This window comes from Lampetra fluviatilis, chromosome 54 (assembly GCF_964198595.1).
Source record: "Lampetra fluviatilis chromosome 54, kcLamFluv1.1, whole genome shotgun sequence".
Classification (NCBI taxonomy): Eukaryota; Metazoa; Chordata; class Hyperoartia; order Petromyzontiformes; family Petromyzontidae; genus Lampetra; species Lampetra fluviatilis.
This window is the reverse complement of record NC_136328.1, coordinates 2,329,908-2,401,264: the sequence shown is the minus strand read 5'-3', so window position 1 is coordinate 2,401,264 and position 71,357 is coordinate 2,329,908. Positions and strand designations below refer to the sequence as shown.

Sequence of the window (71,357 nt, the reverse complement as noted above, 5' to 3'; positions counted from 1 at the left end):
GTTGTTGGCAGGCATAGGCGGGCAGGAAGCACGGGGTCAAGTGGGTGGGTGGGTAGGAGTGTAAATACGTTGAACTTCTTTCGCACCATACGTAGCTAATCGGAGGTGCGGACCTGTGTAAACATCGCCACTGGGGAGACAAAGGCGGCCGCGCGTGGTGCTGCCCACCAACCTCCTCGTGTGTCGTGCCGGCCTCCATAGGTGCCACGCACGAACAGCACTTGTCCCAAAAATATGTTGAGGCTATACGGGGGATCTTCGTATTTGCCTCTTAGGAAAAAGGACTGTGCATGTGCGCGCACAGGGGTTCAAACTAACAGCGGGCGTCTTGGCCACCGTGACCACGGTCGCCATCGCCAGCTTGGCGGGTTTCAACGTCAGACCCTCTCCACGTGTCGCGGTTCCATCGTTCTTGATGAGAATCAGCGACAGCGTGCGCCGGGCGTGGGTTGGGCCGCGTGAATTTTTTTCTCCCAGCGAAGCCGACGACAACGAAGACGATGATGACGACGACGACGATGATGATGATGATGACGACGACGACGATAAATAACCTTTACGCAGGAGCCAGAGACCCCTGATTAATGAACACCGCTGCGTTGTCGGACTCGGGCAATGAAAAATTCCTGGCCATAGAGTTTCGCTAATTGCCCTCGACCTGGTTAAACGGGGAGCCTCGACCCTATAAATCACGAAGAAATTAATATTTATACGCCGGGTGCGCGCGCGCGCGCATGCCCGTGCGCGTTCTCTAGATTTAGCGTCTGCGTTCAGAGTTGTGCACGCGCGCGCGCGCGTGCGTGTTTGTGTAATGTGGTTTTGGGTGGGCGGGAGCGGTGGCGCAGCGGTTAGCGCTCCGCGCTACGACCCCGGCCGCCCCCGAGTTCGATTCCCGCTCACGGCCACCAACGCAAGTGACGATTATCGGAACCGGTCCTGGGCGTCGTCTAGGTTGGCTCAGCCTGAAATGAGTACCTGGCGTGGTGTGTAAACGTCGCCGCTGAGAAGACAAACGCGGTCGGGCGTGGTGCTGGCCACACACCGCCTCGTGTACCGTGCCAGCTTTTAAAGTTGCTGCTCGCGAATAGCACTTGCCCATACAGTCTGTTAAGGCTATACGAGGGATCTTTGTCTTTAGGTATTGGGAACGGTGGGACAGTGGGTTAGCGCAGCGTGCTGCGAACTCGGTGACTTGAGTTCGATTCCATAACCACGCGATAACATCAACGGCGAATATCTGAACCGGTCCCAGGTCCTGGCCTTCCCCTGGGTCAACTCAGCCTTAAATGAGTACCTTGCCATCAGCACTGGGGGTTAAAAATGCAGCTGGGCTTGGTGATAGTCATACCACCCTCTTGTACTCCGTGCTGGTCTTCATACTGTAGGCAATTGTCCCAACGGTCTAAGAAAGCAAAACAGTGGATCTTTGTCCTTTACCATTGTGTGTAATAGGTGCTCGCTAACATGAATTGCCCTTGCAGTCTGTTAAAGGTACATCACTATCGAGTCATAACTGGGACTGTCTTGAACTTCGCCTGGGTCAGTTCAGCCTAAACTAAGTACCTGGAGCGGGGTGTACAAGGTATGAATGTGTCATGCCAGAGACACGTATGTTTTGCAAAAATAACTTTTTTTTTTAAATGTATCACAAAGTGTGCCAGTAATGATAATGATCACTTTGTAAGTTTGATCTCTGAAGCAGACGACGTCTAAAAACATCGTAGACAAGTGTAATCGGCACACGAGGCTGTCTGCACGTGTGTGCTTAACACACACACACACACATGCAATTAACCCCATTTTCCGAAGCACTCCAGGCCAGCCCATCACGAGCGATGTAATTAGATTAATTTTCACCGCGTGAATTAAACACCGATGCACTGGGGCATCGTGTCGTGCAAAGGTGATCATAGAGATTGCTTCCCTCGCTTCTACACCACCACTTCAACAACAATCACCACCACTTCAACAACAATCATTACCACTTTAACAACAACAACAACCACCACCACCACCAACCACTTCAACGGCCACCACCACTACCACCACCTCAGTGCTTCCGCACACTCTATCTACCACCACTTCCACCACCAATACCCCCCGCTCAGCCTAAACCACCACAACAACTACCATACCCAGCAATCACCACCCCCCCACCACCACCTCCGCCATCACCAACACCACCACCTCCTCCCCGCTCCCTGCAAACGTCGTATCAGCACCCGGGAGCTCACAGCGAAGGCGTCCACTTAATCAGTGTCCTGCCCGCATCAGCCCTGATCTGCGCTGCTACGGCTAATTGGTCTCCGATAAACAAACAGTGGAGCCAGGGAGATGCAGGGAGGTGTGGGAGGGGGGGTGAGGTTGGAGGGGGGGGGGAGGGAGTGGAGGGGGGCGTGGGGGGCTCTTGCCGGGTGGTTGTGGAAGGGTAGAGGTGTGATGTGGGGGTCATGGTGGTAGCGGTGTTGATGGTGCCGTTACTCTGCTGCCGTCATGCGCTGTGGCAAGTGGGGACGGCTCACTTTGTAAGTGTGATCCTCACGCCGCTGACGGTCCCTCCCGCTAGAGGGAGCGCTAGAGGGCCCCTCTAGTCACGGGCCACACGCACTCGTGCACGGGAGTTGACATTTTCACTCCTTAATCTCGGTGGTGGTGGTGATCGTACTCTCTGGCACGACGTTCTCTCCTTTTGGCTGCCATTCCGTCACTGACCTCGCCCCGTAGGCGATCGTCCCTCTCTAGCCGCGGGTTGTGCTGCACAAGTTCGCTGTGCAGTGGAACGAGACGCGTCTGAGTTGTGGTCTCCTCCCTGGTCGTTCAGTGTCATCCAAGCGCGCATCTCTCCGCGTGACCTTATGCACTTTGCAACTTTACCCCCGACCCCCCCTCCCCCCACAATTTTCTTTGTCCGTGTCAATTTCTCAAATACACGTGTCACAGCAAAGTCACATACAATGATTACCAACTTTCTTCTCTAAGGCACATTGGAATGTCGCGTTTCCATATCAAATACAATTGGCAAATAGCGCTCCGTCCATCTCGCCTTTGTTCGCCTCTTTGTTTTCATTATTTTATTTTTCTTAACCTGGTCGACACTCAATAATTGCCCGAGGTAGTCAAGTTAATAAAAAAAGAAATTGGTTAACATGTGGCGCTTTACTGACACAAATCTGCCACCCAACGCGCAATCACATTCGCATATTAATACAGGAATACTATCTTCAAATCTAGAAGGAAAACTATCAATAAAATGATTTGTAACACGCACAAATTTCGGAAAAAGGACAAATCCTTCCTCGTTCGATCGCGAAACTGGGAGGTAGGCGCAGAAATCCTCTTCCAAGTTGTGTCACCCATCACATGCGAATCTTTTCCTGTCGTTTCATCCGACTCGTTGGACTCGACTTTTTCTTGGGCCCGTCCCAGTGAAATTCCTCCCTCGTTTCTTGTGGTTAATTTTCAGGCAATTCGGCGGTTGAGTTTTTAAATCGAGGGTCAACACTTGGGCCCGTCACACTACTGTGGAATGACATCACGGACCGCCGTCTGTGGGCACCGTTCAGCGCGCACCCGCCGCAAATTCGCGTGCCGAAAGTTTGACCTCATGAAAGAGTATCTAATTACGCACGCATATTGAGCGATAGGAGAAAGATAAGATGGGCTGTCCAATAAGACGGATTTGTTAAAAAATAATCTTTTAATCATGAAGTAACACTGAAGCCGGCCCTCGGGAACATCTTAATAATAATAATTATTGCCCTCAGTCACGACACGGGGCGCCAATCCGCCCGGCGATTTTGTGTCTCTGCCAAAGAATATGACTTCATCACGACCGCCGTGTAAAATGCAAATCAGCCCCTACGAGTCACACCCCCCCCACCGCCACCCTGGCCCGCCTGCCAGTCCCAGCGACAGGTCAAGACATCGGATCCTGGGGGGAGGGGGGGGCAAGCCTCAGAACGAGCGGCCATAAATGTCCCTCTCCCCTTTGTGTCCTCTCTCGGCATGCGGCCGTGGCGTAATAGCACACGGCAGGTCACGTACGGCGGGGGTGGGGTAAAGTGTGGATGTTCCCACCTATTTACAAGAAGTGTGGCCAGCATATGGAAGAGTAGGCCAAGATGACCCTCTGGATCGGGGCCTCTCTAGAGCTCCCCTCGAGCGGAGTTGCTTCCGCCAGCGATGGTGTGAGCGAGCAATTGCAGGGATGCGCCTTTAGCGCGCATTTTTGTTTTCAGCCATGCTCCCACGATCCTTTCTTTCGCTTGAACTCCGCGGCCTCCTACTGACTAACACCACTACACAGGGCCCGGCTGAGTTCGATGCTGGCCTGGGGCTGGCCAGGTATCACGGGGGCATTCAAATAATGTGACTGCACGCACAACCACAGCTGGATTCAGTTTAAGGGGGGGCCGGGGGGGACAACAGGGTAGGAGCTCTCTATATTGTAATTTGTAATTCCTTCCCTTCACTGTTTTACCCACCACCAATGCCGGACGCCAATCACCATCCCCCCCCCCCCCCCCCCCCGCTTTGGTTATTCACCTTGGTCATTCCAGCTGTAGCTTTTATTTTAAGTGAGACATACGAATTTTATAAATGAAAGTTGAAAAAAAATTGTTTTATGTCGGCACGTACCCCGATCGTGGCACACGGAGTGATGCTGCAGACATAACTACCAAATTACACTTTGGGATTCATCTTAGTGTCACAGTGGAGCTTTTCAACCGTTATAAAGTAGTATGTGTCCTGAATATATATATATTGTGGGATAGTGGGGCGGGGGCTCCTAAAGCCCCCCCCCCCCCCACCAAGGCGCGTAATTTCAGGCAGAGTCGCCACCGTTCCCTTTCCCCATCGTCACCGCCAACTTCGGAGAAACTTGTGAAAATGGGGGACAGTAACCGCGTGGTTTCATAATTACAGCCGCGATGATTTACACGGCGCGGGGTCACTCTGCGCGTGACCCTGGCGCTCGCGAGAGATATAAAAAGAGATCGAGAGAGAGTGGCGCGAGTAATAAAGTTGCTTAATTTTAAGACCGAGATGGCCAGTGCCCGGTTTGCCTCCAGCAGAAACCAGCACATGGAGATTTTCTTTTCTCTCTCTCTTAAATACTGCCTCTATAATTACCGTGCCCGCGCGCGCGTGTGTGTGTGTGCGTGTGTGTCTTTGTGAGCGCGTGGGCACGTGTACGTGTGAAATACATTGCCGCGTTCTTACTGCCATAAGCGGTAATATAACATTTTTACAAAATGAACTTAAAAAAATAAATCTTTATACTTTATCGTATTTCAATACGAGTGGCAGTCAGCGAATTTTCCTCGCAATAAGTGGTGCGGAGATTATGAGCGTTATGAGCATCTGCAATTTAACACAACTATGGTAAATTAGTAGTTTTTAAATAAGGAGAAAAACAAATACAGTGTCCGAATGGAATATTCCAAATGTAGAACATTTCCAGAACGAAAATTGCGGTTTTTTTTATTCTAATATCTTTGCCTGTTTAATAAGTATACTTAACACCACAGACCCCAGGTATCATTGACGAAAGAAAATAATAAATGTGAAACGGGCTCTGGCCAGGTTAAATAAAATAAAAACGTCTGCATATGATTTTTGTACAATTTTGCTGTGTTGCTATGGCTGGCCATTAAACAAAGACTGTCACTGCATCGCACGCTTTCAAATGCGCTTCCGTGGCCGTCTGGAACGCTCCTTCTTCCGATATTAGGAAGCCACTGGAGAAACGCACTTTTAAATCATCTAGATCAGTGGTTCTTAACATTTACTGAAGCCTGCACCCCTTTCGTTTTCAATCGTTAAAAAAGTATAATGCAAAAAAAATACAGAGGTTTTATGAAACAAAGTAGTTGCACTTACTTGCCCGTGCTTTAATTTGCGTTCTCAATTATGTAACTTCTAAAATAATCTGGCAATGTCTCGCACAAAAGGGCATCTCGCATCCCCAGGGGGTGCGTGCACCTCAGATTAAGAACCACTGGTCTAAATTTTGATTTAAAGCTTTCGTGACTGCAGGGATTCATATTCTTGGTTCTTTCGGTAAAGTCACGTAGAAAGGAAATAATAAAATAAAAAATATATAAAACAATAAAAACATTCTCACGACGTTTCGACTGCAACACAAACAATCATCATCAGGTGTGAAATCCACAGCAATAAAATTTGAATTTTCTTGAATTTTCTTGCCGTGGATTTTTTTAATTTGAATTTTCTTGCTGTGGATTTCACACCTGATGATGATTGCTTGTGTTGCAGCCGAAACGTCGTGAGAATTTGTATTGTTTTATATTTCTATTCTTTTATTATTTCCCTTCTACGTGACTTTACCGAAAGAACCAAGAATATGAACCACTGGTCTAGATTGAAAACTAATTTCTTTAAAAACTGTCTGCTGTGTTTAGTCTGTTGTCCTTCGCCGGCACCTCCGATTAGCACAGTTGGCTACGTACGGTGCGAAAAAAGTTCAACAAACATACATGAGTGGGTTCAGCAGTGTGGGGTTAACGACCGTAACCCAACGGTGGCGTTTGTTTATCTGAACACACAGTGCTGATGAGACTCAAACCTTAGCCCAGGGTTAATTGATCTCTTGATCAAATCCTGCTGAAAAAGGCCTCGATGCAGAAGACCAGGTAGGATGGAATTAATTGTAATTTTATATTCACGCGGTGAGACAGGCTTTTTTTCATTCGTTTTTGTAATAAGTTCATTTAGAAGGTAAGGATTCGATAAGTAACGCCAAATAATGACTGTATTGAGCTTAAAATAAACGCATTATGTGTTGATAGGTAATTATACATTCCTTTTAATACATAAATTACCGTTACGACTGTTGTAATCCATGGAAACTCGGAGCCTATTTTGTTGTAACATCACCACGTACTTAAATATAGTTCTAAAATAACGTTTGGAGAACAAAAATACAACAATTGTATCTGCAAAGTAAGTGCATGCTTGTGAGAGTATGCGGCGTGCTAACGGCACTCGCACACACACGGAACGGCAGAGTCGCGTTAACCGCGCTGCGCTACGAACCCGGCCAGCCGAGTTCGATTCCCGCTCACGGCCAACACCGGTGACGATTATCTGAACCGGTCGTGGGCCTCCCTTAGGTCGACTCAGCCTCAAATGAGTTCCCGGTGCGGTGTCTAGTAAACATCGCCACTGGGGAGACAAAGGCGGTCGGGCGTGGTTGCTGGCCACCCACCCCCTTTGCGTGCCGTGCCGGCCTTCATAGGTGCTGCTCGCTAACAGCACTTGCCCCAACAGTCTGTCGAGGCTACACGGGGGATCTTTGTCTTTGTTTTGTGCCTCGTAGCCGAGAAGGGAGTTACTTTTTTTGCGTTTCATTTGTCGACAAAAATTGCGGGCATTGTTTGCGGGAATTGTGCAATTTTTGCATTTCTGCTTTTCTTTGACAAACAAGCTGGGCCAACCCTCTTTATTTATTGCCGTTCGAGACACCCGGCACATCACACACATTTTTCCTGCACTCCTCACCATTGTTTCGTGCGCGCGTGTCAGAGTTGAGACAAACGAAGCCACATCCTCCAAACCCAGCCGCTAATTTCGACGCCAAGCACCACCACCACCACCAAGCACCACCACCACCACCACCATCATTGCCACCATCCCATACCATCAAACAGCAATGCCACAACCTCCACCACTGCAACTACCATCGCGACCATCACCAATGCCATCATTACTATGATTCCCATCACCACCACCACCACCATTACTACCATCGCCTCCACGTCCTCCACCACCGCCACTAACACCACCATTACCACCACCACTACTATACCTACTATCAGCACAACAATCGATTGGGTCATTATGATTAGTACCATTACCACCACCACTACCAATCATCTCCTCCACCACTACTACCACTGCCAGTACCCCCACCATTACACCTACAATCTCGACTGTCACCACCACCATCGTCACTATCAACATCTTCACAATGTTTTCCACCACTATCACTTCATCTCTATCATGTCCACCACCGCCTACTTCACCACGACCATCAACTTTCCGTATTCCTGTGCCGTTACTGCCACCACCACCGGTACAAAAACAGGCTAAAGTTGTAGTGTTTTTTTAAATATAGATTTCTCCCAAACATTTGTGAAGAATAGTTCACTGATTTAGCCCACCGGTGTGTTGAAGCCTCAAATCGTTGCACCTGATGAGTTGATGAGTTAATGATGACGTCACCCTGCTGCTGCTCTATATAAGGACGGGAGACAGAGCAGAGCCTCACCATTCTGGCGAATTGCCCGATGATGCTGGATGCAATTACCAGCGAAACGTCGTACAACTCAAAAAATTGTAAATGTTGTGGTTTCACGCTTCAACACACCGGTGGGCTAAAGCAGTGAACTATTTGTATTTTGTCAACGTGACACTTTTTTACTGATTGGCCGTGTCGGGTGGTGGAGGGTTACGACACATTTATAAATAACGCGATCTAAACCCCAAAACGCTGATTATGAATAATATTGGTCGCGAAAGCCTGCTACGTGTTACACTCATTTGTGAAGAAGGCTGCCTCCCCACCAACTCACAAACTGTGCTCGCGATTTATTCTTTAAAAAAAAATCTACAACCGATATGGATGCAATTCACCAGTAACCATTCAACGTTGGTTGGAACCGTTTGGCCAACGTTGTTCCAACGTTCGGTTTTTACTCGGTCCCCAACTTTTAATCCATATAGCTCGTAACAACCCACATTTCTCACTCTATCAACCTCTCACACTCTCACTTTTTCCCCCTTCACACTCTTTCCTTTAACTTTGTCTCACTTCACCTCACACTTTGCCTCACCACTCATTCACATCTCCCACTCTCCCCTCAAACTCTATCACTCTCTCAACTTTCTCTCACTCATCTTCTTGGTTCTTTCGGTTAAGTCACGTAGAAGGGAAATAATAAAATAATAAAAATAAAACATAATAAAATAATTCTCACGACGTTTCTTATTTTATTATGTTTTATTTTTATTATTTTATTATTTCCCTTCTACGTGACTTTACCGAAAGAACCAAGAAGATGAATCCCTGCAGTCACGAAAGCTTTAAATCGAAATTTCTCTCACTCTTTCAACTTTCCATCACACTCTCTGAACTTTCTCTCACACACACTCCCTCACACTCTCTCAACTTTCCCTCACGTTCTCACTTTCTCTTTAATTCCCTTCACACTCTTAACTCCTCCTCACTCTCTTTCATTTCCCTCACACTCTCTCAACTCCCCCCTCTCAACAATCCCTCAAACTAGATTTGAAGTTTATTCTATTTCTACGTGACTTTACCGAATGAACCAAAGAGTATGTATCCCTGAAACTCTCCTAACTTTCTCTCACACTCTCTCTCATTTACCTCAACACTCTCTGTAATTCTCATCACACTCCCTCACACTTTCTTGCGCCACAAGCGTCTACAGAAGAGAGAGAGAGACAGACAGACAGACAGAGAGAGTTGGGTGGTGGTGGTGGTTGGTGGTGGTGGGTGGAGGCCGAGCGAGGCCGGGCGAGGTGGTGGTGGTGGGGAGGAGAATTGGGGGGGGGGGGGGGGCTCAGGCTGCGAGCTGCAGCCATCATCATCAATCAAAGAAGGCCCACTGGCCGTGCAGAGCCGCCCCTGCCCAGGGCCTAAGGGCCCACGCGGGAACCTCAGATTAATTACCTCGGGCGAGACTCAGCGCCGCCTCAAGACGGAGGGGAGAGCGCCGGGCAATGAGAGGGGCTGAGCCGGGCACCAGCAACGCAGCCGTGTCCATCACTGCCCGCACGTGTGGGCCCCCTCCTCGGTGTGAGTCCGTGTGCTTGGCGGAGCGGTGGCGCAGCGGTTAGCGCGCCGCGCTACGAAACCACCACGGGCACCACACGACCCACGGGCGAACCGAGTCACCCATCCATTCCCGCTCACGGCCAACAAATGTCGTGGGTGAGGAACGGAGGTCGCAACCGGGTACCCGATACCCGTACCCTACCCGATACCCGGCTACTCGTACCCGGCCGGGTACGGGTACCCGTTTGCGATCCTGTTGCGGCCGGGTACGGGTACGGGTAAGGAATCAAACCCCGTTTGCGACCTCTGGTGAGGAATCGTCCGAAGCCCATGGTCATTGCGCTTCGCTCCGCGTCGATTTGGGCTCGATTGAGTGCAGCGTCCTGGCGCGGAGTGTAGATTCGACAGTGGGGAGACAAAGGCGGCCGGGCGTGGTGCTGGCCACTCACCCCCTCGTGTGCCGCGCCGGCCTTCATTATGTTTGCTACTCGCTAGCAGCACTTGGCCCGACACTCTGTGAGGTTCTAAACTATAAACAACAATCGTCATCAGGTAGAACTACATTTGAGAGAGAGACACAACACAGGTGTGAATCCAGCCGCTGGCTTCATGGCACAGCGAGTGAATTCCTCCCGTGCCCTCGGAGTTTGCTCGCGATGGACACGGCGTTCATTCAGAGACCCCGGTGATGGAGAAGCCCATAGACTCGCACAGAGACCTGTACACTCACACAGAGACCCATAGATTCATACAGTGGCATTCATACGGAGATCCATAGACTCATACAGAGATTCATACACTCGCACAGACACCCGTACACTCACACAGAGACCCATAGATTCATACAGTGGCATTCATACAGAGATCCATAGACTCATACAGAGATGCATACACTCGCACAGACACCCGTACACTCACACAGAGATCCAAAGACTCACACAGAGACCCATAGACTAACACAGACACCCATATACTCACACAGAGACCCATAGACTTACACAGAGACCCACACATTTACACAGACACCCATAGACTCACACAGAGAACCCGTACACTCACACAGAGACCCATAGATTCATACAGTGGCATTCATACAGAGATCCATAGACTCATACAGAGATTCATACACTCGCACAGACACCCGTACACTCACACAGAGATCCAAAGACTCACACAGAGACCCATAGACTAACACAGACACCCATATACTCACACAGAGACTCATAGACTTACACAGAGACCCACACATTTACACAGACACCCATAGACTCACAAAGAGAACCCGTACACTCACACAGAGACCCACACATTTACACAGAGACCCATAGACTCGTACAGAGACCCGTACACTAACACAGAGATCCATAGACTCACACAGAGACCTAGACTCACACAGAGACCCACACATTTACACAGAGACCCATAGACGTGCACAGAGACCCATAGACTCATAGAGATCCAAAGACTCATACAGAGACCCATAGACTCACATAGAGACCCATAAACTCATACAGAGACATTCACACAGAGATCCATAGACTCGCACAGACACCCATAGACTCGCACAGAGACCCATAGACTCACACATTAAGCCATAGACTCACGCAGACACCCATAGACTCGCACATAGACCCATAGACTCACACAGAGACCAATATACTCGCACAGAAACCCATAGACTCACACATGAAGCCATAGACTCGCACAGAGACTTATAGATTCAGAATCTGTATTTAGACTGCAAGAATCCGGTGAACTATAAAGCTCTTTTTCACAGATGTCCAGTATTTCAGTCACACTAAAAATAACAAATCCTCTTGATTTTCCCCCATAGTGGTATCCATCCTAGTGAGATCAATTTTCAGTCAGGGCACGAACTCGGCATGTAAGAAATTTTAACCGCTAGTATATAGTTTAAATAAATCGAACCATGCTATGAATTACAACGAGTTAAAATACTCTCCGTCCACACATCCCCCCCACCCCTTGCGCATCACCTTCTCGTGAAAAAGGCGCAGCGAGATTCGTCGACGCGTTTCGTGTTGTGGATTAAACCGAGAATTGACTATCATTAGAATTTGTTATCGTCAGCAAGGGGTGGTCATTTAGCAAAAAAAAAAAAGCGGCATACGGCTTCCAAATTAACATGAACATTTGCACTCCCCCTACGAATATCAATGAGGTTAGCGGGCAATACATTTAGCCGGCTGCAGCAACAACAACAACAACAAACCCGCTAGCACGTGGGTGCACGCTACGCACACATATTTACACTAACAGCTGGCGAGGACTGAGAGGTGAATTAATCACACCTGTATTACGTCACAATGAGGGGGGGGGGGAGTGGGGAGGGGGTGCAGGTGGAGTGGGAGGAGAAGGCGTAGGGGGGAGGGGATGTTACTTTTTATTTGTCCGATATCAGCCAAATATTCTGATGCGTCGGCACGGATGCAGCACTTACGCGCTGCTGTACACGGACAAGCTTTGCTCATCATCGCTCTCACGACGAGGAGCGATAAAATTACCGTCGGTCCGTTTCATTATCTTGGAAACGGTTATCATGCATTGAGGGACAGAGGTGACGGGATAGCTTGGCGGTCGTGGTGTAGGGGTTAACGCTACACGGCCACCAACATCAGCGGCGATTATCCGAACCGGCCTCCCCTAGGTCGACTCAGCCTCAAATTAGGTCCTGGTGTGGTGTGTAAACATCATCACTGGGTAGACAAAGGCGGCCGGGCGTGGTGATGGCCACCCCCTCGTGCGCCGTTCCGGCCTTCATAGGTGCTCGTTAACAGCGCTTGCCCCAAGTGTGTTAAGGCTACACGGGACATCTTTGTCTTCGTTATAGCACCACCGAGCCGCGACCGCTCAGAGAGCCTGGGTTCGAATCCAGGTTCCAGATGCCCACCGGTGACACGACAGGCAGAGGAACAAAAATCGTCAATTAGTAATAAACTCACCGCACATGTCATTATCACCGCCTCCATCGGCCGTCCTGATGACAGCCGATGAAGGTGGTGATTGTCGTCGTTGCCCCCGGGACCTCCGATTAGCACGCTTGGCTACGTTCGATGCGAAAGAAGTTCAATATATGTACATACAGCCATCATCTATCCACTGCTGAATGAAAGCCTCCCCCAGCTGTAACCGTCGCCTCGCGCTCTTCCGATGCCACGATCCGTCTCTCGCTCCCGCACGCGAGCCGATCTCACCGCTCCTTGCGTGTCGATATCTCCTTCGGCTGCAACCTCCTTTGATAACACTGGTCAACACACTTTTTCTGGGTTTAATGTAATTTTGGGGTGCTGATTCCAAAACTGGAATCAGTTTTTGTCTATCACATCAGGTTTTTGAGATATCAAATATTGCATTTTCAATAAAAACTGCGGAAGAAAAATATTAAATAAATGTGGATATCTACATAAAATGATATTATAAACAAACTATCCTAAAAATACAGTACCGTATTTTAACACTAAAGCAGTCACTGACTCGCAACAACTTGCAATCATAAGTGACAGAGTTAATTTCGGGTAAAATCAATGAAAATGGGGTATGCCGATAGCATACAAATGGGATGTGATAAAGCAAATCTGAGATCAGATTTGGAATCAGCACCCTGAAATTAGTCTAAAACAGCTGCAAAAGTCCAGGCCAGAAAAAAATGTTTTTTTTTTTTGTTGACCAGTGTAATCTCTTGACCACCGGCCTCCGAGCGACATTCTCTGCCCCAATCCCCCAGAGATGTTAATTACCCCGCCTGGTAATACAACAAACAGGAGGTCGTGGGTTTGGTATAAGGAAGCCAAAAATGGATTCCCTACGGCTACGAGGCCCTCTGCCACAACGATATGGAATTTCCACTGCTGGATCAGAACTGCCATTGGCTCCGGCTGAATGATGCGACACTGCCATTATGAGTCTCCCTGAGAGAGAGAGGAAGATTCCAGCACTTTAACCCAGAACCGAGCAAGTGTCGGCTCGCTGTCTCTGACACGGTAATGATGAACCCCTTGACGGAGTGAGAGACACCCAACCCTAAAGCTTGAAGCCAGCATCTCAGCGGCGTGAGCTGAGTGTCTCCGACAAGGCCATTATGAACTCTCTGACAGAGAAACAGACGAACCACTCCCAGAGCTTGAACCCGGGGCGGCGGTAGTGATGGCAGTGATTCTTACACAGCCACGATGTACCTTTGACACCACCCCCGAACATTCAGCTCGATGGAGAGAGACAGAGACCCAGCCCTCAGCACTCCTTTTCCGTGTCTCCGGCGTGGCCATAATGTGTCTCTTGACGCAGCGCGCGAGAGGACACGCAGCCCTCTGACATTAACCCGACAACTAAACGGACGTAACTTGCAGCAGGGCGACGCGATGGCGAGATGTTAACTACCTCGCCTGGTGTACAGGATGTCGTATGTTCCATCCCGACCCTGACGCCTACTGCTGTATATTTGAAGTTTGCGTGTCAATCTCTCTCTCTCTCCGTGGTCGCGTGGATTTTTCTCCCCGGGTTTTCCCCCTCTTACATGTAGAATCAAACACGCGTTCAGAGTATTTGGGCTGCGAATACATTTCCACGCGATGAGCCATTTAGTTGAACTATCATTTGCGATTGCCAGGGCGCTTCTAGAAAAATAAGCTACATAGCTCAGTGGGACCTTTACCGGATAAAATAAAAAAATATATATATAGTTTTGTTTAAGTTGTATCTGTGACATGGCCAACAAGACGCTGCACCGTTGAATGCGCGCGCGGTCACCTCCCAGTTCGAACGCGGCGTCTTCGTCGTGCCGCGTGGCCGTCTCCCGCTCGTTCACGCAGCAGTCGCTCGTCACATAAATAAAGTCGTGGGGGGGGGGGGGCGCGTGGGATGACGGCGTCTGTAGGTGGCAGGGAGATCTGCCCGGCTGTCTGAAGCCGAGGATAAATCCTGCTAACAAGCAGCGGCAGCTTGGGGTACTTTTAAACGCATTCGCCCGCGCGCGTTCGAGAGCGCGTGATTGTGCGCGCGCGTGCGTTTGGAGCGGTGGCGCAGCGGTTAGCGCGCTGCGCTACGGAGCCGTGGCGACAGGAGTTCAATTCCCGCTCAGTGACGATTATCCGAATCGGTCGTGGGCCTCCCCTAGGTCGACTCAGCCTCAAATGAGTACCTGGCGCCGTGTGTATAAACAAGGCGGCCGGGCGTGGTGCTGGTCACCTACCCCGTCTTCGTGTGCCGGCCTTCATAGGTGCTCGCTAACAGCACTTGCCCTAACAGTCTGTTGAGGCTATATACGGGGGAGGGGGGGGGGGGTCTTTGTATTTGTGTGTGTGCGCGTGCCGATATAAGTCTTCTTAATTCAAGCCGCCTGCTCCCCCGTACCAAAGTGGCGACATGACCTCACGATGCCCCCTGCTCTCCATCCAAGGCGAAGCGGCCAATTTGTCGCCGAGAAACGCGGCCGTTTTTTTAGGGGGGGGGGGGGGGGGGGGGACCACAGCTAATGAGGATGGGGGGGGGGTCGCTTTGTGGGGTCAACGAGGCGAGTTGACGGTTGACCTCACACCTCCATCGCCCCCCCCCCCCCAACCTAGCCCCTTGCCCCCACCCACCCCCACCCCAGCCCAACCCCCCATCCCTAACCCTTCCCGGACGGACACACACAAATCACACGCGCGCATCGCAGAGGTCCGTCCGACTCCCTCCATCCCTGGCGGCTTCCTTCCTCCTCCTGCCTCCTGCCTCCTTCCCCGCCGTTTAGCCCGGCTGACTCTTGCGGGCAACTGCAGCTCGCGAGCCCCGATTAAGGGCCGGTGGGTGCGAACACACGCGCATCAGGGTGGAGTGGCTGGTAAAAGTAAAACAAAAAAACACACTAAAACTCGCGCCCGGCCACCTTTGTCTCTGCGGTAACGATGCAGACGTGTAAACCAGTCTATTTGGAGGTGCAGGTTGGGGTCGGTGGTTCATGCCAAGATGGGGATGAAATGTGTTGTATGTGTGTTGGGGGAGCGGTGGTGCAGCGGTTAGCGCGCTGCGTTCCGAACCTGGTGACTCGAGTTTTATTCCTGCTCACGGCGAAACCCAGTGACGACTATTATAAACCGGTCCTGGGCCTCTCCGAGGTCGACTCAGTCTCAAATGAGTACTTGGTGCAGTGTAAAAAAACATCACCAGTGGGGAGACAAAGACGCTCGGGCGTGATGCTGGCAACTCCACCACCTAATGTGCCGTGCCGGCCTTCATAGATGCACTCTGACAGCACTTGCCCTAATAGTCGAAGGCAACACGGGAGAAATTTGTATTTGAATGCTTATCCGTCGTAAGCAAAGCAAGCAAGACCCTCCTGAAAAAAATAAATCTTGAGACTCAAGCGAAGATTTGCTGTCTTCTTGGTTCTTTCGGTAAAGTCACGTAGAATGGAAATAATAAAAGAATAAAAATAAAACATAAATAATTCTCACGACGTTTCGGCCACAACGCAAGCAGTCTGAATGACTCTGTCTTCTCGACAGACCTGTTCTTCACCTGAGGACGGCTGCTTGCGTTGTGGCCGAAACGTCGTGAGAATTATTTTATAATGTTTTATTTTTATTATTTTCACTCTACGTGACTTTACCGAAAGAACCAAGAAGATGAATTCCTGCAGTCACGAAAGCTTTAAATCGAAGATTTGCTGGTTACAGAATTAAATAAATTCGTCGCCATCATCAACAGCCATGACTTATCCACTGCTGGACGAAGTCCTCCACGAGGGACATCATCACGGTCCCGTCACACAACATTCCACCTCGCGCCTGCACACGAGCCCACTCCAGCACTCCATAAACCGGTTAGCATGGGTTGGCTACGTACGGTGCGAAAGAAGTCCACTAGACATAATATAATCTCGGGTGTGTTCTCAATTAAAATAATTATAATGTTGAGCCGCGTGCAACTATTGCACGCGAGAATGCCTCCGTTACAATTTATATTTTTTGTACGTTATAGTTCAATTCCTCGCCTAGCGCGTTTATTAAATCAATCACCCCTCCAGGGTCGGTGATATAAGTACCACTCTGTTGGGTATAAGTCAACAGTGGTCGTCACCATACGGATGGTCTCCCTCCTGCATTGCCATTTCTGCCTCGAGCTTAAGTGCTGCTCCATCGCTCGCTTGAGCACAAAAAGCCCCCCCCCCCGTAATATATTCTTGGTTCTTTCGGTAAAGTCACGTAGAAGGGAAATAATAAAATAATAAAAATAGAACATCATAAAATACAATTCTCACGTTTCGGCCACAACGCAAGCAGCCGTCCTCAGGTGAAAGACAGCGTCTGAATGAGACGCTGTCTTTCCGACAGACCTGTTCTTCGCCTGAGGACGGCTGCTTGCGTTGTGGCCGAAACGTCGTGAGAATTGTATTTTATTATGTTTAATCTTTATTATTTTATTATTTCCCTTCTATGTGACTTTACCGAAAGAACCAAGAAGATGAATCCATGCAGTCACGAAAGCTTTAAATCGAAATCCGCCCGTAATAGTTTAGACGCCAATTTACCACGAGTTATATTCACCTTGCACAGGATTCTATGCTTGGAGTCAGTCAGTTTTTTTGGCCAGTGCATTGTACCAAACACAAACCACCTTCCACACAGCCAGTGCACAGCTGCTGCTGATGCCGCTACTGCTGCGTTTGCCGATTATGGTTCTGCTCCTCCTCGTTCCGCTTCTGTTGACGCTTCTCGTGCAGTGCGTCACCGGCGCTCCCAACGTATTGCGGTGGTTCATGCTGAACTTCTTTCGCACCGCACGTAGCCAACCGCGATAATCGGAGCTGCGATTAGCACGGTTGGCTTCTCATGCTCCATCTGCTTATCCATCCCAATGCTCCTTCCTACGCCTCTTGCAGCAGCAGCAGCAGCAGTTGCTGCTGCTGCTGCTGCTGGGACACTGCGCGTGGAGTTAACTCGGGGTGTAATTGCCCGGCTGGCGGGCTCACGAACCACCACCACCCCCATCTCCCCCAAGCCCCCCCACCCACCCACCCCCCACCCCGACTTCCCTCCACTGCGTCAAAGCCGATTGAAAAATGAAAGCGGCGCGGCGCGTCAAGCGTGATTTATTGCCCGAGCGCGCCGCGTTCACGTGCGGGAGCGGAGGTGGTGGGAGATGGGGGGGGGGGTTGGCGAGGGGGAGTAAGGGCGGGGTGGGGGGTGCCCCCCCCCCTTCCTGACTCCCTCCCACTCCCCCCCATCTCGCTGGATTGATGTTGGTTTTGGGCAGAATTCGCACCGCAATTAGTTACGCGGCTCCGTCAAATTGTATCTATCAATCTGCGGTAATGGGAGGCGTTTTTCCGCACCGGGCTGTTGCTGCGGGTATGGAGAGGGTCTGGTGTTGGTGCGGGAGAAAAACATTTTTGGGGGGGGGGGGGTGAGTTTTTTTTTTTTTGCCGGAGCCAGGATCGCCGCGACGAGAGCAAGGCCCGCGATCGGAGGGGGCCGCGTCGTCCCGTTTCCGACAGCGTCGTCATCGTAGTCACGCCGGTAGGAAATCGTTCATCGCGTTTAATTCAGTTCCTTAAAAACGTTTCGTTTCCCTGACGAGATATGAAATTGCAAAACTGCGGCAATTGTTGTATTTTGTACACAATCTTAATAAAAGTTTTTAGCTATTTCAAACAAAATACCGTCACCCGTTAAATTAGCGCTTTTTAAAAACGTTCTCCGGCGTAACTGACCACACATTGATGATGCTACGTCGTCCTCTGACAGCAACGTGCGTTGAGTGTGAAATGTAGATTCTGAAGTAAGAACCATTGGAAACCCCATAGCAGGTTTATGCCGAGTGAACTGCAGTTTACTGACTTTCAAGCTATCTTCTTGAACGACTCAGAGGGCTGCACATCCGTTGGACGTGACCCATCCGTCCACGCCAGCCAGCAAAACTTTTTTTTCTAATACAGGCAAAATTTATATTACGACAAATCATGAGATCGTCAAATGTAACGTTGTATTAAAATCGTATAATGAAAAATTACAGCTAACCCTAGGTGGCACAACGGACTTGCAATCCAGTTGTCGCCGGCTCGATTCCATCTCCCAGTGCGGCAGTTTAAACAACGAACACGTGTCTTTTTATTTTAAAATCCCCCTCCATCGATGTCTACCAAGCAGTATAAATGGCCAGGTTGCGTGTTGTGGGGTAAAGTGTGGGCACTCCAACCCTCCCCTAAGGCGTCCGGCCAGCGTGCAAGAGTAGGCCAAGATATCCTATATATCTTCTTGGTTCTTTTGGTAAAGTCACGTAGAAGGGAAATAATAAAATAATAAAAATAAAACATAATAAAATCATTCTCACGACGTTTCGGCCACAACGCAAGCAGCCGTCCTCAGGTGAAGACCAGGTCTGTCGGGTAGACAGCGTTGTGGCCGAAACGTTGTGAGAATTATTTTATTGTTTTATTTTTATTATTTTATTATTTCCCTTCTACGTGACTTTACCGAAATAACCAAGAAGATGAATCCCTGCAGTCACGAAAGTTTTAAATCGAAATTTATACCCTATATAATTTGGAGGGGGTGCTCTCTAATCCCGTTCACGGTTAACATCGATGGCGCATGATATCTGAAATGGTCCTGCATGTCCTGCACTGACCAGCGTGGTGAAGTATGCTCAAAACCTTCATGACCAATGTGGCGACACAGCATGGGGTGGCTTTCATACTGCAATGAATTGACAAAGGGCTGTGAGTTTATGTTTGAATTAACTCAATCTCCAAACCTGTTACATCTCGTCAAAAAGCATTACCCATCGCACAAACTCTGGGCATCCTCACAGCGGCTTGTGGCTTGCCATCGAACAAAAGACGGTCACTGCATCGCATGATTTCAGATGTGTTTCTGCGGCCATCTGGAATGCTATTCCTATACTAAGAAGCCACTGGAGTTGTGCACTTTTAAATCTAGATTGTAAACTCATTCAAATACAACTGCTTTTTGTGTTTAGTTTGTTGTCGTCCTCTTGCACGGTTAGCTACGTACGATGCAAAAGAAGTTCAACGTACATACGTTCCACTGTGCACTTGGATAGTGCTAAAAGTCCATCCTACCATGGAAAAACTCAGCGACGATGCTCTCTAATAAACAATTAGCGAAATAAACGTAACAGATTGGTTGACCAACACCTCCGTTACTTTCGATCTATGGCGTCCGATTATCAAATTGTCGGACGGGTGGCGGTGGTGATGGTGGGGTTCAGTTCACAATTACGTTCTCTTTTTGCACCGCGGCTGTACCGAAAAATCTACAGCTAGGGAAAAAATAAAAGCCATGCGGAGAGTGTTTCGTAGCAATCTCAGTTGTTGGGTCAGTCCTTGCAGCAGTACACATTTTCATTTCTCAAGGTCAAGGGTCACCCAGCCAATTCCGTTGCCCTCTGACCTTTCAATGAAGACCACGTTTATCAATATTTGCTCATTTCTGTCGAAGCCGACACCCATACACGTGCAGTCCAATTAATTTATACATTCACGTGTTCCTTGTGGTGCAGTGGGGAGTAGTGCTGTAATGATGGTCAGCGATCTGCACTACAGACGTCGATGTCCAAGTTCGATTCCTGGCCATGGCTAACATCAATCGTGAAAACAGCACTGGTCATGAGCTTCTCCGCACCTCCGATTAGCACGCTTGGCTATGTACGGTGCGAAAGAAGTTCAACAATCATACATTCTCCTGGTGCAAGGTGTAAATGTCAGCACTGTGGAGAGACTAGGGTAATTCATATTTTATTTTACTGTTCGTGTGTGTTTTGCACGTGTTCACGTTCTATGCGGAAACAGTTCGGTACCTCTGCACGATTTCAACTTAAGTGTCAAGTTGTGTTGCCATCACGAAATCGCCACTATTGAAGACAATTGGCCACAGTGATTCGCGTATTGTACAAAACTTGGGAAACACGAATCGGTGGTAAATCGACGTCGCAGATACGAAGACGAGTCTTGCCCCAACAGATACCCCCGTCAGCTTCCGCACTGCCAGCAGTTCATCGCTTCAAGACAATCTCGTGTTGGATACTGTTGGATATTGAGGGACTGCGTTTGTTATCTTGCTGTGGTCTGGAATTGTTCCTTGCTGTTGTTTTGCTGCCTTGCCAAAGCTTGGGAGTTGGTGCACTTATGCAATTTGAACTTATATACTTTATCCATTTTATGCATTTATTTATTGGTGATTTGCTCACCTTTCCTATACGTTGAACTGCTATCGTGTTTTTGCACCGTTTGTTGTTGTCACGTTCTGACCTGCCCCTAATAGACATCTGTAAAAAAGAGCTTCATAGCTCATCGGATTTCTCCAGGAATAAAGATTCTGATTCTACAAAGACGCTGCACGAATCTGCAAGATGTTAAATCCCTCGCCTGGTATACAGGAGGTTGTGGGTTCGATCCAGACCTTGCATATTTCTCCCTGTGGTTGCGTGGATTTTTCTCCAGGTCCTCCGCGTTTTTCCTCCGCATTCAGAATCAACACGCGTTCAGAGTATTTGGCTGCTGTAAATGTCCACACGATAAGCCACTTGGTTGCGCTATCATTTGTGACAGCCAGGTCACTTCTGAAAAAGAGCGATACGAGTCAGTGGGCCTTACCTGGTAAAATAAAAAAATGTAGTTTTCTTTTTTTTTAGTCGATTCCTCGAGGAGTTTTTTTATTCCGTCTCAGACGCTCAGCTTTCCCGTAGCGGCAGCCGTCTGTTCGTCAGAACCTCTGGCGGCGCGGTCTGCCTCCATCGCAGGGCGAACTCCTCGTCCGCCCGCATCCGCCCTCGACGTCTCCGCGGCGAGAGGCGTCCTGGGGTCCGGAGGGCCGTGCCGACCGCGGGGGCCCGCGGGCCCTCGCGATCGGCCGGGCGGGAGGCCCAGCGTGGAACAGAGGGACCCGGCGCGGGGGGGGAGGCCGCGCCGCGCCCGCCACGAGCGCCGCCGTTCATCCCTGCGCTCGAGCCTCCGCATGAGCAGCAGTTGCTGGCGCATCAGCGCCACCTGCTCGCGCATCAGCAGCACCAGCTCCTGCTGCAGGGACGGGGATGCGCGGCCACTGCGCGCTCGCACGCCTGCACACGCACGAGTACGCACAAGCGCAGAAACAAAGATTCCCCTGTATAGCCTTAACAGACTGTTGGGGCAAGTGCTGTTCGCGAGCATCTATGGAGGCCGGCATGGAACACGAGGGGGTGGGTGGCCAACACCGCGCCTTTGTCTCCCCAGTGGCGATGTTTAAACACAGCACTAGGTTACTCATTTGAGGCCGAGTCGACCTAGGGGATGCCCAGGGCCGGTTCAGATAATCGTCACCGGTATTGGCCGTGAGCCAGAATCGAACTCAGGTCGACGGATTCATAGAGCAGTGCACTAACCGCTGCGTTACCGCACCCCGCACAGAAGGAAACACACAACGCGTGCGCGCTCGTTCACCAGTCCGTACGTTTGCCGTTACCCCCATGCAGTCCGTCCTCCCAGGGGGGTGGTGGGGGGGTCGCGGCAGGGTCACGACCCCTGACCCGCGTGCCTTCTCTCCGCAGCAGCCGCCCGCTTCTGTGGTGTCGTCGCTGCTGCTGCTGCTGCTGCTGTGACGACGACGACGTGGTGGTGGTGGAATAGAAGTCATCCCTGGCGGATGCATGGGCTCCACCCCTGGCTTCGACCTCCTCCTCTGCCAGCTCCACTTTGACGGACACTGCGAACTCTGCCTCCTGAAGAGTCGCCGCCTCCTCCTTCAGCTGCCGTCAAGAGGTGCGCCACAGAGGGGGAGTGGGTCGTTAGCCCTTCGATACACGTGTGTGACAGCATGCCACGTAGTAGTAGATCATCATTACCACTAGCCCTGGCATTAGCCCACATGCACAGCGGTGGTGGGAATAAGGAGAGGGGGGGAGGGGGCGACGGGGTAGATAGCCCCGAGACCCAGAAAGTATTTTCTTATCAGAGAATAGACATTGCACGTGGTTTTATCAACGTTGGGATCCGATTTAAAAGGCTTGTAATTTGAGGATCGCCTCCCCCTGCCCACCCGTCCACCCTCGCCCCCACCCCTCCCCTTGAGATGTTTCCAGATCCGCCACCGACGCGTAGCAGCTCCCAACAGCCCTGCGACAAAGTGTGACGGCCGACTGGCCTAATGGGGAACAAACAAAGACGTTAAATCACAGCGGTGGTCGCGCTCTTGGCTCAAGAGGCTCGTAATGGCCACGTACGTGCAAGAAGCCAAGTGGGCACCGCTGACATCACAACTCCGGGTCGATACGATGATTTGGCGACCCGTGATTAAACTAACACTAAACTATTTCTTTTTATTTCACCAGGTAGGGCCCACTGAGCTATAATAGCTCCTTTTCAGAAGCGACCTGGCCACAAATGATAGCTCGACAAAGTGGCTTATCATCATGCGGAAATGTACGGCAGTTAAATACTCTTGCTTCTAAATGTGGAGGGGAAAAACAGACGACCCAGAGGAAAATCCACATGACCACGGGGAGAGAGAGACCCACAAACTCCAAATATACAGGCGTCAGGGTCGGGATTTAACCCACGACCTCCCGTATACCGGGCGTGACGGTTAACATCTCACCACCGCAGCACCCTTATTTAACCGTTTTTTTTCCAGCGTAGCGGGTTGATGGTCTCCAATTGACTGCAAATACACAACCGTTCCGGATTCATACAGCGCGGCTAAAACGCAACCGCATCTCAAGACTACGTCCCCGGTGGCTCGGAGGTCAGAGCTGTGAGCTGGCACCGGCAGAGGAGCCGAACTGGGATCGGCGCAACCACCCGCGGTTGAAGCGGAGGCCCCTCCAGTGCCACGGGTTTAAAGGTCGCAGGCCAGTCGTTGATGACAGCCGATTGTGAAACATTACGTTCCATTTTTCTTCTTGGTTCTTTCGGTAAAGTCACGTAGAATGGAAATAATAAAAGAATAAAAATAAAACATAATAAAATAATTCTCACGACGTTTCGGGCACAACGCAAGCAGCCGTCCTCAGGTGGAGGACAGGTCTGTCGAGGAGACAGAGTCCTGTTCTCCACCTGAGAGCGGCTGCTTGCGTTGTGGCCGAAACGTCGTGAGAATTATTTTATTGGTTTATTTTTATTATTTTATTATTTCCCTTCTACGTGACTTTACCGAAAGAACCAAGAAGATGAATCCCTGCAGTCACGAAAGCTTTAAATCGAAAAATTCCGTTCCTTCTTCACTCATCTTGGCCGATGTCCAATTTTGACAATTGTTGAGGTATGAACAGGGTGCCTGAGTGAAGTGTGCCCCCTACTGTGGAACGAATGCAAACGCAGCTCGAAGGATTTATTTGGGAGTTCCGTGACAATGTTCACTTACACTGTGGGAATCCGAGGAGCTTATGAAGCTCTTTTTCACAGACGTCCAGTAGGGATGGGTTCAGAACGTTGCAACAAACAAAAACACGATAGGAGCGCAAAGTATAGGAAAGGTAAACAAATCATTATGAGACCTCCTTTGCCAGTAGTAAGATATAGTAATAGGTTTTCACCCTTTTATCCGGCACCAACACTGACACCTTTATACAAGGGATCATGTTTGCAATAACCACAACACAAGCAGCCAAAATGCAAACAAACAGAGACAACTCTGATAATGATATGCACTGTCCTTGAAATTGATTGGTCCAAACATGATCCCTTGTATAAAGGTGTCAGTTTTGGTGCCAGATAAAAGGGTTAAAACCTATTACTATTTCTTGCTACTGGCAAAGGAGGTCTCAATGTAAATGCTTACCCCGAGCTCTCAATACTCTGATAGTGAGCTGTTTTTGAGTTGTACGCCTTTTGGCGTCATCTGGTCCAACACCATGTGAGACTAGGCTCTAAGAAAAGCTGTCTCGGGTGTGGACCAATCAATTTCAAGGACAGTGCATATCATTAACAGAGTTGTCTCTGTTTGTTTGCATTTTGACTGCTTGTGTTGTGGTTATTGCAAACATGATCCCTTGTATAAAGGTGTCAGTTTTGGTGCCAGATAAAAGGGTAAAAACCTATTACAGTAAACAAATCACTTTAAAACATAAACACAAATGAAACTTTTTTTTTCACCAAGTAAAGTCCAAATGTGTGTATGTTGAACTTCTTTCGCGCCGTACGTAGCCAACCATGCTAGTCAAAGGTGCGAGGGAAGGACAACAAACTATGGGTCTCTGTGTGAGCCTCTGCCCCCCCGGGATTTTGTCTAACACATGGGCCAATAGATTCCTTTCCATGTGACACGATGCCGATAGCACGATAAGAAAAGTTTCGGGGTAGAGGAGGTGGAACATTTGGGAAAAGAGGGAAAATTTTGAAAAAGGAAAAAAAATCACTAAATTCAGCTAAATTATACCTTGGAGAATTAAGAAAAATAATCATCTTAGATTACCTCCTGCGTCAGCAGTTCTCCTGCTGCGTTTGCCTCACCGGATGACGGTTGCTTGTGTTGAGATCGAAACGTCGTGATCTATTAATTTTCTATCTATGTGACTCTACCGAAAGAACCGAAGAGTATGCGATGAACGTTTGTCTGTGGCAGCACCCTCCTGAGTGCAGAAAATAGAAAAAGTATCTCGAAGGACTCTGCGATATACGTCTGGCCGCAGGCCAGTCTCTTAACACGCGCAGTGTGACGCACTGCCCCACGATAATTCCAACGTTATGCCAAGAGCACAGCTATTGATATTAGAATTGCGTACAAGACAAGCAAAAATAAAGCATGCGTGGCGAGTTGATGGATGGGTGTAAGCCAGCCCACCCAATGATTTTACGCAAAAAAAACTTGTGGAACGATTCAAGTTGGTGAATCAAGCCAATATGGATGTCAAAATCTCGTCAAAATCCAAACTCTCCCAGACGTGTCTTCCGGCTGCGCCGCGTGTTGTTCGGCACGATGTCCGACGTTTTGATCCACGTGCCGGGAATCTACCGAAGACGCTCGCCGGTACAACGTGAACACACTTCGGAGAGCGATGCAGCACAACCGTGACAACCTACTCGCTCGTGTCACGGAAGCACATTTCAATTATCTTCACTTACCCCGGGTGCGTAATCCTCACAGACAGGCACTCCCGAATTGTCCTCTTGTTGCTGCTGGTGCTGCAGTTGTCTGGCCTCTATCCCCACTTCCACGTCCTCCTCCTCCTCCTCCTCCATCACCAGCAGCTCCACCTTCACCGCTGGACAAACCTCCTCCTCCTTCAGTAGCTGTGGCTGCCGGGGGCACGGCACGCGTCAAGAAATCACTCGGGGCCCGGCAGAGAGGAGATCTTCATCTCGGCAGAGCGTGACCCACAACCCACGACCGCATGGCGCTTCCAGTCTAAACTAAATTAAAACTAGTTTTTATTTTACCAGGTAAGGCCCACTGAGCTATAATAGCTCTTTTTCAGAAGCGACCTGGCCACAAATGATAGCTCAACGAAGTGGCTTATCACGTGAAAATGTATAGCATCCTAATACTCTAAACGTGTGATGTTGAGTCTAAATGTGGAGGGAAAAACCGGAGGACCCGGAGACAAATGCACACGACCACGGGGAGATAGAAATGCACTTCCGATTATCGCGGTTGGTTACGTACAGTGCGGAAGAAGTTCAACAGACATGCAAACTCCAAATATACAAACATCAGCGTTGGGATCGAACTCACGGCCCCCTGTATACCAGGCGAGGTAGTTAACATCTCACCGCCGTGGCGAGATCCAAACTGGGCAACCCCAACAAATGGGAGCGTTTTTGTTTTGTTCATCAGTCATTGAGCAGAGTTCCCTGGGCAAAGGAGCAGCAGCAGCAGTAAGAGAGACAGCTGGAGGTTTCCTGACAGTATTGTCCAGTAAGAAGACCTCCCCATGCGAAGAAGAAGCAAGGACATTGACAAAGAAAATGGAACAAATGCCTAGAGGAGCTATTGGCTACGTATGGTGCAAAAGATGTTCAACATAAATACAACATACATACAACATACATACAACATACATACAACATACATACCTACATACGAGTCAGTGCATAAAGAGACGTGGAGAGATGCACGCTTGGAATTAGACCGAGCGTCCGGCTATCTCGTGTACAAGAGAAAATAACCGCTGCTGGTCGCTGGCTGTGGTGCCTGTGGCTCCAGGTGGTGTCTGTGAGGTTGTGCCATCACCTGCGGGCGTTTGTCTTCGTGCAGGTGCCGTTGCAGCGCCACCGCTCCCGCTTCTTCACCTCCACCTCCCGCCAATGGCGAAGCTGCCAAAATGACAACTGATGAGCCGCAAGCTAGGGGGTGCGGTCGCGGTTACAGGCGGACGAGCACATGTCATGCGAGGTCAAGCATGCCGCTTCGCAAACCCTCCATTCGGCCCGCGTGGAGTGGGCTGTGCCTCCCCACTATACAGGCCCCACGGCACGCTTAGCTTAAGAGATTTGACAACGGATTTAATTGTAGGCCGTTAATCCGTTACCGCGATTTTACCTGGGTTTCAAAAATTTCACTTTACGATGCGAAGTTAATTTTGCCGACGTGACGATTATCGCGATATCAGTTCTGTATTACTTTGTAACTGTTTATCACAATTTATTTGTGGCTGACGAGATGTGTACAATTTTTATTTCATAAAAACAAAAAAATTACTTACATTTTTCTAGCTTAATTTATGGCAATTGCATGAAAAAAATTACAATTTGCAACTAGCAGTTTTCACGCGGGGCGGCGAAAAACCACAAGCAGCCAGAGCTGACGTCAAAAAATTTCCGAAGCTCCGTGGTCCTACATTGGAATATTCGAAAGAGACAGACACAGGAAGGGTGGTGGTGTGGGAGGCATTGTCTGCTTCTCTATATTGTGACTGCTATTTAAACCTAGGGCCTTCACAGGCCGCCTCTCCCGGCCTCACCGGTTGCGGACGAGCCGTGTGACGGCTCGGTGGGAGGAGGCCCCTCCAGCGGTGGCAGAGGCGGAGCGGGAGAAGAGGGCCCTGTGACCGTGCAGGGCTCCAGCAGTCGCTGCATGCCCTTCATAAACCGGAATGCCATCTGGACTCCTGCAACGTCGGGCGGTAAACGTCATGCGGTGGCGGCGGTGGTATGCATGCCAACCCTGTCGACAGCGGGTGGGGCAAAGCGTGGGTACGGTCACACTTGCCCTCCCCCCACTAACCCGCGTTATAGCAAGCGCCAGGTGCGTTCTCACCGCGCACGTGTCAACCTTATCGATTAAAGTACGTAGATGCCATTTTTTTTTTCTATTAAGCCATCAACAACTTTGCAAACAGCTGGGATTTAAACGGAATCCCACCTCCGGTCTTCACAGAGCCACTGCTCCACGCACCGGGGGGGGGGGGGGGGGCGGGGAGCCAACACCGCCACGCCACCGCCAATCACCAGCACGCCACCGCCACTGCCACTCACCGGCACGCCACACCACCGCCACTCACCGGCACAGCACCGCCACTGCCACTCACCGGCATGCCACCGCCACTCACCAGCACGCCACTGCCACTCACCGGCACGCCACTGCCACACCACTCACCAGCATACCACTGCCACTGACCAGCACGCCACACCACCGCCACTCACCGGCACAGCACGGCCACTCACCAGCACGCCACCATCGTGACTCACGAGCACGCCACGGCCACGCCGCCGACACTCACCGGCCGCCGCCGCAGCCTTCTGCTTGTGGTAGAGGCTCTTGAGCGTCTTCCAGCGGTAGCGGATTTGCTGGATGGGGCGGAAGAAGCCGCGGCGTGCCATCTGCACGCGCGCCGCCTCGAAGATGTGCGCGTTGCGCTGGCGCTTGGCGTCCAGCTGGGACACGACGCCCATGCCCTCGATGATGGAGAGCAACGCTAGCGTCTCCATGTCCGACCAGTACACGTAGCGCCCGCACGGCTGCTGCTGCTGCGACGATGCCATCGTGATCCGGCTACAGTTTCTGTCCCAGGCGTTTGTTTCGGCCTTCATTTGTTGCACTTTTCCCGTTTAGGTTTTTTCTCCTTCCAGTTTCAATGTTTCATTCTCACCAGCTTCCACGTGTTATTGTTGTTCAGAAAAACGGAAACAACCGGGAAGAGAGGAAGACTTCACAGGGAACGGCTTGACGACGACATAAGAGATTAGTGCCAGGAGGTTGTCCCACTACCTGAGCATATTGGCACGAGAGGAAAGTGGCAACAAATGACAAAATGTGCAGTGGACACCTATGGACTATCTGCTCATGGATGGTGACGATGATGATGGTGGTGACCAGCTTCCATTCGATTTGTGTCGAATCACTTGGAGTTTATATTTCATTTACAGTTCTTTCAGTTTTAGTTTTGTTGTTCTGGTTTAGGGTGACCGATGGCTTGACGACGTTTGTTTCCGTGCGGTGGATGTCAATGCAGTCTCGCGGTGATTTTAAAGTCTTTTTTTACCATTAGCAAAGCTTCAAACTTGTGTCAGACACAACTAAGATTGGCACCTGCAAGAGCTGCCTTTGTCAGTTCTACTGCTGCCTCAATTTCCCCGTGGTTCTTGCGGCTTTTGTTGGCCCGTGAGAAAATCGGCTTTGCTCATGCTTTGGGCAGTTTGTGGAGGAACTGACATTTGACATCAAAGACCTCATTTCCGTTGCTTAGGTAAAGACTTGGTATTTTTTTTAAAGGCACAAATGCTACGTGATAAATGATTACAAGTAAAATTGCAAATTATGGTTAATCGTCCACGTGAAAATAGACTATCAATAGAGTTTTCCTTGCAAGTGAAAAATATCCGTTGTACTCGGTTAAATAAAGTATATCGCTTACAAGATAATTAATCTCGATGTGCCCTCTCCTGGTTAAATTACTTCAAACACAAGGAGACCTCAATGGGCTACCATCTTGTTAAAGGCCACTGAATTTAAATGTTAGGGTGTTTAGTGGACCACATTACCCTTTTTTCTAATTCAGTGTAGTAAATATTTCAGGGCTTTTTTCTGATAAACGTATTATCGATACTAAATTCAGCATTTAGGAGCACTCAGCCTCCGTGGAAAATTGCTCATAAAAGCCCTCTCGACCTCCTGTTAGGTCAAAAAAATCAATCTAAATTCCTTGCGCACCTACAGGGCCCACACATTGTTAGCCCTTGGCTCATAATGGCAACAACAAAAACCAGCCCGAGTAGATTAAACTGGCTTTGAGCTGTGGACTTCTAAAATGTATAATAACCGCCGCACAGCAATACATCTGGCTAGAAAGTGTGAGGCTTTACAGCCGAGACATCGCTGCCAGGTGGGCAACAGAGGGCAGTGTCCGCAACATCCATCGCTGTGCTCTACTTTTATGTTGCCACATCTTTCCCTTTAGCAAAATCCGGCCTGTATCCGTGTGGTTAATACTAAACAACAGCAATAATAATTATTCACGTTTAAAAGGCGGATTTCATTTGTAGACCCCAACACGCCACTGTCCAGGAAACAAAACAGAAGCAGCTGGGTAAACGGGCCAGAACTTAGGCGGGGTTAAAGGCCAGATTGAAGAGGCGAGTTTGCAAGACGGCACTTAAATATAGCCCACGACTCCGATCGCCTTATTAGCGAAGCGTTCCGAAGCCGAGGATGGGGATGTCGCGCTGGCAAAAAAAGACCCGGCTTAACTCCCGGTGAAGTATGGTCAAATCACCCCACACGTGGGCTTAAGGAGGAGGCCCTTAATCCATCAGCGGACTTACCACAAGGGGGACCGCAAGTGGATTGAAATTTCTCTGGTCGCCGAATTCGAGTTGCACCGACACGACTAGCCGGACGAGACGCACACACGTGGTTGCATTACAACGTGGGCTACAGCAGCAACAACAACAGCAGCAGTAGCAGCCCCATCGCCCCACTTGCTTCGACTTCTATGGAGTCAGATGTGTCGACAAACCAGCCCCAGCTATAGTAATAGGTTTTTACCTTTTCAACTGGTACATACAAGGCATCATGTTTGCAATAACCACAACACAAGCAGTCAAAATGCAAACAAAAAGAAACAACTCTGATGATGATAATGATATGCACTGTCCTTGAAGTTGATTGGTCCACACCCGAGACAGCTTTTCTTAGAGCCTAGTCTCCATTGGTGTTGGACCAGATGACGCCAAAAGGCGTATGTCCCCAGCTACCCCCCATCAACAACAATGACCGCTCAGTGGCCGTGACGTCACCGCAGCGGCTGTGCCAGGCCAGGTGCACTTTGAGGCCACGTGACGTTGTCGAAGGACCGCTGGCAGGAGGTCACTGGACAGCCCCAGCAGCTGCCACGTGCTGTTACTGCGCAAACTTTATGCGATTTTATCCGCCCGGCGCTCCGCTCGTTGTTGTGAGCGTCGCCTCCTCTTGGCCTCGCCCAACTGCACGGCAGCGTCCTTCACGAACCTCCTCCTCCTCCTCCGCAGAGGAAGATCTTGAAACCGCTGGTACCGGTCATGGACAAGTAGCACATCAGTACCGGCACATACACAAAACGTTACACATTTTGAATTAACACGACACAGTGCACAAGCACACGTTCTACAGACGGTAGTTACACCACCACCAGCTTAACAATCGCAAGGGACAGGACCGTGCCGCACGTTGTGTTTGTACATCAACACAACGGAATTCGACGCCAAGATTGTAAACTGTACCGATGTACTTGTGCTGTATGAATCTTGTTACAAATGTGAGGAAAGCCACCGATCGCGCAAAACGTCGCGATTTGTGGGGGGGAGGGAAGGGGGCGGCGGCGGAGGGGGGGTTCCCCCCTCACAAAAATAACGTTCCCGCGACGTTCGCACGACGTTTGCGCAACAAATGGCTCCACTTTGACGACGGCGGCGACGAAGAGGTGGTGGTGGTGGGTGACGTCACGCGCGTCGATGAATTGCAAGCTCCCCTCGCGCTCTGGGAGGGGGGGGGGTAATCCAAAAACTATAATCCCGGAGCAGATTCCGGTAGAGCACGGAGCGGATTGCGACTACGTACGCGAGGTCTGTTGTGAGAGTCCGGATCCGTTTAGGGGGGGTGGGCTCCGCACCGGGGTTTGCTTGAAACAGCAGCTGGATCTGTCGACGTTGTGGGCGGTGCCATTCGCAAGCGCGGGGAGGGGGCGGGCGAATAGAAGGGGGGAGGGTGAGGAGGGGGAACCCGGAAGCGATGCACTTTATTGTTATCACATGCAGTGGAAATCGATGGTAAATGTATCGATGGTAAATGTATTTACCATCGATTAATGGTAAATGATGAAGACCGCTTGTGTCGCGATCGAAACGTCGTTGGTTTTTTGCTTTTATGATTTATTTTATTTATAATTAAATGTTATTTTTAAAAACATATCTACGTGACTTTACCGAAAGAACCAATAATATGTATTTACACAACGTGGACAATTAGAAATGTACCATTATTACTAATCATTCATCACTATAGTTTTGTATTAAAATATCAGACAGCGTTTAGGCCATTCACACTTGCAATGAAACTCTGGTAAATGTATTTACACAACGTGGACAATTAGAAATTCAACATTACAAATTATTCACTATAGTTTTGTATTCAAATATCAGCGCTTGGGGCCATAACACTCATCCAATTGTACGTAAGGAGTTACACATGTACGGTCCATGTACATGATGTACCTGAAATCAAATTTTCCACACTTTGCTCAGTTTCTCCACAAACTGCCCAAAGTAATTAGGGGCCGTCCATAAATGACGTCACGCGATTTTTGACGATTTTTGACCCCCCCCCCCCCCTAGTCACACGGCGTCACAAAAAGTCAGACCCCCCTGAAATATGACGTCACAAAGCTCTTCCCCCCACCCCCCCCAAAAAAATATAAAACATGCTTCAAATCACTTTAAACTATTGTCATTGTAGTGCATATTTAATGTGGCGCTGCACTCTGATGTTGTAGGAGAAAACATTTATTAAAAGTCAATTTAATTAAGTATAACGTGTTGTCTATATGTATTTAAAGTTGCGCATTTTGATGTGACGTGACATTTCTCAAACCCCCCCCGCCCTCGTCACACATCGTCACAAATTTCTGACCCCCCCCCCCCCCCGAGGTGCGTGACGTCATTTATGGACGGCCCCTTAGCAGGGGCAATTTTCACACGCCCCAACAAAACCCGCAAGACCCACGGGGCAATTGAGGCAAGCTTTGCAGGTACCAATCCCTTGGTTTGCGTCTGACTCAAGTTTGAAGCTTTGCTAATGGTACCAAAAAAAAAACCAGTTTAAAATCACGGTCAGACTACATTGCTACATTGACCATTTAAGTTATTTCGGTAAAGTCACGTAGGTAAAAAATAAAAATTTATAAAAGTAAAATAAAATCACGACGTTTCGGAGGCAACACAAGCTTCCTGGCCCATCCCCCTCCCCTAAACCAGTATATATACGGGGTAGTATCCCTTGGAATCTCTCATTTACTTGATTGCAGCAAGCGTGCTGTGACGGTTCCACCAGAAGACGGAAGCTTGTGTTGCCTCCGAAACGTCGTGATTTTTATTTTACTTTTATTAATTTAGATGTTTTTACCTATGTGACTTTACCGAAAAAACCTAAGAATATGAATACTTGCAGTCACGAAAGCTTCAAATCTAGAATTGACCATTTAAATCAGCCCTATTGGTTTTACGGTTTTCCAGACGCACCACACAACACCACAGGAAGACATCGCGACAAATAACCTCGGGTTCGGTGCCGCATTACTGTATCACTCCGCTCAGCCACTCAGCTCAAGAAAGTAGTTCGTCGTCGACCGCTCAGAAACCGCGTCACAACGGTGCGCGTTCCACGTTGTTGTGCAAAGTAGTCCCTCGTGGAAGAACCGCGTGAAGAGAGGACTTACCGTATAGTCCGCTTGAGAGCACGTCTTTCTGGACTCTTAGTTCAGTCGTTTGTGGAGTCTTAGCGCGGTGATTGTCTGCTCACTGTGCGAGGTGTACAGCTGTAGAATTGTAATGTATTGCAGTATCTTCTTGGTTCTTTCGGTAAAGTAACGTAGAAGGGAAATAATAAAATAATAAAAATAAAACAATAAATTATATTACAATAATAAAAATAAAACATAATAAATTATATTATTTTATTATGTTTTATTTTTATTATTTTATTATTTCCCTTCTACGTGACTTTACCGAAAGAACCAAAAAGATGAATCCCTACAGTCACGAAAGCTTTAAATCGAAAAGTATTACAGTATATTCATTTTCATGGGTAATGGTGAACGTAAATAAGATAAAGTTGTACAGCATCGCTGAAAAAACTAACAATTGTCGAAAGAGTAACTTTACCGAGCTTTACCGAAATAACCAGAGTATGGATTCTTGCAGTCACGAAAGCTTCAAATCAACATTGAGTAATAGGGTTTTAAAAACGAAAATTAAATGGGAGTATCCACGTGGACGGATAGGATGGCAACATTCGTCGTTCTTTGGCAAGTTGGACGGAACTCCAGGACTGGAAAGGAATAAAAAGGCTTTTACACCATTGGAACCGCCTTTTGGCGTCATCTGGTCCAACACCATGTGAGACTTGGCTCTAAGAAAAGCTGTCTCGGGTGTGGGCCAATCAATTTAAAGGACAGTGCATACATTATCAGAGTTGTGTTTTTTGTTTGCATTCCGACCGCAGGTATTGTGGTCAATGCAAACATGACTCCTCGTAAAAAAAGGTGTCAGTTTTGTTGCCAGATAAAAGGGTAAAAAACAATTATAATACAAAGGCCGTCTGCTCTATATTATGTGTACGGTGCTTTTTCTGGTAGACTTTGCAGTTTTTTCCTGGATTTTTCTGTTTGCGTAGTCACTTTAAGATGTTTTTTGTTTGTTGCGGTTGCACCCGATTCAAGAGCCGAATGGCTCACAGGGCTATACCAAATAAATGAAACTGAAAAAACGTGTGTGCGTGTCTCTCCTCTCCCCGTGGCTGCGTGGATTTTTCTCCGGGTCCTCCGGTTTTTCCCCTCCACAATCAGAAATGTGCGTTTAAGAATATTTTGCTTGCGATAAATGTCCACATAAGCTACTTCTATTGAAAGCTTTCGTGACTGCAGGGATTCATATTCTTGGTTCCTTCGGTAGTCACGTAGAAGGGAAATATTAAAATAAAAAAACAATAAAATTCTCACGTTTCGATTGCAACACGAGCAATCATCATCAGGTGTGAAAACCACAGCAAGAACATGTTCTTGCTGTGGTTTTCACACCTGATGATGATTGCTCGTGTTGCAATCGAAACATGAGAATTTATTTTTATTATGTTATTATTTCCCTTCTACGTGACTTTACCGAAAGAACCAAGAATATAAGCTACTTCGTTGAGCTATTTGTGGCAATGGCGCTTCTGAAGAATATCTATATAGCTCAGTGGGACTTTCCTGATGAAATAGTTTAATGGTTAAGAAATGTATTTATTGTATTGGGTAAGCCGACAGTGTCCTCGGGGAGATCTTATAATGAGGGGGTGCCCGCACCTGCACCCGAATCTGCGTTATAACCGGGGAGCACTGTTTGCAAAAGTGCTTTGCCCAGACAATGAACATGCTCGCGCCATCGTACCCCTAAATGTATTTTTTTCCGAGGAGACACACGCATGTAGGAAGGTGTCACATAATCCACGCATATGCATAAAAAAACTTGATTTATTCATACACAGTTCAAAGTCTGAAATGAGATATTTTAGATTTTCAGGGCGAATTTGAATATCCTGACGCAGCGGTTTGATGCTGGAACTGCTGGATTCAACATCTTCCAGGAGCACAGCGATTCAACATCAAACAAGGCATCGACACCATCCCCATCCACAGTGAAGGAAGAGAGCACGGAGGAAAAACGTAGAAGAAAAGTCCAACCTTAATATTAAAAGTGGAAATCACAGTATCGGGCCCAGACATTGGCTCAATAAAAAATAAATATAAAAATGAACAAATCACAGTACACACACGTGTCGACTCGGTCTTGAACACGGTCTTATTTTACTAAGACGGATGCTCTCCGCTTAACCATCCCACTGCCGCCCGGCTGTCAGGTGCTTCAGGTGGACACGCCTCTGAAGCCTCCGAAGGAACCGGAGGACACGGGGGTCATGTGCTGTTGCTGCAGGGAGCAAGCGAGCCCTCGTCTGCACACGCGCCCAGCGCTTGCCGCACGCCTCGTGTGGTCACGCAAAACGTGCGAGTCTTGGCGGATCCAAGGGTGGGGAGACGGGGGTGATGTATATGTACGTATGTTTAACTTCTATCATATTGTACGGGATCGCCTCCCCCTTGAGACCCCACAATTAGATTTTTATATTTACCACAATCAACACATTTCATGTTTTGTTAACGTGCGGCTTGAAATATCGCCAATGCCGTCTCACCCCTTGGGAAGTTTCGAGTGTTTGGCTGCTATAAATTTCCACATACAGTAAAACCTTGGATTGTGAGTAACTTGGTCTGCGAGTGTTTTGCAAGACGAGCAAATTTCTTTAATAAGTATTAATTTGATAAACGAGCGAAGTCTTGCCATACGAGTATTACGTGTATACGCTTTGTCTGCCAAGCATCACGTGATCACAAAGAGTGATTTGATATACGAGTGCTTTGGATGCTCGCAATCCAAGGTTTTACCGTAAGCCACTTCGTTGAGCTTCTGATAAAGAGCTATACAGCTCATTGGGCCTTACCTGGTGAAATAAAAAGTTTAGTTTCAACTTACTGTGGTGCACCCAAATATACTAGTGGGTGGACAAGTGGGTGTAATTTACAAAATTTGTTCCGAGATAAACTCAGCCTTAATTTAGTCTCTGTACCTATACTGGGTCTGCCCTAGGTCGACTCAGCCTTAAAATAGTATGAATCTATACTCTCGCATAATTATTATAACTCGTAACCATACTACTATCCCTACCACTACCCCTAAATATATTCCTAACATTTGAACCTAACATTAAGGTTACACTAAATACGAAAACAAATGTGTGCCGGCATCATAGGCAGGTAGCCTTCATCTAGGAGTGGACCAATCATGGCTGCCAAGAGGGTCAATGTTTTACAACATTACCACAATTTTTTCTGAATCTTAAGTTTAATGAATTAGTGCAACAAAACATGGCACACAATTCGTACTATACACTGCAAGTAGTATTTACACAACACTTACAATTTTTGTACAAAAATATGTTTTAAATGTATCTTTAAATAACTTGGGGTGGGGTGGGGAATTTCTTCAACGTGTTTGTAATCTGTCCCTTTGAGTATTATGCATGTGGGAGCAAACCAGAGGAAACCCCCGCATAAGAGGGGATAACACTGAAGATGGTTGTTACAGCAGTGCGTCGCATATCCGACTCACTGGCGAGAGAGGCATAGGTAGATCGTTGAAAATGTTGTTTAAGTAAACATGCATATACAATGGTGACTCCACGTACACATCTGGCACTGGGTGCGGTAGATTAATTGGTCCGGCTGGATATATGACATTGTAGAGCAAGCCCTCTATTTACGTGGCGGATGCATCCCTGGAAAGCACGGAATTTGACGGACAGCGTACATCGAAAACTATTTTACCACCGACTTTAATGATATAAATTTAGGACACGTTCCTGGGGGTAATTTTTTGGTGAAAGTTTGCACAATGCCACAAAGGATAACAAAAGATGGCCAAAACGATATTACACAAGTTTACATATATACGGTAATACAAAGTCCTCACCAGAGATGGCGGGAGAGATTGTATTTAGAGAGGGTAGTACAGTGTACAGTATGGCGGCGATGTAAACAAAGAGGCTTTAGCGCCCACTAGGGAGCACCATGGCATAGCGCGTATTGACGCACACCACTCAACCTTCCCGCGTTCTTTTCTTTAAAAATTTCAAAACGGAGTGAATCAATTCATTTAAAATCCCATTATGTTCCCTAATTCGTTGGCTATGTTACAGCGAAACAAAGTAGAAATAGGAGCAACGTAAACAGAGGGCTCACTGTACTGTGTGTCACGTCTATTTGATGTAATCACATCCCACCATCTCCCGGCACGCACGATGGCTCCGTCTCTGCACGATCCACCGACCCCCACCCACTTAAATTTCGATTTAAAGCTTTCGTGACTGCAGGCATTCATCTTCTTGGTTCTTTCGGTAAAGTCACGTAGAAGGGAAGTAATAAAATAATAAAAATAAAACATAATAAACGGCTGCTTGCATTGTGGTCGAAACGTCGTGAAAATTAGTTTATTATGTTTAATTTTTATTATTTTATTACTTCCCTTCTACGTGACTTTACCGAAAGAACCAAGAAGATGGACCCCCACCCACTTCCGAGTCTCTAGCTCACAGGACTCGCCGTGGCTACCGCCGGGCTCGCTGTGCTGCGTGTCACGTCTATTTGATGTAATCACATCCCACATGTTACCATCCCACAATCGCCGGGCACGCACGATGGCTCCGTCTCTGCACGATCCACCGAACCCCACCCACTTCCGAGTCGCTGGCTCACAGGACTCGCCGTGGCTACCGCCGAGCTCGCTGTGCTGTGCGAGACGCCGCTACGATGGTCGCGACCGCTTGGATGCTTGAGAAAAATCCTGCGTGCGATACACGGGCAGCAGAGAATGGCGGCCCTCAACCAGAGTACATACACAGAACGCGCAACCCTGCGCCGTCATTATCAGCAACGAATGAAGGTTTATCTCAAATCGTCGCTGTATAGTTCACGGTTCTGCAATGTAACAACCCACTGAGCACCGACACACAAGCCGATGTCATTGCTCCATCTCTTTGGTGGGCACTCTCTCGTGTTCGTTCCATATCCTTGGGCTGCCGGTATTCTAGACCATCGGCCATCGTCCCTTCTAGCGACATTTCCTGCCCCAGCTCACTTTTAACAGTTTTAATGACCTCTTTTAATAACTGGCGTATAAATGTTGCGTGTACGAACATCACGCTCCTGGTTCATATAAAGTCAACTCTTGAAATATCTGGGGTAATGGAAGGAGGCGTGACCCGATAAAACAAAAATTAGGAAAATAAAAAGAACATTTAAATTCGGCTATACGAACGTATTTATTCTTAACTTGCGGAGAATGCAGGTGATAACATATAATTACTTTTACAATGGTTTACTTAGCAAAGCGTCACCAAGTACCATAACTATTCTTCATGAGAGTTCTGCAAAGCTTTCACAGTAGTGCGCGAAGATCATGATGTATATTCCCAATTTAATAATTTGTGGGTAACTTTTCATTTTGACAAATATGGCCCCTGACGCAGGCACGCAACGGCCTACCCTTGCAAATAACGTCACGGGATCTTGAATGTCAACTGTGAAGTAGACTGCGTGTATTGTTACAGTGAAGAAACCCGTAGTGTTAATCAGCGTGGTCGTTGAATTCTAAACCGTGAACCTTTGCGTGGAGCAGCGAACGCACGAATGCTAGGCTATGTCACCGCCCCGTTGGATGACTCATCATTATCTTTGACGAAAATAACAACAAAAATCACCCTTTCGGCATTTATTTTCGTCACTAATTTCACGAACCAAATGAAGCGGTGAGCGTCACGAGAGCGACGCGGTGACAAAGCCTCACCGTGCTCTGCTGGAAGAAGTGCGGAGCAAGTTCCGTGAGCCAGGCCGGCTCCACCGCCGTCACGTCCCTCATGAAGAAGCGAGATGTCTGCACCACCTCGTTAAACACCACCCTGACGCGCGCGCGCACACACACGCACGCATAGAGAGACCCTCATTTAGGATTAAACATTGGAAGAGGCTGCTGTGGTGCAATGGCTAGCACACTGGATTAGCAATAGAGAGATTGCTGGTTTGACCTCACACGGCAGCTGAAACAAATGGGATATCTTAAATGCCCCTGGCTTGTCCACCCAGCAGTGCAAATGGGTACACCACCAGCTCCGAAAAGTAAAACATCATGATGACAAACTTTACTCTCATATGAAGAGCAGGTGGGAAAGTCCTGTCATTTACTGTGGGCCAGCAGTGGACTGCAAGGAATCTCAGAAGTAACTCTGTGACCTCCGCTTCAGTGGGCCATTCTCTAACAGATGGTTTGCATTGCTCTGCGAGGGACACGAATGGATTCTAGATTTGAAGCTTTCCTGACTGCAAGGATTCATACTCTTAGGTTTTTTCGGTAAAGTCACGTGGGTGGAAAAATAAAAAAATAATAAGCTATATGATAAACCTATTCTTATTTCTATTATTTTTATTATTTACTTATTTTTTACCTACGTGGCTTTACCGAAAAAACCTAAGAGTATGACACGAATGGATACTTGGTCCCACCATGTGATGGCGAGAGCACAATCGGGGTTACAATTTTACGAAAAATCACGGGTTTATGAAGTATGAAAGACGTTGCGTTATCATTACCACTGCGGTGGCTTCTCGGCATAGAGCATGGAGGTCGGGTGGATGTGGAGCTCAAAGTCGTCGCGTACCGTCCTGTTTAACAGACAAAGAGAGAAATCCAAGCCAACGTAAATCCTCTGCCATAAATTGTTGCACTACACGTTGTTTCGCATAAACGTTGATGAATTATGGAAAATATTTATTTGTGAGTTTAAGTGCTGTTGATATGTGCCTATTAAGGCCGGCAATGTGTACAAAGAGTGGTGGGGGGGGTGGCAGTATTGGACTTGGTGGCAGTACCAAGTCCAGTGGCCTTTGCTGATGTTAATACACCACCAAACCACGTACTTATTACGGCTGAGTCTACATAGGGGAGACTCAGAACTGGTTCGGATATCACTCACACTGCTGATGTGAGCCATGGCACAGAACCGAACTTAGGTCGTTGGGTTTATAGCAACTACGCAACTACTCCCCCACGACACACCCACTCATGTCTACACACGTAAAGCCCTGAGAAAAAAACAAATAGCAGGGATCCAATCTCAGGTGCTCAACAGCACCAGCAGAATGTCTCTGACCATGGCCATTGTGAGTTTTCTTAGAGAAGCAGGTAAGAGACCCCTCTTAGTCCAGCACCTGAGCAGTGCTGGCTTCGTGTGGGACATGGCCATTGCAAGTCCCCTGAACCCCACAGACAATTTTGCTTCTCCTAAGCCAAACATTCCATGATTGCGTGGGGTGTCTCCACGAGCTTCCGTTCCGTGCCTCTTCTCTCGTCACATCCACCCGTCCTCGCGTCTCGTTCCACCCCATCCTCCCATCTCCCCCTCGGTCTCCCGCTCTACTCCTTCTGCGTTGCACCTTTAGCATCTCCATATGGTAATCTTCACATTGCACCATCTTTGTCTCTTCTCAACACAAACCATCAAAGTCTCACCTCCTTAACCTTCACAATAATCTCAGTACCCCCTGCTAAAGCTCTAGCAACGACCACCCCATCGTATTAGAATGCATTCGGTAGTGTGGAGAACGCCGCACCTGTAGGCTCCACTGTGGTGAAGTTTGGCGGCATTGGCGAAGAAACCGGACACAATGCATCTCCGCACAGGGTCTGCGTCTCCTGCTCAGGCACACAGAGCGGGAAGACCAGACACACAAAACACACCGGCTACAGGGACGATCTCGTGCCAGAGTGCACCGCTTTAGGGTTTCAAAGATTAAAATGCTTCTTGATGAATTTTTTTGGAGAAATCTGTTCCACAACCCACACTGTGTGAATATTAATTTCTGGGCCTAAAATTTCCCGTATTTTTTTCTATTACTTAACCATTTTTTATTGAATTCAACACGGCGCTGCTACGTTGTTTTTTTCATTTCACAATAACTTACACACAAATAATTCAATAATATTGCATTGCCTGAATTTAGCTTATTAAAGCATGAACAATTAAAAAAATGCACATTTACATGCAACAATCACTCTTTGCAGGACATATAAATGGTGTGTCCCTTGTGTAGATGCAGGCCCATTCAGATAAGTTTTATGACTTCCACCTACCAAGACCATTCTCCGGCACAAGGTAGTAAACCCTGCTTGTTGTGAGAGTTCCGAAAGAACATTTATACTGGTAGGAACCTCCTGGTTACACCAGCCCAAAGGGGATTATTGTGTCCGTCCGTCGTGCAGGCAGGGGCTAGGTGGGGAGGGTGGGGAGGGGCTAGGTGGGGAGGGTGGGGAGGGAGGGGAGGGGCTGGGTGGGAAGGATGGGGCTGGGTGGGGAAGGGCTGGTCACCCCGTGGTGCCCTTATACAACTCAACGTTTAACCTACTCACGCCGGCTTGTGCCCGCCCTCACAGTCGGGCATATTTGCGGAATACACCACGCCGCCGTTGACCCTGGCCATTGACCGAGCAACCCAACGTTCCTACCAGCTCCCTCCGCAGGAATGTGTTTAATCTTAGAAAATGACATCAATAGCAAACGTGGAATGGCCACGTGCACATACCGCCCTCTCTCAACCCATCGATGGAAGAGGGCCTCCCCACACAGTTGAGGTCAACCAAACTTCGCCACGCTTCTCAATGCTCTTCGGTGGAAATAGGCAACTTAGGATCAGTTGTACAAATTATAAAAACTATATTTTTTTATTCTACCAGGTAAGGCCCAGAGCTTTTTTTTAGAAGCATCCTTGCCATCACAAACGATAGCTTAACGAAGTGGCTTATTACGTGGACATTTATTGCAGCCAAATACTCTTTAAACACACGTTTTCCAAATGTGGATGGAAAATATTCTTAGGTTTTTTCGGTAAAGTCACGTAGGTAAAAAATTTTAATTCATAAAAGTAAAATAAAAATAAAATAGAAATCACGACGTTTCGGAGGCAACACAAGCCTCCGTCTTCAGGTGGAACCGTCACAGCACGATAGCTGTATCGAAAAAACCTAAGAATATGAATCCTTGCAGTCACGAAAGCTTCAAATCTAGTGGAGGGTAAAACCAGAGGACCCGGAGGAAAATCCACATGACCACGGGGACAGCATGCAAACTCGAAATATACAGTCAGTTCAGATATCACTCGTCAATGAGGTCAAACTCAAGTCACCGGATTCATCGTGCAGTGTGCCAACCACTGTCCCACCGCTCCCCTGGCCTAGGGAGGAAGAAACGTACCGTTGCTGGAGTTGCTGGGGATGTGGAACCTTCGAAGAAGCTTCCGAAGCTGCTCCTGCAGGATTCCAGCCCGCACCATCCCCTTGTAGTTGAGGAAGTGTTGCTGGCACCAGGCAGAACTCTTGTTGTGCTGAGTTCCATACAAAAATTAACCCGTAAAAACAAAGTTTTTCACTATAAATCCTTTATATGCGTGTTCAATGGGCCACAACCCAGCCCACATTGGTCTTTGAAACGGGCGGCTAGAGTCCTCTCGTCCTCTGGCTTGAGATGGCTGCCACCTATGGGTCAGATGATTGCCTGCCACCATTAAGCAATTGGTAATTAAATATTATTTTTTTTCACCTAAAAAGTGTAAAATTTTGGAAAAAAATTATTCATGAAAAGAAATTGTCACGCACAACGAGTCTGTGTGCAAAATGTCAGCTCGATTGGATCACGGGAAGTGGGTTAAAAAACGACCGAAAGATTTGCATGGTCGTAAGCGCGCAAGCAAGCGAGTAAGTGAACTTAATATAAAGGATTTAAAAATGGGAATGTTTGTCGAGAGGTCACCTCGACCAACCATCGCCACTGATGCCAACGCATATCTTCCCACGCTTCCTTACACTTTCTGGATTGTCTCCCATTTTTTATCACTACAGTCGACACGTGACCTCGAAATGTGCAAGGTGATTTATAACACATTCCTAAAGCAGAGACCAATTTCTCTACAATTTTCCATTTGTTTCAACTCTAAAGGGGGTCTCTACCCTTCCACCCCCCCACCCACTCAAAAAACCCCCATTAAACGCAGAACACTGTACATCGGCCCACGATATTTGGAGGACACATTTAAAATAGCAGCAGTCAAGCAGTCAAGAGCTCACCTTCACGAATGCCTCAAACACGTTCAGCATCGTCATGTGATCGCCCTCTTCCACGGCAAACTTACGCTGCTGACGAGCCTGCAAGCAACACACCGGAGTCACGGTGGGCAGGATTGGTGGATCACACAGAGATACTCGTGTGCTGCAAGACTCGTAAGCTGCACGGCTGCAAGATGGTCGCAAGAAACAAGCATGTTGACCTATGCGTAGTTTCTTTTTTTGGGTCATCCTCTCTTACAGCTGGGTTTTCTCCGGGCACTGCTTTCGTCCCACACGCATATAAATAAGCAGTAAATTAAATGGCAAAAAAAAACCCCCCAAAAATGCTCAAGAAAGACAGTGTTCACACTCAGTTTATCCTCCGTAAACAACTATAATGATCGGAGACGGCTTTGGCCTACGATCAAATAACTTGGAATGCACCCGGCCTCATCACATCTCGGAAGATAAGCAGGTACGAAGCCTGCCTCGTGTTAAAATTGCTGACCACCATTTCACAGCCGGCTGCCATAATTGGAACCGGGGCTGTGCTATGTGGGTGCATGGACTCAAGTGCTGTACGTATACAAGATCCCTTGACGACGATTGATGATGAGGAACTTGTGTGTTGTTTTGCTTACGGCCTTTATCTTCTGGTTGGGCGGAGAAAGGAACACGTTCTGAATCTGCATCATGGCGGCGATGGTGATAATCTCTTTTGAGCAGCCAAAGGTTCCTGTGAAATAAACCCATAAAATGTCGTCACCATTGTTGAGAAACAACGATTTTGAACACTGCTCAGTGGTCACAACACTGAGCCAGGGACCACTGCGATCCTGGGGTTGAATCTGGATGCCCGTGCTCGATGAAGCTTGGTTCTCAGGTGCATTGAGTTCATGGACTCAATTTAGTCACCAATGATTACACACTAAATCTCCCCATCATAATAAACTTGATGTGCCACTTTAAATCAGCATATTCCATTTCTGCCAAGTTAGGGATGTTTGCTCGATTGACATGAACAACCACAGTAGGTCAGTGAAAGTGATTTCCCTCCTGTAGACAGAGGCCTACTGAAGTGACTTATAGCTCTATAAGGCCTTCTTCTGGGGTGGTTCTCGGACACAGCATGGTGAACTGCTCACCGCGAGAGGTCCAAAAAGACATTTGTGATACTACAATTACTACCATAATAGCCCAGAAATGCGTGTAACGCGCGTGACGTCACTCCACATGCCGCACCCCCCGTCATTAATAATAAAATATTCATGAGCGGGTGGATTGTTACACTCACGCGGAATAAGGTCGAGCGGAAAGATATTTTTTTTCGCAAAGTCGCTTCAAACATGACGTTTCTTTACAGAAAGTCACGGTCAAAAATAAATATACGCAGCACAGTGCTACATACGTACGAGACGTCACTGCAAAAGAGCCCCCCCCCCCACCGTCATTACGTCATTGCTATCATAAGCAAGAAAAAATTAACGCAAATTCGCTTTACATTTGACGTTTCTTTATTGAAAGTTACTAAAATAAATAACTCTACGCAGACGTTCCTTAACGTAAATATTACAGCTTCCTTCCTAGGACGGACAAAAGGCTAGTTGTAACATAAATGACAACTGACAAGAGGGGGCAGAAGCCAAACGAATAAGTGTGCTTCAAAATATTGTGAATTTTACATCAGGGCTGATTAGGTACTTGGCTGAGGGCATCAGTGGGACGATTTCAAATTTGAAAGAAAAAAAACAGACTCTGTACCTGATTCAAGCAGCATCTTGGCGTACATGGGTCCCATCGGGAACTCAGCCATGCGCACTCCTAGAGGCTCCGTCAGCTGACACTGCTCATCAAGGCCTGCGTGTGCACAAGAGTGGGGAGTGGCGGCGCAGCAGTTCAGTGCGCTGCGCTACAAACTCGGCAACCCCGAGTTCGATTCCCGCTCACGGCCAACACCAGCGACGATTATTCTGAACCGATCCTGGGCCTCCCCTAGGTCGACTCAGCCTCAAAGTAGTACCTGGTGCGGTGTGTAAACATCGCCACTGGGGAGATAAAGGCAGCCGGACATGGTGCTGGCCACCTATCCCCTGGTGTGCCATGCCACTTGCCCCAAGTCTGTTAAGGCTACACAGGGGATCTTTGTCTTTGTTGTGTATTTGTGCATTTACACAAAGAGGAAAGAGCAGTGCCTTCGCGGTTAGTTCACGGTGCCACAATCCTGGACATCCCGAGTTTGATTCCCAGCCTTGCACGTCATCATTGGCGCTAGCCGAACATGTCCTGTACATCGTCAACAATGACTCAACCATTCTCGAGTAGCTGGCACCGTGTGTGAACATCACCACTGAAGAGACAAAGGCGGCCGTGCATTACACTGGCCAGCCTTAATAGGCGCTCGCTTACATCACCCATCCCCCATGCTCTATACAGCAGCTAAACAAGTGTAGTCTTCCTGTGCATAAGCAACCCTAGGTCAACGAAGGCTACTTCCTCATTAAACTTACTGATCAACTAAACAATTTTTTATTTTACCAGGTAAGGCCCACTGAGCTGTACAGCTCTTTTTCAGAAGCGAGTTGGCCACAAATGATAGCTCAACGAAGTGGCTAACCGCGTGGAAATTTAAAGCAGCGAAATACTCCAAGCGCAACGTTGATTCTAACATGACGACGAGGGCGCGTCTCTCCACGTGACAACAACCACTGCTGGCTTCTCACACAGCATGCTCCGTTGACTTTGCAGGGATGATGGGCGAAAGCCCCATGCAGTGGCGGAAGTGACCGAGGCGTGCGTTAACATGCGGCCCCGCCAAAGGTATTTTAACATCCTATTTGGCCCTCAGTAATGACTCGGGGGTCACCCACCCCCCTGCTTTAAATGCACGGGAATTCAAGCGCACGCACCTCCCAAAGCGTAGAGTAGCTCCACGGCTTGCACCATGGACTCAGCTGGAGGCGGCTGCAGAGAGAGAGAAAAAACACGGCCAAGGGTCGCGTGAATTTACAAACTGGATGACAAACGCAACCTGAATTAAAAATGTCTTGTTTACAATGAAGCAGCTTAGTTCCTGGCTCGGCTCCGATGTGCCCGCGGGAAAATAAAAGTGTAACGCCGCACGAGCGAGCACGGTGAGCCTCACCGAGAGGAAGGAGAAACGCAGGACGTTGTCGATGCCGAGCGCCTTGAGCTGCAGAATGACGGGCGCCATGTCGCTCCGCCGCATCTCGGGCTCCGTCGCCTCGGGCAGCTTCGCGAACTCCGACTCTGTGTCAGCGCACGACCGTCGGCACACTCAGCGGCAGAGCGGGGTGAGCACGCGCAGCCACCGCCAACCGTGTGGGACACATAGGTAACTTGGAAGGAATCCTAAAGGTTAGCTCTGTGATATGTGCTACCGTGGGGCGTTTTCTAACACACAAAGGGATGCATTGCTCTGCGAGAGATCCGGACGAATTGTTTGTCACATGGCATGGCACGGAGAGCACAATCGGGATCAAAACTAGGATTACATTTCTAAACCGACACTGCAACCGATACTGCGTGCTGTGAGCGGGCACGGCGCACGCGTGAGTGGTGTGTCTAGAATCACGCCCGACCGCCCTTGCCTCCCGAGTGCTGATGTTCGTTCACACCCCACACCAAGGTATTCGTTTAAGGCTGAGTCATCCAAGGAGAGGTACAGGACCAGTTCAGATAATGACGATTGATGTTAGATGTTATCCGTGGCCGGGAATCGAACTTGAGGCCCTCAGGTTTGTAGTGCGGTGCCCTAACCACTAGACTTCCACTCTTCACATTCACGACCAGGTTGCCTGTGCAGGTGCAGTTCGACCTGCCTTAAAACAAAGACCTAATGCAGTGTGAACATAAGCACTGTCGAGACAAAGGTCGCCTGGCATTGTGCCGGCCACAGCGAGCCAGAATGCACCGTGCCAGCCTTCATGAGTGCTCGCTAACAACACTCGCCTCATCGACACAACACCTAACACAGGACAGCTTGCACCAGAGGTCGCAAACGGGTTTTGATTCCTTACCCATACCCGTACCCGGCCGCACCAGGGTCGCAAATGGGTACCCGTACCCGTACCCGTACCCGGCCGGGTACGGGTAGCCGTTCCCTACCCATACCCTACCCGAAATGAGTGACAAACGGCTACTCACCAGTGACTCACGGCCTACCCGTACCCGGCCGCACCAGGGTCGCAAACGGCTACCCGTACCCGGCCGGGTACGGGTAGCCGGGTATCGGGTACCCGGTTGCGACCTCTGGCTTGCACGCTCACCGTACCTGGATAGAGACGGTAACACTTCCCCGGGCGGCTCCGCCCGGCCCGTCCGGCACGCTGCTGTGCCGACGCCCGCGATGCCGGCGTCACGAGCAGCGCGTCGACGGCACGGCGAGGGTCGTAGGCGCGCAGCTTCACAAAGCCACAGTCCACCACGAACGCGATGCCCGGCACCGTCACCGAGGTCTCCGCCACATTGGTTGCCACCACCACCTGTCCGGAGGTGCGGTTTGTTACAAACAAAATAGGGGTTAATGTTCAGTACATGTTCAACATGAACGTCATAGGAACAGAATCGGAAGAAAAAACGTATTATATTCATGTACAGGTAGTCCCCGATTTACGATATTTGGATCTTACGACAAAATTGTAAAATATTTTGCATTTCGCACGGCAGGCAAACACAGCAGCGTACGAGGTACGATACTGTACGTTGGGACGCTGCCGGGATGTACTGTACGCATATAGTTTATACAGTACGGTACTGTAAATTGCTGTTTTGCTAAATTATCACCATTCTTTAAGACTCCTGGGTCGGCTAGGCCATTTTCGACTTACGATATTTTCGACTTACGATGGGGTCGTCGTAATGCATCTCCATCGTAAGTCGGGGACTACCTGTACTTCATCGGAACGGGAAAGGGTCAATCTTCCGCACGTTTTCAGACTCTGACCTTGCGACAGCTGCGGCCGACACGCTCAAACACCTTCATCTGGTCAACGTAAGGCAGCCCCGCGTACATGGGCAGGGCGCGCACGTGCTTGTGCAGGCTGCCCTTGCTGCGAGCCGCCGCCGCACGCACCTCCTCCACCACGGTCGACACGACGTTCTCCACCTCTTCCTGCACGGGCGCAGCGGCGGGCAGGCGAACGAGCGATCCGGCGGGCGAACACGCAGGTGGTGGGCGGGTGAATGAGCAAGTGGGCAAGTTTCAAGTTTCATTTATTAGGTATAGCCCTGCGAGCCATTCGGCTCTTGAATCGGGTGCAACCACAACAAACAAAAAAACAAAAACATGAACAAGAAAACATCTTAAAGTGACTATGTGTAAACAGAAAATCCAAGAAAAGACAGCAAAATATTGCAGAAAAAGCACCGTACACCAACACTGTGTGCAAAAATCCCAGTGGGATGCAAGTCAAACAACAACAACCACAAGACAACTTAGATTAAGGCCATCAGTCTAACTCTGTACTACAACAAACAAACATGGCCAAACCGAAAAACTTTTCAAAAATCACCAAAATAAAGCCATAAAAGCAATGAAACAGTGACCATAGGAACTGTGACCGAATTTGCACAATAAACGACGTAAACAACATGTAATACCAAACTCTGCAGCCATAGCTGGCTGCATGAGTCACTCCACAACAGCAGGAGCATCAGTCGGAGTGTCAACATTTTTCAATGCACCTTTAAGATCAGCACACTAAATCAAAACACAGATCATACTTTGCAGCGATCATCCGGAGTCAATGGAGCGGGGGCAAGCAGGTGGGTGAAATGAGCGGATGAATGAGTTGACGAGTTAGCTGAGCGGGCGAACAAGTGGGTGAGGTGCTTAGATGGGTGACCATCATGCACAGCAGCTGCTGCAGGGCTGCATAGTGAGCAGCAGAGGGCAGTGTAACATCATCTGCTGTTTGTAATTATACGCTCCTGTTCTATGGTCTGTGCCTTCGCCAAATGACTGGCATGGTGAATTATGATTAAATGAACCCCATGACCCGCACGGCCAGGGGAGGCTCTCATCCAGCTGTGGATTGACAAAGGGCTGTGCAGGTAGAAAATACTGTGGTTCAGCCTCTGCTGAACTTGTGCTCGATGTGGCAATGGAGGCTGTTGTAGGACGCTGAAGAATGTCGCGGACGGTACCTGTCCGGTCAGGAAGGCCAGGATGTCTCCGTCCGCTGCATCGTTGTGAATTTTCATAATTGTCTCTACCGTGGTCTTCACATAGTCTGGCACAGGACTTGAACACACACAATACCGACAATGAAAATAAAACTCATGACATCTTTATGTAGCATCTGGCGTTTGTGCTTCGCTGTGCTGGATTACATGAATTCGCCACCACCGCCCAACTCTCCATAACATGTAATCCACTAAGCAGCATTGACACTCAAATGCACGGGAAAACGATGGTTATAAAACACTGAATTGACATAGTTGGGAACGTAAGTACTTGCAACAGCCAGTCACCCTGGTCTGCTGAAGTGTGACAAGTGGATTGGACTCACGAGTTCTGCCCGTGAACCTTTGTCACTCCACGTGGCCACCAAGTGCACCTAGCCTGGCACAAGCGAGTATCGTCGAGGAAGGTACCTGTGCGTGTAGAAAATCTCCACGGGGTAGGTGCGTCCCTCCACGGTTAGGATGGCACTTGTGTCCTTGTTGGGGTCCGATGTGTCATTGTGGTTGAAGAACTTCTGGAATTTCTAGATTACAAGTGCAAAAATATATAAAGGTGCAGCCCTGCAATTACTTGCTCATGTCACCGGTGGCGGAAGGGCCTCCATGAGAGGGGCCGTACAGTGGCTGGTGCACAAAGTCGTGAAAAGTCCTTTGTGTTCCCAGCGTTGGTTTGGTCAGGGTTAATTTAGTCAGAATTTCAGTCTTTTAGTCTTAATCTACCAAAACTTGCAGAATTTGTGTCAACTCTTCATCTGTGTACTTTATTTAGTCATTAAAATAAAAATGGCAACTAAATTAAATCCACATATTAAAACTGAACTTAATATTCCACAGGTTTCCGTCAACTAGACTACGATTAAAAGGCGAACAGGCCGACTAAGTTAACGCACGGGTTGACAAATCAGCAGCCGCTCACTACTTTTAGTCTGAGTTGACCTGTAAGCAGAATGGCAACAATGTAGCCTGGGTCAGTATAACCGTAGCCCTGAGAACCAACGTCACCTGCTCATCACATGCAACAGCACGGCATAGATACTGGAATTTTAAAACCACGCTAGCATCAAGCACACAATCAACTCACACCTCTGCATCAAGAGTAGCAGATGCGACAATGATCCTCAGCTCTTCTCTCTTCTTCTGTATCTGCAAAGAATAAAAATGAAAAGCACTTAAGGTGAACTGCGATTAACATCTTGAAATAAAAACAAGAATTACGACAGAAATAGAGTGAAATCTTGATTTGAAGCTTTCGTGACTGCAGGAATCCATACTCTTTGGTTCTTTCGGTAAAGTCAAGTGGGTAGAAAAAATAATAGATCACGACGTTTCGATCGCAACACAAGCAATCACCTGAAGACGATTGCTTGTATGGCGATCGAATTGTCGTGATCTATTATTTTTTCAACCTATGTGACTTTACCGAAAGAACCATAGGAATAGAGTGCTTTTGGAATATCGATTTGATCATCAATGTGCCCGAATAAGAAAGGTGGTTTTCAATCGGTACGTATTATCCACTGTTAGACAGATCAGAATCAATGACACTAGACTGAAAAGTACTCCAGGACACATGAGAGAGATGCATTCTCGAAATGTACAATGAAAGACAGGGGAACACGATAATCAGGAAACAAACACAATCTGAGAAATTGCATTGACTGTTAACAAAATCAGGGGGCTTAGGCGAAAACTGGTGATGGTATGGCAGCCCAAGGAGAAAACAAGGGCAAGAGAGAGCGAGAAGATCAGCTCAAGAGCGCGACACATTGTGGCACCGCAGGACCATGAGGTTCGCTGATGGCATGGGCAGCTCTTCATTCAGCAGTGAAAAGACAATGGCTGATCACGGCAATGTATTTACACATTAAATATGAAGGCACAAAGTAAAGGGAGTACAGCCATTCCATTAGATCGAGGTTACTGTCAATCTTAACTCATCATAGTGATGTTAAAGCTTTCCTATTTTAGATAAAGTAATTTTTTTACCTTTCTTAGCAGGCCAAGAGCGATATCGGTGTACAGAGTCCGTTCATGGGCTTCATCCAGTATAATAACGCTGTCGGCAGAAAAAAAAATTGAACTCATTGAACCGTCGCACAAAGCTAACCGACAACCATACCAGGAGCCATACTGCATTCGACACATTCGTTACGGTAGGATAAGTTGCAGTGGTGTCACCAAACCTCAGCATGACGGACTGTGTTGCAGTTAAGTGGAGTCACCTGTATTTCTTCAGCAGTGGATCAGCCATCATTTCCCTCACCAGCATGCCATCCGTCAAAAACTGTCCGCAAACACCGAAACATCACACACTTTGGCATTCATGCAGATGAATACCCAGTGAACGTTTCATATGTTCAGTAGTTCAGAGGCAGTGGGGGGAATGGTACTGCTAGGAACCTCCTGGTTACACCAGCCCACAGGGGATTATTGTGTCCGTCCGTCGTGCAGGGAGGGGCTGGGTGGGGAGGGGCTGGGTGGGGAGGGGAGGGTGGGGAGAGGCTGGGTGGGGAGGGGAGGGTGGGGAGGGGAGGGTGGGGAGGGGCTGGGTGGGGAGGGGCTGGGTGGGGAGAGTGGGGCCGGGTGGGGAGAGTGGGGCTGGGTGGGGGGCGGGAGGGGTGGGGCTGGGTGGGAAGTGGCTGGTCACCCCGTGGTGCCCTTATAAAACTCAACGTTTAACCTACTCACGCCGGCTTGTGCCCGCCCTCATAGTCGGGCATATTTGCGGAATACACCACGCCGCCGTTGACCCTGGCCATTGACCGAGCAACCCAACGTTCCTACCAGCTCCCTCCGCAGGAATGTGTTTATAACCTCATAATGAACAGTTGGTTTTACCACCAGAGGTAGTACCAACAAGTGGGGCAGTGCTCCATTTAAATAATGTGGCCATATGCACCGTGTCCGCATATTATGGATTATTTTTTGGGGGGTGGGGGGGGAGTGAGGGAACGTTGAAAAAAAGTTGGGGAAAAAACCAAAATCGCACTGCAAACTGCATGCAAAGCAATGCTGACTTGTTGCTCACTGCAACTCCATGCTGCGCAGAAAAGTCACGTGCCAGCTCGTCCTAATTGAGTAGAACTTGACCTCCCAGAAGACCGTGGGGCCAACGGGTTATATATATAAAAAACTTTTTTTATTTTCTATGTGGAGAGAGCGGTATACGAAGGAAACATTGCCTGCCGATGTAGTTTTTTTTTGTAGTTTAGTAGTGGACTGAACAGTAACTAACATTGGTTAAGTGATGGGTTTTTAATTTTTTTATACATTTTTAGCACACTATAAAAAGCAAGAAAGAACACTATAAGCTAAAAAAATACAATATTTGGTCATTATAGATATAATGGGGTAAAAAAAACCTTTATCATGGTACTCCACCACAGTTTTTCCAGTATTTGGAGGACAAATTGTGATCACGATATAAGTAGTTAATGTGTTCAAAGTAGTCTTATTGGAAATAAGACCACTTTTAATAATACCAGGACACTTCACCCTTGAATTAGCCCGGTGTTTGGACGACAAACCGTAATAACTTCACAAGCTGTAAATGGGCTAAATTTGTACTTCATTGAAATAACAGATATACTGGGTCACCCCACCCCTGAATTGTCCTGGTATTTCGAGGACTGCGATCGATGGGAGCTGGGACCGATCAACGATCTAGGCCACAACCTTTATGCGAGTGGCTTGAGGGTCACTGCAGTCGTCAAAGCGAATGCAGTAGCCGACCTCGTGACCGAGCAGCGCGCCTCTCTCCTCGGCAACTCGCGCTGCGACCTTGCCACATCATCCAAGGTGAATGGAGGTAGACACGTATATACAGACACACACACGCAAAGCAGTGAGTACATGGATGACACGCTGAAGCAGTTTGGATCACAAGGACAAAGTGTGGCGTGTTACGGAAACAAGGGACGGGACAGGAGGGAGATCCAATGCTGTCGACGTCCAGTTTGGGGATGACACATGATGATGATTTACAAGAGGGGCACACTGACATGCTGTTCAAAAAGAGTTTGTTGCGTGTCAACGAAAACCAATATAAATAAACTTTTTTGCAAAATAGGTGACATTTTTGCCAATGGCCTTCTTACACATAGCAGAAGAATGGCCGTGGATGAATGTGCCGAGTATTGGAAACTACTCGGAGCAAAGACAGACAACTAGCGGTGTGCGTTTTCACCGTGGTCGCTGCGACCCTCCGTGGTTGCGTGATGGCCACGACGTGTCCCTCCGCTGTCCAGCCGGCTTCTGCCAGGTACTGCGCAAGACGACGCAATTAGACACGACAGAACACTGCTGTGGCACATGCACCTCGTTCTCCCTCTCCAATTAGAAACAGATTAACTTGTCGGTGCAAAACAAGTTGCCACCGATACTTGTTCGAAAAATGACAAGGTTATTATTTTCCACCATTTTTGCCATTTATTCACTAAATTGTAGCTGAAAAGGTTATTTCATTAATAAATGCAGTAGGTTTTATAAATATACAGCCCTTTGTCATTCCACTGCTTGACAAAGGTCTTTCCACACCTTGGTGATCATGCTGGTCATCGTGAGTTCGTGAAGGGGATGCCACGGACCAGTTCAAAATATCACTTATCAATGACATCAGGCTATGTGTATCCAGCAACTGACCTCAAGTGGCCAAGTTTATGGTACAGCGTAATAACCATCGCACCACATATGATCAGATTTAAAAACATACACATCTCTCACAGTTTACCCCACCACATTGAGCACAAATCTACAGGAAAGGCACAATAATAAAGTATAGTGAACCACTGATTGTGCTATGTATATCAAACTTTAAGTCACTTCCACAGCTCCAATACCCATGCGTACCTGGGGAATTTGTGTGCTTTTACCGCATCCAGTCTCACCCACAATCACCACAGTGCGGTATTTCTCCACCAGGTAAAGGACATGATTCCTGTGCTGAACAATACATTGCACAAGGAAAAACAAATCAATAACTGAAAAAAAACGTAAATGTAGTTAAATCATATCCTGGGCACATATATAACCATTTCACAATGCACTTAGCATACGAGGCGGGAGATGCATGGCATGAAGATGAAGATGCACGAAATCGGAAGGCGATACGTGGCAGGATATGTGTGAAGTCGAGATGGGAGATGCATGGTTTGAGATGAATATATGTGCAGTCAGAGGTGAGATGCATGAAGAGGTGAGACATGAGTGGACAGGAAGGAGGTCTGAAGTCAGATACGTGTATGGCCTGCCATATATGTCAAGGCAGGTAATACACTGAATTTAAAGCAACAATCCTGACACCTCAAAATGCTTTGATAGCAACTATGAACGATGGCAAGGCGCCATGAGGATTGTCGTGCACTGCAAGTACCATGAATATGGGCAAACGCTGTCGCTGCTGCTGGATGGAAAGGGAGGTGTGAGGGTTGTACACAAATGCCGTGGAGGCCTCTTCCCCCGCAGTAGCTCGCTCCTCCCCAACTCCAGGCGCCTCCGTCCCTACCACATGAACAACGTGCAATGTTCATCTGTATGAAACATTCTCCATAGTCTAGATTCACATTATCATCGTCAGCAGCAGCAGCCACGGGCACTCCACTGCTCGATGAAGGCTAAGCCGTCACGATGTTACATGGTTTTGCGATGGAACAGCAACTGCACAAGAGCTGATTTTATTACATACATTACATACTCTCGGCCGTGTGGTGTGGGAAATATACTGTAACAGAGACAGACTCGTACAAACAGCGACACTGCTCCACACACACATCAGTCACAAGAAACTCGGGGATAAATTGTTACGAATGGCATTTTCTGGCAGGTCAGTGCATCTCTCTCCACATGTCACCTTTGGGATTCTTGGGATACAAGTGTTATCACCAGAGGCCCAAGAGCCAGACTAAGACACCTTCACTCTTTGTTTTTTTACCTACGTGACTTTACCGAAAAAAAACAAAGAGTATGGACCCTTGCAGTCACCAAAACTTTAAATCTAGAATTAAAACACCTTTAATCAGATGCCAATTTCAGTACCCATGGTGAAAAGTGGTCTCCAACTCTTATTATTCACTTCCTCTGTCCTCTGTATGTGCTGTGAAGGGCCCTTGCCCCAAACTTCACCGTATATATACAGTATTAATTTAAGTGTTATTTACGAACGCGTTACATTTTTTACGTGTGCCTGTGCATCACTGCCAACGCAGCATCATAAACTAATTTAACATTTTAGGCACCTTTGTGATTCTCGGGGCTCAGTGTAAATACCAAGGCTCAAGAGCCAGAGGGGCTGTGGTGGCACACGCCTTTAATCCAGCACTGCGCGAAGGTTGGTGGATCGCACTCATCTCGTGAAACTCCCTTCCCGTGAGCGTCAGGGTGCCATAAACCCTGGCTTCCAAGGCGGTAGTACAGCAAATGTGGACTCCACCTGTTCCTTCTGTATGGGACGGTCCTCCGGTTTTCCCTCTACATTTAGAATCAGCTTACGTTCAGAGTATTTGGCTGCTAAAAATGTCCACGTGATACGCCACTTCACTGGGCTAATATCATTTGTGGCCAGGTCGCTTCTGAAAAAAAGCTACATTGCTGTGGGGCTCATAGATGTCAACCCATACGGCTTACACGTATTCTTGCACAGGGAAATTGAGTTTTCACGTCCATACGGCGTACAGCCGTTTCAATACGGGCTTTGTAGGGTGAACTGAGATTTATCAGAGCATGGGGTGACCCATAAGGTCTGAATTGGTCTGTAATAAGCTAGGCACTGACAAGGGGTTGACAGGTATGTGGGGGCCTTACCTGGTAAAATAAAATGAAAAGTCACGTAGAAGGGAAATAATTAAATTAAATATATAAAACAATAAAATTGTATTATTGTTGTGAGATTTTAATTTTTTTTATTTTTATTCTTTTATTATTTCCCTTCTTCGTTACTTTACCGAAAGAACCAAGAATATGAATCCCTGCAGTCACGAAAGCTTTAAATAAAAAAAATGTTAAATGTTACCTCCTGTCTCGCCAGGGTTTTCTGTGGGTGCTCCGGTTTCTTACCACATGTATAATTGTCTGAAAACATCTTAATGTGAACGACGATATATTTGATTCCTACAATAATTATAAATTATATATTTTATTAAATGCTCCACTGGGATTCTTGGGTTTCGTTTGAATGATCACGCCTCAAACACCACACTCAGGGACGCTTGCAATTTCAATGGTCCGATATTCACACAAACACGCTTCGAGAAGAAAAGTAGAAGAGCTACATAGTTACTTTATAAGACTGTCATTAAATGAATACGAGAGTAAGCACCAGGACTAAGTGCCCAATCCACATCCCACCGAGCCTCTCGCGATATTTCAACCGAGGAAGCTGCGCCTCTCCCGGCCAAGAATCTAGGAAAGACCGTTGTTAACAAGGCCTCAACAACAATTCCGTGCATACAGCAACAGTTGCTATTTTTTTAATGACATTGCACAAGCGAGGGATGACTATAAGAGAAAGGTAAAATGCGGCGAACGAGCGAGCGAGTGAAGGACGAGGTGAAATATATCCCGCACCTGGCTTCCAGAATTTTGGAACCACTCGTGTGGCCGCCATGACGGTCAGACGCGTGCGGGCGGCGTTGACCAATCAGCGCGCAGCACCGAGATGACGTCATGGCGGGAAAGTTACAGGATAAATAAATAAATATTTATTGCGCAACTTTTATTCTAACTTTACCGAACCCTCTAACGTTGATCCCCCTGTTCATTTCAGAATCGTCGCCGTTGATTGTTCGAAGATTTGTAATTTTGTTGCAATGTGTGCTGTGACGTGACCGGCGGGGAGTGGCACGACGGGGATTCGATTTCATAGCGCGCATTGACACAAACGCAACCCCCTCCCCTCCCCGCCTGAGGACCGCATTACCACGAGTTGAGAAAAAAATGTTAAAATGTTACCTTTCCAAATGTAACATTTGACGTTTTAAAAACTCAAAAAATACGACGGTTAAAAAAAAATCAACAACAGCAAACAACATCGTCAAAAGTTAAAGGCGTTTTCAATGTGCTAAATATACGGAATGAATCATTCATATCAATCCGCGGGTCTTTCATATTAAAATTCGTGTGAATTGACTTCGTACACCCCCTCCCCCATCTACACCCCCCACCCTCCCCCATCTACACCCCCCACCCCTCCCCCATGTACCCCCCCCACCCTTACCCCTCCCCCATGTACCCCCCCCACCCTTTACCCCTCCCCCATCTTCCCCCTTATCCCTCCCCCTCCTTTCATCCCCCCTTCCCCACTCCCACCGACCCATCCCCCTATCCAACCCCCCCCCGATAACTTCCCCCACTCCCCCCTCCCCATCCCCACGAATGTCCTTCGCGCGCCCCCCCCTTCTCTCCGAACTCTTCTGTGATTGGTCACCCCCTCCCCCCCCCGTATCCTTGGCCAATGAACGCGGCCGTAGGCGTGGTCGCCGCGGCAGCTTCGGTCACGTGCTCGTCGGCGCAGGCCAATAGCGCGCGGGTCAATCGAGTTGGAGGGGAGGGGCGAGATTGGGGTGGAGGGGAGGGGCGGGGCTGGGGGGGAATAAGAGGGGGAGGGGCTGGGGGGAAGGAGGAGGAGAGGGGGGGGTGGAGGAGGAGGGGGATGGGCAATGGGGGAGCCCTTTGTAAATTTATCGCAAATCGAAAGTAAAATTTATAATCTCGCCACCTTTATTATTCGCGCGCGAGGCGATTAGTTAATTATCATTTATAAATTGTTGCGAATTATTTAGTTTAATGTCGTTCGTGTTGACGCGTCGCTGAATCGCGATTCGTTTTGGCGGAGGTTTAAACTGAAAAAAATGTCCGCAAATAAGTCTAAAAAGAGCACCAAAACGGCGACTAAGAACTGCCCCCAATGTGAACAACAGGTAAAACGGGGGGGGGAGCGCTCGTGAGTTACGATAATAATTGTAAGAAATGTATATTCGCACGTCAAGATTTAAAAGCAAAAAAATCTGCAATAGTTTTTTTGAGTTTCTGACGAAAGTTTGATGCTTGAGGGAGGGTTTCGCCTCGCAATATCGCGCGCGGGTTGGCAGTCGTTAAGCAATGGTCGATATTAAGTTATCTTTTATTTTTTTAAGTCGTCGCCTTCTGCTCGTTCGAGTTGTTTTTTTTTAAACCTGAAAGCGATGCGTTTGTTATCGCTCGCGAGTATTTTTTCTTGTTTTGTTTTTATTTTTAATGAGCAAAAAAGTTTGTAAAGTGTCCCTTCGTAGAGCGACTAAAGTAATATTTGGCGTTGCCTGCTTGGCACTACTCTTAATGTGTACAGTATTATATAATGTGCGATTGTTCTACGAGTTGTTTCGGTCGTTTCTCATTTTAGTCTTCGATAAATTGTTTAATTTGGCACGGTTTATTCGTGTTTATTTTGCTCGTTGTGAATTTAATGTTTTTTTGTTTGTTAAAAAGTTGCCCCGTGTTCTACAAATTAGGTCAAAGGTGATTTCTTAACGCCGATGCCAGCGTATTTATGTTTAAAAGTTGAACTTTTAATTGTGTTTTAGAGTACAGTGTTAGTGAGCGATGTTTAAGGCTTTAAAGTGAGTTATAAAGTGCCTCGCTTAATTGTATTGATTTTGTCACGTACTGTATTGCTATTCAAGTGTACATTGTATTGCACTGTACTTCACAAAGGAATGTTGCTTTAGGCTTGTGCTATAATTATAGTTATAGCGTAGTTATTATTGTAGTATTTAGAATGTTAGGTGAAATAACGTCGTGTACTATATAGAAATATAATAAAATGAACATTAGTCATACCAAATAATAAAATTACATAATACATCGATTAAAAATATTCAGCTTATTCATTATGATATTGTCTTTGTAATTGTATGATGGGCATCATAACATTTAATAATCTTAACCAAAGTAACATTTTACTTGTTGGTAAGATTTACCAGTCTTTCGTAATGATACTAAATAAGTACGATCAAATCTGTAAGGATAAAGCATTCAACAGATTATAATTGTTTACACAACCTTGTGCTATTGACACTTAATTATTGTGGTTATTTCATTTTAGTGTATAATGGAAAGAAGAGTTAGTAATGATGGTGCCTGTAAAACATTCCAAAACTAAATTAGACAAGTCGAAATAATATTGTAGAGAAGCGATGACATTGTACTAACTGGTACATAGAATATTTATCGTGACCATCACAAAGAATTAAGCTTGTTATTAAGTGTTATAACAAAGCATTAATAATAATGGTGCTTCTTTAAACAATTCTTTCAATGTGTACAGCTTGGCCATGCAATATGAAGACACTAATTACAAATACAATTTCTCTTGATAGTGTTAAGCGGTTATTGTGTTAATACCGTAATAACCGGTAGCTTTTGTTCGTGTACTTAACAGCTTTTAATCAATGCGACTTTATGCTGCTTGCCAATCGTTTTCATATTAATGATCGCTAATATTTTTTATTCATGATAAGTAATAATGGTGCGTTTAGTAGCAACATACAATGGAATGTTTGCTATGCAAAAGGGGCCATTTGCCCGAAACGTCTGTATCGCGGCATAACATTTTACTTGGAGAGGGCAGTGTTGTTGAGGAATATGATTTTGTGTGTTACTTTCACGTAATCTTTGTTATCTCACCGTCATGTAGCAGCGAGTGACGGCCGTGTAAGAATGAGCAGCAGTAGTAGTAGTACAGTAATGTAATGCTCCTGTGCTAACCCAATGTGGCGTCCGTGTGTGTATTCTGTTTCCCCACACACGAAATTAGATCCCGGTCGCTTGCAAGTCGTGTACTTGCGGGAACATATTTATCAGCAGAAAACTCCTCAATTTGGCCCAAGCAGACAAACCAAGACCTACCCCTGCTGTACACGGTATGAGCTACTAAACATTTTGTTTGCAGGGAAAGCTAAAAAACGTTGCGTTTGGAGGTGTAAATGAGTCTACTTTTGATTTAATCGCTTGAGAGCTGACTTGTGATGCTCGTGATTTTTTATTATTATTATCATATCCACTGCTGAATGAATGCTGCCCCTTCCCTTTGGTTATTGGAGGGAAGATGCGTGACCATACTTCACCACGCTGGTCAGTGCGGGTCAATGAAAGGGCACACAGTACTATCACAACTTGTGGGAATTCACCATTCGCATTGACGTGACCCTTTTAGGGTTGGCCCAGGCACACATCCAGGGGTGCAGTGCACGTATTAGGAGATGTTAACTACCTCTCCTGGTGTGCAGAAGGTCGTGGGTTTGATCCCGACCTGACGCCTGCTGCTGTATATTTAGAGTTTTCATGTTCTCCCCGTGGATTTTTCTCCGTGTCCTCCGGTTTTCCCCCTCCACATTTTAGAAACGTGCGTTTTTAGCTGCTATGAATTTCCAAACGATGATAAAGCCGCCACTTGATTGGGCCAACATTTGATTGTAGCCACGTTGCTTCTAAAAAGAGCTGAATATCTCAGTTGGGCCTTAGCTGGTAAAAAAAAAGTTTTTTGGAACGCTTGTATTGATGATGCCCTGGGCTCCCTTGCAAACAAGAGATGTTCCATCTCGAGGGATTTATTCGGGAAGAACATTTTAACAAGTAATTCAACTTCCGTATGTATGCCAGTTTTTTTTACATTTTAATTTGCATTTTGTGCGCAGCGCTGACTTGTTAAAATGTGTACCGAGGTGCATTGATGCAAAAAATGTTTGTCTCGACAATGTGGATGGACTTTGGCACTGCTTGTGTATCGTAATGTTGTATTGCACTCATAATTATATGGACGCATAAGTTAAATGCACTTTGAACAAAAACAAACTTAGTTCCTTTTACCAAACTGCCCGAGCATGTTTTCCAGATATTCTGAACCACGATGAGCTTGTAACAATACCACCCGCGGTCTTTGAGGCCACTCTAAACCCCATATTTTGATTTCGGCTTTTCTTGGAACGCAGATTTAAAACTTGATGTCAAAATGCATGATGTTAGAAAGGTGATTCATAAGGCACCCTTGGTGCAACCCAAGCTTAGTCTCAAGTCTTACAGACTTTACACCAACTCGCCTTTTATTTGATTTAAACATGCTAACTAGCCTGTGTTTATTATAGGGGTGATTCACCAAAACTTAATAAGTAAACCCTTTCCGTTGACTGGAAAACAGACAATTCCAACCGACATTATTCTGTTCCACTTTTGAAAGTGAGGCCACTTTAACAATATATAATGTGTATTGAGGCGTCCATTACCTCATCTTTATCAGCCTTTAAGCTATAATAAGTGAGGCTCAAAACATGTTCAACCAGAAATTGCGAAAAAAAATCGTCACTCGTGTTCACTTATTTTCAGCACGCTACGAAATGCGAAGAAATGCTATTGTGTTGAGCACGTTGTGAAGGCCTCTGAGCCCTTTTTCACTTGAAAACGTTGTTTAAATTAGCAAATACAAGTCTTGACTGATGGCATGGATTTTGAGTGTGCTGGAAATTTTCCTCTGTGGTTCGTGGCTTTTTGCCGTGCTAAGTGTTTCCCCATTTTCATGTCCGTGGATTTTGGCTTGTGAATGAAATGTTGAAAATGTGCGCCGCCGCTTACAAAAGGCAAACACCACCTACCACACCCTAAACATACTTAAAGCACGTAAAAAAAACCCCAAGCACTGTATGTACAGTGCAAGGGACACACATTCATGAATCTGCAAGACACAGGATGTATGTAAATATGGTTGGGTGTCACGCCACCACTGCTTTTACTGTATGCCATATACTGTGATGTTTTCTGAACCTATTAAACCACACTGACCAGCATGGTGAAGTATAGTCAAACATCCTACCGTACTCAAAATGCATGACGAATTTCTTAATCCTTCAGTGGATTGACGCACGTTGGTAAATTATTGTTATTATTAATGTTTAATCTGTTCGAGTTTGCATGGTTTTCAAATGAGCCATCATTAATATTTCACTAAATTGTGGGCTGCGCTTAGCACATGTTGCGCTCCCAGGTGGAATGAAGCGGTTTGGGTTGGCTCCTGTCCTGGTTTTTCCCGGGATCTGTGAATCTTGAGTGAATATTAGGATATGGTTCCCAATATCGCCATGGTACTCTTATCGGGGGGTGTTGAAGGATTTATAGAAGTCGCACAGAAGGAAGTGGCAGTACATTGTAGTACGCCTTGAATTGAAGCTTTCGTGACTGCAGGAATCCATACTCTTTGGTTCTTTCGGTAAAGTCACGTAGGTATAAAATAACATAAATCACGACGTTTTGGGCGCAACACAAGCGTCCGAAACGTCGTGATTTATTTTATTACCTACGTGACTTTTACCGAAAGAACCAAAGAGTATAGTACGCCTCTGTGCGTTTTTTGCGGATGTTAATAACAGGAGTTTATTTCATGGATAAACACGGATAAATTAAGAGTTCCTCATTTTACATTTAGAATAAGAGTTCTGTATTAAAGTAACCATTTAATGCGTGCAGGAATCTCTTCTATGTAAAACATGTAAATAAAAAAACTGATTTACTCAGGTAGTGCGGTTCTTTGTTAATCTTCTTTTGGAAGAAAAAAAATCACCCAGACTCAATGGGTTTTTGACCTGGGATTTAAATACGGATTTCCATTCATTTGTATGCACTCGCCATGCAGCCCCTTGCCCTGTGAGACGCTCCCTCCTGCTGTGAGATGCTTCCCCAGTAAAGTGGGAGTCCACGACATTGGCGGGAGCAGGGGACTGCCGTGTTTAGTACACTCATATAGTTTTCCCTTTTTAAGAGTTTTAACAGATATTAAAAGAGCAGACCTACGTCTCCAAACACAAACGTTTTTTGAGTCTCGAGGCCGATGGGCTTTCTTGACCAATACTACTGTGGAACAGTTAAAGCGAGCACACACCCTGGACTGGTTTTGTACCTCTGGATCTCATTAGCAGAGTCCAAGCTTGTTAAACATACCACTGGGTTGCCAAATGTTATGGGCAAGGGCACTCTGTCTAAATGACGGGGCCACTGTTCAATGCAAATATCAATATTGTACTATTATTATGAGTGTGCTCGTTTACCCCGTAACGCCTCAATTGAGTCTTATTACTTTTTTCAGGAGGGTCACGCCAAGTTTCCACAGTAGGGGGCGAAACTTGCGACGTGTATTCCAATAGACTTTTTGTGTTGTCATGCAACATTTGGACGATGACGCCGACACAAAATTGCCTTCTTTGGCTCGTGACGTCACTGGATCATTAGCGACCTCGCGAATGTTTTAGTATAAATACACCTCCAAGTGTTAATTTAAAGTTTGAATAACACCTGCGGTGTTAATTATGCCGGCTGGTAGATTCCAACCGCCTGAGCCTTTGTATATATATAAAACCTCTCCATTATGCCTTGTGAATAATTCCTGTGCAATAACCTACGTAGGCAAACATCTGTTCTGTGTTCACATACAAGATATTGTATTTTAGTCCATCGGCCTCTTGCCTGCTGAGTAATAGTGGTGTGGAATGTCGAGAGACCAGCGGAATAAAGCGGAATGGTGTGCAGGACACGATGTAGATTCAGTTTGTTTTTGAGATAAGCGAACGCGGGGACCACTTTGCATTTTGAAACATAAGCTGAAGCAAACCTGCTTTTAAGTCATAAATGCATCTCCACAGCAACAACAAAGACTTGGCACTATTCCAGGGAATGCAAGCGAATACGAAATGACAAAGTTTATCCTTGTCTTTGTGGCAAGTGAGACTCGTTTTATGGGGCATTTCTTATGCTATCGACTACTCGTGCATTTCCATTTATTACCTGGACTTTTTTTATTCCACATCTACCAGTTCGAGTTATGTCACTGTTAGAGCGTGTGCGCCAAGAGTCTCATTGCCCACATTGTGCCACGATGCCAGCGCTGTATTTTTAATCATCCTGACAAGGGCAGGCACGTGATTAAATACTCCCGACGTCATTTGCTAAGCGAGGCAAATTACCTGTGGTGACGATGCTAGAACTGGAACTTCCATTTTCTTTTGTATCCACCAGAATAATCGTAAAGCCTGGTATCGATCCCAATGATTGAATCGCCACGAATGCACCCGATCCCTTCACATCTCAGAAAGCTAGATGGAGTTGTGAAGTCGGGATGTATCACCACCGGTACATACCAGGAGTTGTAGTTTTGGGGCTGCGAGGTGTTGTCAGGAGATGGCAGTGCATTCTCAGGGATATTCCAATTTCTTTGGACATGTCAAACATTCATTAACAGTTTTGGCCAAAGATCACTGCACATAAAATAGTCCAGAAACCCGATGAGGCTTTTGTCAGTAAATAATTTACGTTATTTTTTATTTCTGGAACCTGAATTTCAAGCCGTGGAGGCTGACCATGCCCTTTGTCTTGGCCAAGCTTTTGTCTGTTTAAACCAGAGACGAGATATGTGCACTTGCTCATTAGCATCCACTGAATATACGTTGTTGAGAAGGAATCTGTGGTAGGATGACGTGTCAGATGACTGCAATGTCTGTTGCTCGTTTCCTGCCAGTGGAATGAAAACACACAGTGTCGCTCTGAAGAATGGTTGCGGAAGTTATTGTGCTCGGTAACCTTTTTTTGAGGGTTAAATACAACGTTTGCTTCCTCCTTCAATTCGGTACCGAAAGAACATGTCAGATTGATTTTAGAAAAATTAAATTCCATGCAATTCGTGTCGCCACTAAATACGGAATTGAGCTGATTTTAATGTCTCCTTTAAGTTAGTTGTGGAGAAAGTACCTTTTTTAAGTTTGCTGCTTGGTAAGATTCAATTAATCTCCGGGAAGTTAAATCATTGTTGGTATTAATGTCCCTGTTTGAGTGGAGGGGTTTTTTTTCAGCCCCAAGCATCACATGGTACACCACAGACATATAAACACAGGCCTCTGCACCCCATCAAAACGTTTTGCGTTCAAATGGTTGCCATAGGATCGCTTGCATTTATGGCATTTGTTTTTAAGAGGGTTAACGTTCTGGGGGAAAAAAACACCTTTGAACAAGTACATTTTCCAAAAGTTGCTTGAAAACAATGTTTGTAAAACTTGAAGGCTAATTCACGTTACTCATTTTTAAACATTGGTACATTTAGATCAAATGACATAATTTAATTCATGATCATATTTATTCATACTGGAGGAATGTCAGCTAGGAAGCTTTTTTTTTTCACAGATGTCCAGTAGTTTCACAGATCTGAATGTGTTTTTGTGCACCAGTGTTTTTTCGAGTTGTGCGCCATGTGTTGTACGTGACACGGTCCCAGCAGCTTGCCTCGCGTACCGAAGAGAGCTACGCTTGTTGCAAAACGTCAGACTGCCGCTCGATGTGCGGTACAACCCGAAAGTAAAAGTCAAGAGATATCCGGCACGTGCGCGAGAAACTCCTTGCGTTTCATCCACGTCTCGCGTGCCCGATTTCGATTCGACTGCAATTTCTATTTTTTGTAAAATGAACGAAAGTTAAAATGATCAATTTCCTCTCTCTACGTTGTTGTTGTTGTTGTTTTATCTTCCAAGTCGAGACAAAACCAGAGTCGAAACGCCGGCGGCCCGAACGCGCGCGCAGAGATCGCTACGGCTCGTGCTCGGGGAAATCGTCGGACGCGCGCAAGGTGCCATCGGGCAGCAGCAGCAGTAGCAGCAGCAACGGCGGTGGCGGCGGCAGGGGGGACAGCCGCAAACGGGGTCGGCCCAAAGGGTCACCCAACAAGGGCAAAGATGAGAAAGGTGCGTCCGCAAACAACCCAAAATTAATGCCGTTCGCCTCGGTCGTCCGTCCGTTTGCGTTGTCTTGTCTCGTACATTCTGCCCGGTTTGCTCCAAATGCCTTTTTTGAATTGTTTTGTTTGTATGTTGAACTTCTTTCGCGCCGTACGTAGCCAACCGTGCTGCTCTGAGGTTGTGACTTGCTGACCTGCCCACCCCCACCCCACCTGGAAAACTGTTCAAAAGGAGCTTCGTTGTTTATTGGATTCTTCTAGTTTAAATAAAGCGTTTGATTCTGATAAAGTAGAATTTACTTTAATGATTGGCTTTATTATTTGTGGTTGGTACAGTAAGCGAGTCGGGCTTACTGTCGTCGTGACCAATTATTCAGTCGCTGGAGGGTGCAAGACTAATTTTTTCCTTCTGGCTTTTCCTTGATTTTTTTTATTTTAATGTGTTTTTGATTTTATAGGTACGACTACCTTAGTTTAATTTACACTAAAGTTTTGCAATGCCCTCTTTAGTGGGGGCGAGTTTTTACTCAAGTATAAATGGAATTAATGAACGTTGGCTTGAGGCATTGGTGATCGGATCTGGGGTGCCACGGTGGCGAGATGTTAACTACCTCGCCTGGTATACAGGTCGTGGGTTCGATCCTGACGCTTTTTATTTGGAATTTGCATGTGTCTCTCTCTCCATGGTTGCGTGGATTTTTCTCCGGGTCCTCTGGTTTTTCCTTCTACATTTAGAAACCTGCATGTTAGAGTATTTGGCTGCTACAAATTTCCACCTGATACGCCACTTTGTTGAGCGATCAATTGTGGCCAGGTCGCTTCTGAAAAAGAGCTATGTAGCTCAGTGGGCCTTACCTGGTAAAAAAAAAACATTTAACAGACTAAGGATTAATTTAAATTGTGTCATTTTTAATGAACTGCAATCACAAGGTATTTGTAATTTTGAAAGTATTCTTGGAATTGTAATTGACCACAGGATTGCTCTGAAGTGACTAATAATGGGCACGGATGATGTCGCGACGTTTAGCTTCACGTACTGGGAGCGTCTTCGGGAACTGAACACGCTGCTGTCGTAACCCAAAACACATTTGATGGGAGCTATGCAAAAAACACAGAACTCCACAGCACCCCGACCGAGAAAATAGCTGCACATTAACTTTAATGGGACTGATTGCGCACCGCCAAAAAAGTGGTATTCACAGTCTGTCCTTTAAATGAACACTGCAGTACAACACAACACAAGGAGCAGGTTTTGTTTTCCGCTAATACACAATGGATTGATTCATCGCGAGAGAGAGAAAATCCCGCGCGGTTATCTTTATAAGGAATTGCTTAATAGCTTTGCGTTCGTGGTACTTGGGGCACCGCCGTTGAAAGTCTGCGCAAACACGTTGCACAATGGAACATAAACGACGTGACATTTTTTTGCACAGGTGATGCATAGTTGAGTTTCAAGCTTCCTTCCCACCCACATCATTTTAATACTGTTAAACAGAACGCGTCGCTTAACGTAAAATCGTGTCATTTGATACGTCCAATTGTTCAACACCCAAGTATCGTTGTTTATGTATGTTTAAATTCTAGATTTGAAGCTTTCGTGACTGCAAGGATTCATACGCTTAGTTTTTTCGGTAAAGTCACGTAGGTACGGTATAGGTACGTAGGTACGTGACTTTACCGAAAAAACTAAGAGTATGTTAAACTTCTTTCGCACAGAACAACCGTGCTAATCGGAGGTGCATATCCAACTGCAGAAGCCGAGGTGTAGTCTGTAATGTGACAAGGTCATATTTGTGAACGTGTCTTTATACTATGGCAGTTACACCGCGCACATCCGTGGGTGCAGTTAATTCGTCATGGTTTATATTTTACGTTCTGATATATATATGACGCACTGTACTGAGTCTCTCTACAACACAGACGGCTCAAAATACCAACAGAATCGTGTTACGAGCGAGCGTACTCATTTGTGAGTGAAATGACCTTCGTGTTTCCATGTACACTATATGCTTTCCCCACATGCACGTGTTATTAATGCAATGTATTGTGTGTGTGTTTTACATCAGAATGTCGATTACTGTATGAGCCCATGAGCGTGTGTGCGTCACGCCTGTATAAACATAAATATGTAATGCTTTATATACAGAGGAATGTAGACCCACAATCCCCCCCCCCATCGCCGCCCCCTCCTCCCCTTGAATGGCGGCTTTTCCACCACATAAGCAAGACATGGCAGGGACTGCACCTTTTATCGGAGTGGGGAAAATTAAATACACACAGGAGCAAGAACACTCAGGTGGTTGGAGAGTGTCTAATCAATAGCAGCAATTGTAATCGTGTGGTACTGTATTAATGGAGAGTTTTACAACTACCATGTTGAAAAGTCAGAATCCTCCAGGCTCCCCTAGTTTAGACATTGCCCCTCTGTCCACATGACATTGCTTCGACATGCCATTATTCTAAACATTAATAGTCGGTGCTGCAGAAACGACTATAACTGAAATATGTCAAATCTGCAATCCCAGGTGTTGCACGGATAATTGTTTTTCTCACGTGTGCATTTTACAGCCACAGGACCCCAAATTAACGTAACGTCCTGGCCTGCCCCTGCTGGACACCCGTGAAAAAGCTTCGTAGCGCATCGGATTCCTCCAGTAGAAATCCAGATTCTGATTGTTAACAAGTTCACTATCACGGGGTAAAAACTCTGCTGAACCTTCTCACCGCCTCTTTCCCCCCCCCTTCCCCCAGCAGAGAAATCGGAGCGCGAATACGACATTTACGCCGGACTGTCCGAAGAGAGGGCATTCGTGTTCGCAGTGGCGCTTGCCGAAATCAACCGTCGCATACTGAACCAGAGAGTGGCTCTCTGACGCACGCTCACCCCTCATCCCCCGCCCCCTCCTCACCTACCCACCCCTCCTTCGACGACCACCACCACCACTACCACCTTCCTCCTCGCATAACCAGACAATGGCCTCGTTTCCTCGTCACAAGCGGCGGTGTGAGCGACACAAAAACAAAAATCCCTTCTGCGTAAAGACCGACTCGTACGCTCTCGCGCGCTCTCTTCGGACGGCACACGTGCACTGGATGGAAATGCACTCCGCGCTGTTTGGCGTTGCATTATTCCAAGAGGCGCGATGCAACTGAACGCGTCCCGATTTCTTATTTTTGTGCGAGCACTATATATATTACAAAAATCATCCTTTCCCCCCCCACGCCCCACCACCCTCTTACCGTACTCAAAACTTGATTATTTGCGATGTTTTTTGTGATTTTATTTTTTGTTGGCGCTGGAGACACGGCATGTGTGTGTGTGTATATATAAACACTCAAGCCATCATTGAATCCCTTTGTTGGGGGGCGGGGGAGCGCAAGTAAAACGACATTTCCTCACTTGCACGGCGAACTACGGCACTACACTACTGTCTGACATGCATTGCATTAATGTTTTGAGAACAATGTTCATTTTTTTTATATTTGCTTCGTGTACACACTTGAATTGAGCTATATAAAAATAACGGCGTTATGTATTGATTGCATTCAACTTTTGATATTTGGTACCAGTTTTAAAATAAAGGAAATAAGTAAAAAAAAAAGATTGCACATTTTTAAATCTGCATGTACTGGCATCATTATGAAAGACTTTCATTAAAGTATTGGGTGATAATTGCATTGTCTCATGTACTATTTTGTTATCCCTGTGGTGTTATTTACATTGTATGATGAATCCATCCTTTTCGAAAACAAGAGCCTCATCCAATGGCTAGTAAATGTGTGTTCAGCTTTATTTGTATTTTTAAAATGTAAAATCTGGTGTCGGGAATTATTTTGTTCAATGTGCTGGTCGCAGCATATTGTGAAACCAATTTTTACCACAGTAGGGCCTTAATGTTGCCATAGCGTTTTTTTTTTAATCCAATTTCAAAACATGCGAGAGGTTTCCTGACGAAGTCTTAATACTGTAATGTATTTCTAGCGCAGAATTGGTCAAAGTTCTCGCTGGAAATCGGCTGCCGTAAATGGTAATAACAAACGTATTGTGGAGCAGGTTTGTCCAACCAAATATGTGCTATTTTCAGTCCACATGCATTATGAAACGCTGCATTTCATTGATTTGAATAGCATACCAATTCCACGCCATATTTTTTTTTAGTAAAAACTCACCTCCCACTACAGAGGGCATCGCAATACTTTAAAGTACATACATTAAACGAAGATAGTCGGACCGAAAAATCCAGACGCATGTATAAAAAAATATCAAAATGAGAGGAAAAGCTAAAAGGGGAAAAAAAAGTTGCAGAGTTTCCTAAACTGTTTCGATACTCGGAGCTAATCTTCGGGGCCGGTGGAAGAGTTCCACATCTTAGGCGCCACACTCGAGAAGGCCCATAATTATACTTATGTAGCGGCTTTTCATCAATGATCTCAAAGCGCTGTACAGGACACAGCAGCAGACACTCGGCATAAAATAATATAAATCCATTGAAAACACATTCCTGCGGAGGGAGCTGGTAGGAACGTTGGGTTGCTCGGTCAATGGCCAGGGTCAACAGAGGCGTGGTGTATTTCGCAAATATGCCCGACTGTGAGGGTGGGCACAAGCCGGCGTGAGTAGGTTAAACGTTGAGTTTTATAAGGGCACCACTGGGTGACCAGCGCCTCCCAACCCCACCCCTCCCATCCCCCACCCAGCCCCACCCTCCCCACCCAGCCCCTCCTCGATTATT

General features: G+C 47.1%; 4 protein-coding genes across 5 annotated transcripts; 1 reads left to right on the top strand and 3 right to left on the bottom strand.

Moving 5' to 3' along the window:
* Positions 1-20,670: 20,670 nt before the first annotated feature.
* On the bottom strand, positions 20,671-28,487 carry LOC144949515 (uncharacterized). Its single transcript, XM_078879440.1, has 6 exons — positions 28,422-28,487; positions 27,719-27,865; positions 26,989-27,071; positions 25,881-26,054; positions 22,273-22,567; positions 20,671-21,901 (listed from the first exon to the last, which is right to left on the bottom strand). The coding sequence occupies exons 2-6, from the start codon at positions 27,855-27,857 to the stop codon at positions 21,507-21,509; spliced, it is 1,086 nt and encodes a 361-aa protein (XP_078735566.1). The 5' UTR covers positions 27,858-27,865; positions 28,422-28,487; the 3' UTR covers positions 20,671-21,506.
* On the bottom strand, positions 27,888-31,640 carry LOC144949514 (uncharacterized). Its single transcript, XM_078879439.1, has 3 exons — positions 31,455-31,640; positions 28,375-31,241; positions 27,888-27,921 (listed from the first exon to the last, which is right to left on the bottom strand). Exons 2-3 carry the CDS (start codon positions 28,785-28,787, stop codon positions 27,888-27,890), a joined length of 447 nt encoding a protein of 148 aa, XP_078735565.1. The 5' UTR covers positions 28,788-31,241; positions 31,455-31,640.
* Positions 31,641-35,440: 3,800 nt separating this feature from the next.
* DHX35 (DEAH-box helicase 35) lies at positions 35,441-57,508 on the bottom strand. Its single transcript, XM_078879560.1, has 22 exons — positions 57,453-57,508; positions 55,264-55,391; positions 54,741-54,833; positions 54,079-54,156; positions 53,568-53,672; positions 52,115-52,176; positions 51,879-51,948; positions 50,976-51,035; positions 50,304-50,416; positions 49,854-49,950; positions 48,652-48,819; positions 47,980-48,190; positions 46,831-46,955; positions 46,595-46,649; positions 45,450-45,545; positions 44,330-44,424; positions 43,710-43,787; positions 42,841-42,970; positions 41,204-41,285; positions 40,184-40,255; positions 39,384-39,495; positions 35,441-38,381 (listed from the first exon to the last, which is right to left on the bottom strand). The coding sequence occupies exons 1-22, from the start codon at positions 57,490-57,492 to the stop codon at positions 38,343-38,345; spliced, it is 2,109 nt and encodes a 702-aa protein (XP_078735686.1). The 5' UTR covers positions 57,493-57,508; the 3' UTR covers positions 35,441-38,342.
* A 1,035-nt stretch (positions 57,509-58,543) lies between these two features.
* Positions 58,544-70,297, top strand: C54H16orf87 (chromosome 54 C16orf87 homolog). 2 transcript variants are annotated; one of them, XM_078879559.1, is made up of 4 exons: positions 58,544-58,804; positions 60,679-60,784; positions 66,422-66,631; positions 69,379-70,297. In XM_078879559.1, the coding sequence occupies exons 1-4, from the start codon at positions 58,736-58,738 to the stop codon at positions 69,495-69,497; spliced, it is 504 nt and encodes a 167-aa protein (XP_078735685.1). In that variant the 5' UTR covers positions 58,544-58,735; the 3' UTR covers positions 69,498-70,297. The 2 variants fall into 2 exon arrangements, with proteins under 2 accessions (XP_078735685.1, XP_078735684.1); XM_078879558.1 differs by having other exon boundaries at positions 69,376-70,297.
* The last annotated feature ends 1,060 nt before the right edge of the window (positions 70,298-71,357 follow it).

Excerpts from the sequence above, each read along its gene's own strand:
- LOC144949515 (XM_078879440.1), bottom strand. The coding sequence starts at position 27,857 with ATGGCATTCCGGTTTATGAAGGGCATGCAGCGACTGCTGGAGCCCTGC. Across the intron at positions 27,072-27,718 it reads ACACGGCTCGTCCGCAACCG|CTTCGCCATTGGCGGGAGGT; the intron begins GTGAGGCCGGGA and ends TCATTTTGGCAG. Across the intron at positions 21,902-22,272 it reads GCATGGGGGTAACGGCAAAC|GCGTGCGAGCGCGCAGTGGC; the intron begins GTACGGACTGGT and ends GTGCGTGTGCAG.
- LOC144949514 (XM_078879439.1), bottom strand. The coding sequence starts at position 28,787 with ATGAAGGCCGAAACAAACGCCTGGGACAGAAACTGTAGCCGGATCACG. Across the intron at positions 27,922-28,374 it reads GGCGGTGGTGTGGCGTGCTG|GGTTGGCATGCATACCACCG; the intron begins GTCAGTGGCAGT and ends CGCTGTCGACAG.
- DHX35 (XM_078879560.1), bottom strand. The coding sequence starts at position 57,492 with ATGGCGGCCACACGAGTGGTTCCAAAATTCTGGAAGCCAG. Across the intron at positions 53,673-54,078 it reads GGAGGGTCGCAGCGACCACG|GTCGCAGCGCGAGTTGCCGA; the intron begins GTGAAAACGCAC and ends TGATGTGGCAAG. Across the intron at positions 49,951-50,303 it reads GAGATTTTCTACACGCACAG|TCCTGTGCCAGACTATGTGA; the intron begins GTACCTTCCTCG and ends TGTGTGTTCAAG.
- C54H16orf87 (XM_078879558.1), top strand. The coding sequence starts at position 58,736 with ATGTCCGCAAATAAGTCTAAAAAGAGCACCAAAACGGCGACTAAGAAC. Across the intron at positions 58,805-60,678 it reads GCCCCCAATGTGAACAACAG|ATCCCGGTCGCTTGCAAGTC; the intron begins GTAAAACGGGGG and ends ACACGAAATTAG. Across the intron at positions 60,785-66,421 it reads ACCTACCCCTGCTGTACACG|TCGAGACAAAACCAGAGTCG; the intron begins GTATGAGCTACT and ends TTATCTTCCAAG.